This window comes from Alosa alosa, chromosome 7 (assembly GCF_017589495.1).
Source record: "Alosa alosa isolate M-15738 ecotype Scorff River chromosome 7, AALO_Geno_1.1, whole genome shotgun sequence".
Taxonomy (NCBI): domain Eukaryota; kingdom Metazoa; phylum Chordata; class Actinopteri; order Clupeiformes; family Clupeidae; genus Alosa; species Alosa alosa.
The window spans coordinates 16,849,652-16,913,204 of NC_063195.1; the positions used below are offsets into that span (position 1 = coordinate 16,849,652).

Consider the following 63,553-nt stretch of genomic DNA (forward strand, 5'->3'; position numbering starts at 1 on the left):
TCCCTTACTGTAGGCCTAACCTGCCTATAAATAATTTCTTATCAAAAATATTTCTGGATACGTGCTAAACTCCTTACCTGGTTGTAGCCTAAGTTTTATCCATATGGAGATCTTCAAAGGCTTGCGCTATAATTCCAACCCTGTTTATATAAACTAACCTGTCTGTTGCTGACAAGGCCTATCCCAAATTTCCCGTTTAACTCTTCTACATAGAATTGGCTATAATTGTGCAAACATTTCAAATCCCGACTTTAAAACGACAAGGCGTGGACAGGCAAAATAGGCTATTACGCATAGGCTACAAACAATTTCTAAATCAGTTTCAGTAGCCTACACTACGAGCTGGCCTAAGATCCGAAGTGGCAGACGGATAGGTCCATTTATTATTTTTTTTTTTTTTCAAACTGCAGAAATCAAATTATAAGGCTGTTCGCCTACAATCAAATGAGTAGAACACTTTTGTGAAATTTTATCAAATATATAGAGAACGAAAAAAAAAAAAAAAAACGTTATTAACCGGTTTTGTGGATTTCAGAATAACGTTTCTGTTCCGGAACAGTTGAAGACCATTTTGTTTTTGTTTCCGCTCCTCGTAAAATTCCGTTCGTTTTCAGTTTTCGTTTTCATTCCTTGAACCGGTTCGGAGCCCTGCTTCAGAGTCTCAAAAAGTCTCCAAGAACGCCAGAAAAAGTAGCTAGATTTGTTGCTAGTCGCTTTTTACAAAAAAAGTCGCTTGGGGGGGTCTGAAATCTCGCTAAATATGGCGACAAAGTCGCTAAGTTGGCAACAATGTACAGAACTAGACTGAGAGACCATTTAAAGGCCTTTGCAGGTCTTTTGACCTAATTAGCTGATTAGAGTGTGGCACCAGGTGTCTTCAATATTGATCCTTTTCACAATATTCTAATTTTCTGATATCCTCAATTTGGGGTTTTCATTAGTTGTCAGTTATAATCATCAACATTAAAAGAAATAAACACTTGAAATATATCAGTCTGTGTGGAATGAATGTATACATTATACAAGATTCACTTTTTGAATGGAATTACTGAAATAAATCAACTTTTTCATGATATTCTAATTACATGTCCAGCACCTGTAAACCGTTTGCACACCCTAGCAAATGCCAATTAAAACAAAATTAGGATAAAATGAACCAACTGTCTCCCACACACTTTCCTAATCATGGCAAAACAACGTGCACACTTTTGGAAAGACGAGGAGACAAACTTATGTCTTGCAATCATCGACGGAAGAAAATGTCATAGTAGCAACGTTTTGAAAAGATTTGTAAAAAACGTAATGAGGCTGGCTATCGACATATGCCTGAACAAGTGAAATACAGGTGGAAGACCCTGAAGACATTGAATTATTCAGCCAAAACAGGGAATTCCACCATCGGAGATTTACGTCATGACATTGGGAGCCTATTTGTAGACGGACTTATTCGGAATAGTCGATTGCTACGTTAACAGGAATATTCTCAATATGTCTACTTGCTTGTAACAGGTTAAACGGAATATTGACATATTCGGAATTTGGGCAATAAACTGATTCAAAATGGTTTATTCCCGGCAGCCTCTGGCCAACAAAACCTCAGATGATGCAAAATGACAATGCCAGAGGCACCCCCATCGAAAACCTGTTGGTAGCATCGGCTAACTAGCGCCAGATTTCGGAGTGCAAGGGACAAGTCAAGATGAGCTATGAGACAAAAGTTCACACTCTGTATCATGTTTCAACACACTTTAGGTCAATATCACACTGAACTTCTTTAGTGAAACCATCTCACGGTTGTGTTGTTTGGTCAAAGGTGAGGTGTGGAGATCTATCTAACTTTGACAGGGCATATTAAAGTCATACACCCGTTACACAATGGGCCAAGGCCGTTTAAGCAGCCTAGCTCTGCTGGATCATTAAGAGGACACTGGTCAAGTCACCAGGGCTCCAAACCGCTTCAAGGAATGAAAACCAGAAACGAACAGAATTTTACGAGGAATGGGAATGGAAACGAAAACCAAATCGTCTTCAACTGCTCCGGAAAAGAGACGCCTATAAAATTTCACAAAAGCATAGCCTATTTCATGAAAAAAAAATATATTTCCGGTTGCCGCATTCACTTCGCCGCCTGCTAAAGCTCAGCTGTCACAAATTCCCATCACCACCCTGGCGAGAGGTGATTTGGAAGCAACCAGTAGCACTGAGCTCTATCAAAATTGAACAACATGAGCTAAATTAACCGAGTCCACTATAATAACGTTAGCTTAGCAAATCACTACAAGGTTACAGATATTTGCACTATATAGCTCGCTATTAGACATTTTCTAGCTACGAAAAACAAATGTTAGCCTCAACACTAACGTTAACGGCCGACTTTAGCTAACTAGCCAACATTAGCTGGCTATGTCGTTTGGTTGTTACGGATTAAATACTGTAATTTAATTTGGCTTTTACATGTTGTTTTAATGCAACGTCCAACAAATCTACCTGCCAAGTCTAGGGCTGTGGGGCGTTTGTTCCACTGTTGTGCTTTGAAAATGTGACTGAACAGCGCGCTGAGTTTCAGATAGGCCTACCAATATGTTCTAGTCATAATTTGATTGTAATAATAATTTGATTGTGGCTGAAAAAACTAATAAATGGACCTTGGGTCCAAATGTGTATATTTTGTCTTGCTGTTGTAATATAGCCTAGGCCGTGTGCCATTTCAGTTGGGATCTCAAATAGGCCTAGGGCAGCTGGTGCAGTGAAATTGATTTGGAAATTATGTTTGTAATGTAGGCCTGTGAAGATAACTGTGCCTGTGCCCAGGCCTTATGTCGTTTCAAAGTCTGGATTTTAAAGGCACAATCCGTCAGGATTTCGTTTTATTTAATTCACACTCCACACGCCAATCCAGTTGGGGGCAGCATGTAGGAAAACAATGTCACAATGAGTTGCTAGTGGTAGAAACGACGAAACGCAAATTGCCCATGCCCTCCTCTCCTCCTCCCTCCCCCGTCTCCGCTACTGTCTATCCCTATGTGTCTATCAGAGAATGTCTCTGTGTCGCCACCTAGAAAAAAAACCTCCTAAATCCGGAAAATGTCTTCTTCAAGCGGCTAACCCTTACCCGATCACTACATATAACAGTTTTTATTAACGTTTTGCTTTTCACACTGGTATTGTTGGTAATGAGACATTTGAGAAATAAATACAAATTTGCTAGCGGCATTTGGCAAGCGAGTCTTAGCAAAGGCTAGGCCTAGCCTGCGTGTAGTAGCGATTGTATGGATGGATAAAACTGAAAATAAGAATAAGGTATTTTTTTCGGGTGGAGACTGACGACGAAGATTACATCCCCCCTGCATCGAGTCAGACAAGAGTGGGCAAATGTAAGGGCCAGGCAAAGAAGAAAAGGCCTGGGTGTCTAGTGTCAGTCCCATACCTGGAGAGAACAGTACAGGGACGGCTCGAGCTGTCAGAGCAGCCAGAGAGCGCGCTGACCAGCAGAGGCGTTTGGAGAACAGTCACTGTGAGAGTCTGGCAGCAACACAGGTGTTCTTGCTACGTAGCCAGTAACTAAAAGGCTCCATGTAGTCAGTGGTTACAGCCAATCGTTCTGTTTACTATTAGGTCATTATTACCACCATTTATTACACGGCTCTTTATAATGCTGTAGTATGCTCCTTTCACTCCGATGGGACTTCCCAACGTCCTACGGTCTGATAATTTTTAATACCGGACCGTTGCTAAGTATAACCAGAGAATGTCAAGGAAAGTGAAACTCGGCAGGCCACGGCCAGCGCTGCATCACTGTCGGGAGATATACCACGATAATGACCGCCTTACAGAACGTTATTCCTTACACAATCATCCTCTACAACTAACAATAAAACTTTCTAAGAGCACAGTGGCTACATTTCATGTAACATAAAGAATACCTGAATTATGACTAAAGTGGTATGTTCATCTTTTCCTTTGCACCTTTAGGCTATGAGTTCATATTTAAAACTATGGGCACAAATGTCAAGAGCCAAAGCTACCACTTGAAATTACATTAGTTTAACAACTCTTTAACAACAAATAGATTCTAAGAAGTCAGGAACAGGAGAGAAAAGCATGATGTTAGTATACCAATCTTGATCAAAGAACACTTTCAGGCACAACCAATGTTTCACCAATCCTGATTCTTGGTATTTATTATAAAACTACAAGACAGGAATAAAATGTACATCTACCAAGTGCAACAACATGAATAGAAATGTAACTTTTGGACTATATGAGGCAGGAGGGAAGCAGCTGGGCACATGGATAGTCCTTAGCAGTCTTCAACTGCAAGAAGTTGGGCTAACGAGTCAGGCTTCATGTTGATGAGCCACAGGAAATGAAGAGGTGATCTGATCCTGTGAAAACAGATACAAACACACACACATGGGTATATTGTGATAAAGACATGTTTGAAGAGCTTCAAAGGAAAATGGTGATGCTATTTTGCAACAGGCCCGACACAATCTAAGCAACTTATAACGTTACCAGAGATAGAGGATAGTATTCTAACGGATCTGAAAGTTATCCTAATCGTGTAGAGCTAGCATTAGTTGTAATTTTAGTATCTTATGCTGCCAACATCATTCGTTAGCGAGACCACAAGCCAGTGAACATTCACCAATATCAAAATGTATTTATTGCATATTGGAACATTACACTCGTATTGTGTAGGACACAAAACTTGGTCACGTACAAATAATAGTATTTGGCAAACTGCTTAGCATATGCAGCAAGGACGCTATCGCTAGGTTGGTAACGTTAGCAATGGCGGTCGAACGAAGTCAATTTACCGCTGACAAACATTACCTAGTGGCTCGAGAGCTAATTCTACAATATCTCCTTTGCTTAATCAAAATTATGAATTATGTTTAACAGATGTTTACTTACCAGTTAAGAAGAAATGTCGCAAGTTCCCTAGATTAACGTGTATTTGCTTGCTTCCCATCTGATATTCTTTTCGCCTCAGATCGAGTTTTTTTTTTAGCTGGAGGCGATGGAGGTCTCTTCCTAGAACTTTCGGCCATTTTCGCAGTACACTTCACTGTAGAACTTGAACTCCGTGGGGGAGGGGAGGAGCAGGAGGGGGTGGGAGCAGAGCGTGCGTAATTCCGTTGTCTCTTTCTCGATTGCTCTGGGCTGCACTGAAGACGGTTTGGCCGGTATGTTACCCCCTGTCGCCACCTCAGACATAAACTAGTATTGCAAGACTGGACGACCCGGGGCTAGTCGGTTAGCACGCTGATTCTGGAGGAGATCTCTGCAATGCTATGCATATTCTTCGATTAGAAAATGTCAGTAGTGTTATTTCTTCACATTCTAATGATATGTATAGTTGATTTGTGAATGCATTACACTTCAAAAGTTCACAAAAAAGACACATTGTGCACAATGAAATGTAGAGTTGAATTGGAAGTTGGAGACGCTTGGGTATTTGTCAGCAACATAGACATTACAACATTCGCTTATGGCGGGGTTAGATATTATTGAGCGAGCCTCTATATCTGAAGATCTCCATGGAATATGGATAAAACTTACAACCAGGCAAGGTGTTTCTAGCCTAACCTGACTCTCGCCAGATGAATTTCATTCCGCTTAGCTCCTCCTAGCTTCACTCACATCCATCTGGGACCTCTTCCGTTGAGAGTGATTTCAGCACGAGATTGTATGGTAGAGCCAATCAGGACGCAGGGCGGGAGTTTCATAGATGCAGAACCGGACAGTAACAGAGTACATTTACTTGAGTACAGTACTTGAGTACAATTCTGAGGGATCTGTACTTTACTCGAGTATCATTTTTGGGGAGTACTCATGACTTTACTCAAGTACATTTGAGAGGCAAATATTGTACTCTTTACTCCACTACATTTCTATCCATAACCGTGAGTACCCGTTGCTTCTAAAAAAAGGAAACCCTCAATTTGTTGTTTCCCTCTCAAATGTGATTGGATTGTGCAGGCGCCACTGATTGGGACAGCCTATCAGCAATCACCTTCAGCTTTCCACCAAAGTCAACTCAATGGTCAGATTTAGATAAGAGACGAAACCATGGACGAAACAATGGATGAAGACGCAGCAGGTCCATCCTGGGAATGTGCCAACCTGTGGCCACACCTCGCCAGACTATTTCAATTTTCTGAACAAGTTAATGATAGTTTTCGCTTCAAGTGTTTCAATTACAAAATAGTATTTTGTATGAAATACGTATTTTAAATACATGTATTAGAACTACTGCCCATCCCTGGCAACATGGTAAAAAGATGAAAATGACTTGATTTTACTTTCAATTCCTTTTACATTCTCCTAGGTATTAACATTACATCTTTTCATAACTCCATGTAGGAGGATTATGTACATAAATGTAAGCACTGTTGCAGTAGAAATGCAATATTTAGAAAATGTAGGCTACTCTTGTACTCTTGATACTCAAGTACTTTTAAAAACAAGTACTTCAGTACTTTTACTTAGTAGACATCTAAGTAGACATCTGACTGTTGTACTTTTACTTGTACTTGAGTAAAATTTAGCAAAGGGTATCTGTACTTTTACTCAAGTAATGAAGCTGTGTACTCTGGCCGCCTCTGCATAGATGTGACATAGCGTAGAAGCGACTGTGAGACTGTTATCAGCATCACAGGTTGGCTTCGATGTGAGTTGTTGAAGTAGCACGTCAATAGATGACGGACAAGTGGCTTATCCAATCATATGCAAGCATTTTTTGATTAGGCCCAGCCTTCTAAAGCAACACTTCAATGGATGGATCCCAGATGGATGAGTGGAGCTAGGCTGAACGAAATTCGTCTGGCGAGAGTCAGGTTATTTCTAGCCCACTTATCCAGAAATGATTTTGATACGAAATTATATTTATCACAGAATATAGGCTACAGTCAGCAGCAGTCTGCCTGGTATGTGAGATGGATATCGCGAATATTTTTGGATGCTGCATGTGATTTATGATTTTTGTGCATTTAGACTACTATGTAAATTAAGGGCAAATACCAATAAGTAGGTCTATTGTAAGGTAAATAGACTTGATAGGCCCAATAACACTGATATGATTATTTGTTTTTCAATTTCTTATAAATTATTTGTCGGCTAATCCACGTGACAGAACAACTCTATATCTGTTAGGGATGTCACACATGAAACAATGCTGCAGAAACACGAAAAAATGACTTTGATATGAGTAGGCTATCATGAGTTCCTGTTGATATGTAGTGCACGATGGAAATAATTTAAAGGAATCTAGTAGCAGTCTTGTAAATAGTGACCCTGCATGATCCCTAGTTGTTGCAATCATAGTCTGTGACTCAACAACTCTATCACTTGTCTGTAGATGTGAGAGGGTCTGAGACTGTAGTCTTTCAAAGTCTTTCAAATATTTTCCAAATCTTTGCAAAGTCTTTCAGTGTAAGGAGGGCTTTAACTAGAAATGATGCAACATGTCTACATTCAATGCAATTGAAGCCACTTCGAAAGTTAGTTTAGATCCAGTGACACTGCCGTCATGGAAAGGGAACCAGAGTGGACTTGTGACAAAAAAGAAACAAGTTTTTGGACCTTGGCCAGTAAGTTTTTTTTTTTATGGAGCCAGCCTCATCCATGGTTATCACGAACCACAATCTAAAGAGTGTGGACAAAGGATGAGCTTCTCTTTGGTGCGACATAGACCATCTCCTCTTCAACGTTCACCACTTCAACATCAGATGTCTCATCCTGCTCCTCCTCTAAACTGTCAACGACATGTAGTGGTGGGAAGAGGATGAATGCCTTTACCATGTTGGAGGCATTATCAGTCACAATGCATGAGACTTTGCTCTGAATATTTTGATATTTCAAGAGCATCCTCATAAATTCTACAAATGTTTTCAGCTGTGCGCCTCCCTTTAAAACGCTGACTGTTAAGTTTGACCAAAGATCTACCGTCAGGCAAATATGAGTGCTTCAGTAATTTGTTTTGAGGTTATTATTAATTTATCTTATTCTTGCCGTGACTCCAAAACTACAGTACAGACTCAGAACTGTAGGGAGTGGGAGCACAGGAAATGCCAGCAGAAGGATGTGTATTTGATGAGCCTTTATTCTGGCCAAATGGCGTGAGCTCTGGCAACCCCATTCTGCTGCCCGTCATGCCCACACTCTGCCGATGGGCAGCAGTTTGCCGTTTCATCTCCACTTTGATATCCGACCATTTTTTATTTTTAATTCACTCACAGTGCAGTTCTCAGAACTCACCACATTAATGGCCTGTTCCACATTGTCCCACTTGATCTTTTTGTGTTTGGTGCTTACAGAGGACAGAGTGACAAATAAAATATTTCTCCACCTGAGAGCACCTCCACTTCGCATTCCAAGAAATTTCTCCCTCTGGCGGTAGGGCTGGAGCATCTCCCAGGCTTGTGGAAAAATTAATGGGAGGGGAATACTCCCACCGGTCCACCGTGGGTGGTGGTGTGGCTGGCTGCGTCTCTCTGATGCTCAGAGTCCAACTGACCATGGGTTTTAGTTTTTGTTGGTTCACCATGGGCGCTGGGTCTGTTCAGGCCTTGCCAGAGGAGACAACCCTTGAGAGGTGAGCTTGACGGTACACTTGTACGGTGTACTTCACTTCATTTTGTTGTGTCGCATTCCACTCTAGTCCTATGGGTGACGTCAAGCAACTTTAACGCGCCCGCAAAGCATTCCGGGAAGGCAGCGCTGCATTTGAAATAATGTCGCGCGTCAAAAAGCTGGCCGATGCCCAGCTTTATGCAAATGAATCCGTTGAACGCGAGGCGGCTATCCAATGAAAGCACGAGGTTGTAGGTCCTTTGTACTACCACAACAGTGCCTGTGAAACTTTGGTTCCGCTTACAAGACAAATAATGTTTTAACGATCTCTTCCACGACCGACCACCCAGTAGGCCATAAAACAAACGAAACTAGGATTTGGATGAATATATTGACTGTTGGTGTTTCTGGTGAGGATTTGAGATTGCATTGAGTAGTTTAAATAAAACATTTCGAAATGGCTTGCATAGTTTGTTTAGGCTATTAATGTGTTGTATACTGTTAAGTACATGCCTAAAATTGTGGTCTGTTTGTGGAAAAACACTTAAGATACGTTAAAACGAACTGAATATGAGCTGGTAACTGACATTTTAAACGAAACGCCCACACATGACTGAACGAGGGGAGGCAGCGTGACCCTATGCGTATGACGTGTCGTGCAAGTGGATCAGTACCGTAAGGTGAGCCAGTACTCAAGGGTGCTTAAGCCTGGTTCTCCGGAGGTGGGTGTGTCCCCTGGAGGTCCAGGCCGGTATAGGGTGGCCCTTTCCTGGGTACAGTACAATGCTGTGTGTGAGTGATTACCCAGGCCATTGCAAGCTTGTGGCCAGTGTAGGGTGACCCTTTCCTGGGTACAGTACAATGCTGTGTGTGGGTGCTAGGCAGGGAGCTGGGTGTTTGAGATTTCTTTTACTTCAGCAGAGGCAGACATTACAATACATTATTACATTATTATAGCATTTAACAGTCAGACTCGGACCCCATCAAAGACCTCATGTCTCAGCTAGACTCCGAGCCAGTGGCAGCTGAGGGAGAGTCATACTCTGGTCCTTGAGAGCCGGACGCAGACTAGGGGTGTAACGGTACACATAAGTCACGGTTCGGTTCATACCTCGGTTCGGACATCACGGTTCGGTACGAGTTCGGTACAATGGAGGGAAAAGCAAAACCAAAAATGCAGAAAGCTATTTTTTTTTATTGTGCATGTATCAGGCTGTACCACCTAGTGTCATACAGTCTCTTCCCTGAGCTTCCCTGCAACAGCCTGAAGTGTGTAAGATGTAGGGTAAACAGTACAATAAGTACCCAGACTCCATCTGTAAGTTGTAAACAAAATAAGACAATCAGCTATAAAACTTAAAATAGGCCTACAGCATCTCTTATTTCTGAAAGTGCAAATTACATAGAATAATGATTTTTAAAAATCCACTTAAGCAAGACCTTCAACATCTGTGTTTAGTTGTATATGGAAGGGTCTACAATTTGCCTCAATATTTTTCAGTGTGTGTAGAGTAATAATCTAGCCTACTAACTGTGAAAATATCACACTATTTTGCCTTCTTTTAAAAAACGAAATTGCTCCTTCATTTCATAAACAGACTACAACTAGAAGTCACATGACTTTGCCCTTCGACGTTAACTCACCGTAGCATGGTTTGTTTATTAGCCTGGTTAACGTTGACACTTACTGTCTATGCACTTAACACTACCAGCTCCTCATGTGAGAAGTTACAAGTTACCCCAACATAAAGGTAATTACCACGCGATTTACATGGCTTTCTGTCATTACGAAATCATTTAATTTAAGCCATAGGTTTTGGCTCTATTTGTATGTGTATCCAAAGGCTGGTGAAGCGCAGGGGAAGTTTTTTTTTCTTTCTCATTTCAGTGATTGGTAGCCTACATCATCTGGGTGATTGCTTCGAACATGTGTAGCATATATTTCCACTCACATACCCAACAACTGCTGAACAACGCCGACACACAGTTTTTTATCCACCACTCTCTCGCCTGTACTACTGTAACTGAAGTTCTCAAACTTGCGAAGAGACCAGCGGGTCCTCTAATGTGTGTCGCCACCTTAGTGCTACTATCTCTGACTGACTGACTCGACCAACGACCTGACAAAAAAAACATAGGCGCCAATCGCTAAGGCGAGGGGCTACAGATTAGCGTTAGGTGTCGCTAAAGAACTCCCGTAACTCTCGCTACTTAACAGTAATTGCGCATGACATTAATTAATACGCACACGAGTTTTATGTTTTTTTATACCGTGTATTCTCCGTGTAAATTCATGCACCGAACCGTGACGCCCGTACCGTTTTGGTTCAATACGAATACATGAACCGTTACACCCCTAACGCAGACATAAGAGTCGTCAAAACCACTCTCGGTACCCCTGTCCGATGCTGTTCCATACCAGGTGGAAACTTCGTCGTCGTCTTCTCCGGTAGTAATTTCATCATCAGAGTCCTCGCTCTGGTCCAGTCGTGATGCGTTAGACCTCCCTCATCCTTTCCTGGCCGAATCCATCAATGACTTCAAAATGTTGAGTCTGATGTCGCCTGCCTCCTCAACGGTGGGTTCCGGACTGACAACGTAAAATTTGGTGGCCGTTTTTGGATCGTGGCACATTCCCTTGTTGACGTTTGTCCTGTCTTCTGGCGAGAGGGTTCTGTCTGCCCATGTGGATATCGCAGTTCATATGTCACAGAGGGTGGGGCCTCCAGGCAGCCGGAAGTCTTTCCAAACATTCGGTACGTGGACCCCGATTTTCTCTTGGCCGCTTCGGGTGAAAAATAAAGCCCTTGGTTTTTTGTCAAAGCCAGGCAGTCTTGGTCTTAATGAGACATAGGCCTTGATGTGATCGCGGTTTTGTTGACCGACACCACAGTCTTATGGCCGGTTACTCTGATGGTGAATGTTCCTTTGTAAGCCTCGGCGTGCTTGACATCGCCAGCCGTCATCCCAACAAAAAAGCACTTTCTGTGGCCCGTCGTGGCCACCCTCACTCCCACGAGCAGTCCTGCCACTTTGGCACGGCGGGACGAACTACCAGGTTTTAGCTCCAGCTTGTCGAGAGCCCAGGGCAGCGCAGCTTTAGGCCGGCGGATGAAATCTAACAGGTCACCACTTTGCACGAGCTTAGCGTACTTCTTTCTCTTGTGTTCCATCCTCTGGAAGATGACATTGGCCCTTATGCCCTTTTTCCAGTGCAACAGCTTGTCGAGGATGTACGTAATGGCCCTCGATGTAACCCTACGTTTTGGCACATGGCTGGTGCGCACAAATTTGAAGAATGCCTCAACATCCATAATGATGTGCTGCTAGCTAGTGGGTTTAAGTCTTGCGTCGGCCAAAAAGACCAGGGTCCGATCTACGTCCCCCTCGTACCCCGACATGTGGAGGAGAAACCTTCTTACATATGCCCTCCTCTGCTTTATGTTCCTCAGAGCTTTGCGGGACTGATTTGGCCTAAACTGGCTGTCCTCAAACAAATCCAGCAGCTTATCCAGGTTGGGTGCGAGGCTCCCGCCCGATACACTAGCAGTTGACGGCTCCGTGGGCTCTGTCGATCCATGGGCCAGTGGATAAGCTTGTCTTGTTTTATCCGTAAGATGTCGCCCTTTCCATCTGCCACGCAAACTCACAGTTATCATAATTACAGCTGTTTACATACCTCCTGATGCTAACACCAACACAGCTTTGCACTCCTTGCTAACTGCCATTAGCAAACAGCGTGACTACCCTGATGGAGTCTATGCAATAGCAGGTGATTTTTAACAAAGCCAACCTAAAGATTGTTCTCCCCAAATTCCATTCCAACATGTACATTGTTCAACAAGGGGGCGAAAGACAATTGACCATGTCTACAGCAACTTGGTATCATGGTTTTTGCGTAAATATACACGGCACTTCAAAAATAGCCAATTGGCGTGTTATCTGCATGCATTTTGTGATATCTGCCTGTATGTCAACGCCAAGTATATGGCAGTGGCGGCCGGTGGTTAAAAAAATAACCATGGACCAAGGACATTCCCGCTTGATTGGTGTTAGTGGCAAATGTGAGGTTGTGATGGTGTTGGTGGCATATGTGAACAATAGCGTATGTAGGCCGCCTACCCAGACACATTTATAGCAGCAGTATGTACTATATAGCATTTTAAACTGGTTGCAATGTTGTGCAATAAATGCTGTTCTGACATTCTCAGGGGGGGTCTGACCTAAGGAGGTAGGCTAGCATGCAGCAGCCAAAAAAGTTGTGGGTTCAATTCTTGGCTTCCACCATTGTGCATTTGAGCAAGGCACTTAACCCCAAATTCCTCCAGGGACAATAGACTTATTTGTAATATAATTTCACTTTGGATAATAGTGCTAAATTAATAAATGTAAATAAATGTACATTTAGATCTGGGAAGTCAGGGAAGATATGTAGGTCTAGTTATGAAATACTGTTTTCCAGATGTGCAAAATTATGGAAAGTCTGGAGGTTTTGCTCAATGTTGGCAGAAAAGTCTATAATACTAAAAATAGACACTTGTTTTATAAAACCATGTAACTATTTACCATTAAAAAATAGACCTTAAATGTGGATATTTGTAACATGCTATTGTTTTTAATGCCAAATCGCTATAATTTAAAGACAGGTTGTAAAGGCTAAGTGGGAATTTATGAAAGCATACTCGTAAGGCAAATGTTATTGAAGACGTCATTAAAAGGAATGCATCATGGTCTGATACATTCATTAACAATGTTACCATCCAAAGATACAGTTAGAACGGTGAAAACAAGAACATTTTTTAACAATTGTTTAGTTAAGGCATAACTTGGATGATTATAACAACGCATAACTATCCAAAAATGTTTTATCACCGAGTGAACTGTCCACGTATGTGACAGGCCAACAGTAGGCTGTTTTCTGTGCTAACGTTACCAGTTAGCAGCTAGCCATATTTGTCTGACTATGTAGCATTCAGTAGCCTAGCCTTACCATCTTGTTTTGGAATATGAATTTTTGGAACTGGTCTTCCTGCTTTAATCCTAACCTTTGCAGTGTATTTGAATGTATACAAGATTTGAGATGGTCCTTTGATTCCATTGTACTGTTTATTTCACGAGCAAAAAACAAGCTTCCCATTCAACACAAGATTAGCTGTTTGACTGCAGATAACGTTCTTGCACCGTTGCCGCTAAAAACAGCACCCCCTATCGAAATTGAAAATTACTGTATGGAGGAGCTTCCTCCCTTGGCCATTGAAAACGACGTGATTCACGAGCCGCTAGGGTCCGAGGCGTTTATAATGGACTTCAATGAGGGGCTTGAGGAGGAAGCTCCTCCGTACAGTAATTTTCAATTGCGATAGGGGGTGCTGTTGGCATTTTGACCTAGGGGAACGATTTCGTTCATTCAAAGTGTTAAAAATAGTAATATTAACAGTAATTTATCAGATTAGTAATTCACTTTATGTATTTTTTATTTTTCTCTGACATTTTAGGGAGGGTGTTCCTCCCTTTCCTCAATGAAGGAGCCTCCTCGTGTATATGGATATACTGTATATGGCACCCTCTAGGGCAGTGGTCCCCAAACTTTTTCTTCCAAGGGCCAGCTCACTATGCCTGGCTCTAAGAGAGGGCCAGAGACAGAGGAGTATTAGTAACCATTAATTGCTTAGTGCTGTGAACAACAGCAGTCTACCTTAGTTGAATATTCCATTACATTTAATCATAGGCTACTGCAATTTAATACCATTGTTAGCTGTGTTTTTTATATTGCAATCATGCCATATCAGTGTAAAATGTAGCTCAAATGAAATAATATTAATTAAAAAAATAGCATTCCCAAAAGTATTAGCAGGGAGTCCCAAAAGTATATTTTATTCAAAATGTGTGAACTCTGAACTCTGTATCTTTGCATACACAGCTCAAGTTGTGAACAAGCAATATTCTACATATAATTTGAAGTTTTCAAACTATGAGAGTTTTATGAAGTGCTGGCAAAAACATCTGAAATGACCAATTTCACTCACCTGATGAGAAATTTGTATGAACATTTGAACGAGAATAGAAATAGAAAAATAGAAATAATTATCCCAGAAAGTCCCAGAAATATGACTTGAATAGAAGTTAGTTAGTTATTAACAATTAATTGATACACTTTTAGAATACTCTGAGCACTGATGCAGTCAGCATAGGCCTCTTACATTGTTTGCAGGTACAGTAGGCCTACATTTCATTCCGTTTTCTATGGCAAATGTGAAACAGCGCCAAAACAACCACCAGTGGACAAAAAGAATATTACATGTGTACTGTTAAGACTCGCCATAGAGAATGAATGGGGGAAATTACGGAGGTTATAGTTTGACGATGTCGTACTCCCATGCGGGCCAGATGCTGTATACCATGGACAAATGAGGTGGCGGGCCGTATCCGGCTCTAGGGTAAGGTTATGGCGTTGATAAGCACGCCAAAATTCTGTTATGCATTAGATAACATGCTAGTGGCCATTGGCATGTCATACATCAAGCATGGGCTCAAAGCATCACCGCAACCCCAGCTTGGGCAGTCTGACCACATCTCACTGTTCCTGACCCCAGCATACAGACCCACTGCCAGAGTGATATAGCGTGGCCAGAGTTTTCAGAGGTTTCTGAACAACTGCAAGACTGCCTCAGTGACACAGACTGGACTAAAGAGAAGAGGACAACATTGACACCTACTCCTCCTCTGTACTGTTTTACATCAAATGCTGCATGGACAATATCACTAGCACAAAAAAGATCCATGTGTTTCCTAACAACAAGGCATGGATGACCATGGGCGTCCGATTCCTGCTTTTAAGACACACAACTGCCTTCTGATCTGGTGACGTACAGCGGTACAAGGCTGCCAGGGCAAACCTGAAGAGGGGAATCAAGGATGCTAAAGCGGTGAGGTACAGGTACTGACCGCGGAAAAAAGCAGACGAAAGGGGTTGAGGAACATCTGAAGGAGTGGTGGGCAAACTGCGGCCTGCGGATCTGGCCTGCCAAGCACTTTCATCCGGCCCGCCGAGCATTTAATTTGGTTATCTGGCTGTTCGCTATTTTTTTTCCTGCGATAAAAACGATGTTGGTTAGCTTTACTGCTAACTGCTTTTCACTCTCCTCAGAGAACATTTACAATGCCAATCATGTTAAGTACAGATGATAGGCCTACTCTTAGTTATTTCCTTTGCAGCAGATCTAACTTGAACGTAATGCTACTCCATTTATTTGGGAATGCATCCGCTCTCACGAGAGGGAGAGAGAGCGGCAGGTTCCAGTTTTTAAAAGGAAATCATGTAGGCAACAGTAGTTCCCATTGCTGACAATTTATAAACTGTGAGAGGGCACTAGACATAGTGGAGCGGGCTTAAAATCATTGAGAAATAAACTTGAATTGTTCTTTAAGCAGTAATTTATACATTTGTTAAACAGCATCAAATTAGCAGTATTATTTAAGCAATAAATAGTTGAAAACATGTACTTTTGATACTAAATGATAGGCTATAAAAAAAAATGTACGGGGGGTAGGTGTTGTGCGCACAATGTAGAAGTTTTCCTCAAATGTCGACTTCCAGGCCGCGGTCCATCCCTTCAATGAGCATCATTAAAACAGTAAACGTCATTGACCGCGCCACAGGGGTAGAGTTCTGACCGGGTCAGGTCGGCCTGACAAACCCGACAGGACCCGCTGGTTCGGGTCGAAAATATAAGCAAATGACTCGGGTCGGGTCGGACCTCGGGCTTAATCTTTTCCGCTCCGTGAACAACAAAATGTATTAATCATCGCTGCATGATGCACTTGCTGCGTGGGCAGAACTGACGCCACTGCGTGCACGCCTTTAGTCTTGAAGAAGATGGAGGAGTTGGTGAAGAGTAAACTTGTGGCAGGTGAATTCACCGTCGCTACTACAGGGGTGGGAAAATCAGATGTCTTCAAAGTGTTTGGAGTGGTGCTGGACTCCGATGGAAATGCTACAGGTTATGTGCAATGCTCAAGATGCAGGGTGCTGATGAAGTATGACAGCAAAAAGACAGGGTCGTCCAGCCTGAGCCGCCATGCATTAAACTGTGGGCATTCGACCACCACCACGACACAGCAGCTGCAGCAATCAATGACTAAGTTACTGGCCAAAAATGTTCCCCTTTAAAACAAAACAGGCAGTAACAGAAAAATGTGTTTACATGTGCGCCAAGGACATTAGGCCATTGTATTTTGTTCAAGGAGACGGCTTCTTAGAAATTGCACAGGAACTCATAAATGTTGGTGCAACACATGGCAGAGTTGCTGCAAGCTCTGTCCTTCCATCCCTTAATACAGTAGCAACACACTGTCGGAATCTGGCAGAGGAAAAAAGAGAAGAGTTTGCGAAGCAGGTGAACGAGATCCTGAACAAAGGAGGACAAGTGGGAATGTCTACAGATATGTGGACAGACGACTTCAGAAAGATTCACTATATGTAAATAACATGCCACTATGTTACAGAAGATTTTGAATTGATCTGAAAGAATCTGACCACGGCAACGTTTCCCGTGGATGAGAAAAAAACGGGCAATAACATCAAGAGGGAGCTGGTCAAGCTCTTGGGTCACCAAGTTCGGGTCCGACCCACTGTCTTGAAAAGACTAGTGCTGCCGCGATTAGTCGATTTAGTCGACCTAATCGACCATGAAAATTAGTCGACGGCATTTTTTTTAGTCGAAGAGTCGTTTTACTATTTACCGCCTATTTATTTTTGTTCTCAAACGGCTCACTGTAATGTTATATTAACTCAATGTTATTAACTCTTGAAAAGTACAATGACTGTCTTTGGATGTTAAACAGGCTACTAAGACTTTGGCAGTCATGTTTTAAACCCAGCTATGCACACAAGTGTTAACGCCAACAGCAAAGCTGCGTGCCTGCATGCTTTCAGCGCAACTCATTATTAGGCAGAGCTAAGTGGGGGGAGCCAAGCTAGTAGGTTACGCTAGTCCAGACTGACTAATATATATTGTGGAAATTTAAATAAATGAAGTGAAGAGTGTCTCACGTTGACAACGCAACGGCGTGTCATTACTGTAATTCATTCATACAAAAAAACGTTAAAACGAACATGCCGCCGCCCGTGATATCAACAATCAAGGTGCGCGTCCTTTCCCATGGTCAACTACGCATATTTTTCTTCGCGTTCAAGCCAACTGATAAAGTGAGGTAACCTATGTGGTAAGACGCGCATAACGTTGGTAGCAAAGCTCCAATTCAACCTATTGGAAGGCTATTTAATTATGAAACTACATTTAATAGAACCAGAGCACAGACTATAATACACTATCTAGAGTATTGTATAGTCAAATTTGAATAACGTGGCCAAAAGCTTGTGTCATAATTAAATATGTCAATATTCTTTCCATTTGCCTACCAGTGTATGATGCTTGCATGAGGGAAACATCCCAAAACGATGACACCCATATAATTGCTCTTGTTTTGAGAAGTATTTATCATGCAACCATGCAAAAGAAATGGAACTATTGTAATTATATTTTACATTAGTAAAGCAGTACTCTGATGTGCATATTTTCACAAACTTTTTGTGAACAATGTTAGCACTTTAAACACTGGCTGCTTTGAAGTGCATGTATAACAATATAGCATAACAATAATAATTCTGATGTGATATAATGATAATTTGATGGGAGGTGGGTTCATGTAGGTGGGCCCTATGACCCCAAAGTATGCCATGACTGGGCCACAGGTCAAAGACGTTGTCTATGTCCATAGCAACACTGGTCGAAAGATTAGTCGTTAGAAAATTAGTCGTTAGTGGCAGCACTAGAAAAGACATTGTTTGGGTTACAGACCAGGGAGTAAATGTACTAGTATAGTATATGTATATGTAGTATAGTATAGTTAATGCTCTCAGGTCATACACGAGACATGACTGCATGGACCACGTCCTCAAAACTGTCGCCATGGACTTGATAATGACACACTGATGCAGGTTAAAAGGCTTGGCAGAAAGATTATATTGATGAAAAGGTTTCAAGTCCCCATTTTGCCTAGGCCAGGGGTTCCCAAACTTTTTCACGACAAGGCCCCCCAAATACCACTAGGTTCTGGCCAAGGACCCCTGTGATGTGTTATTAAACCCATCGAGAATACTACGGCAAATGTAAAAATACATTAAGCTAATCCTAATAATTATTTTAGCCACAAACACTTTGCGATGGAGCATACAGCAATTTTCATTATCATGGAAAATATAATGTTCAGATATGCGACACATTATTATAATGACATTGTATAACAACCCTAATAGTAATAAGTATATTTTAAAATGTTCAAATGTATATATTTGTTGCTTTTATTTTTCCTTCCAACTTGCTGAGGCCCCCCTGGCACCCCCTCGCGGCCCCCACTTTCAAACCCACTGGCCTAGGCTACAGAGCCATAATCACTCTGCTTCTTCATTGCCAAGAATGACACAGAAAATACAAAGACGGCATGCATTTACCACTAGACAGATATTTAAATGTAAATTCTAATATTGAAATGTAAAATGGAATTGTTAATGTAAACCATCAATCTATATCTTTTATCGTATGCTCTCCCACTAGCCACTATTTGTTTTTTTTCATGGAAACGGTTGCTATGCTTTCATGCCCCTCATTGGCTAATTCGATGAGAACGTTTAGAAACAATACAGACAACAGCATACGATTGGTTTGGCTCTCGACTCGGAAGCTGGGCCATAGGCATTCACAGCAGCACTAGGTCAGTGAGATTCAGCGATGAACGAAAGAACAAACAAGAACTGGAAAGGCAAATCAGTTCAGGTCATTCATTTTAAAGACCCGTTCGAATGAACTGATTCGTTCGCGACCGACCCACCTCTATCAGTGATATTTATGCGGAGCTCCAGGACAAACTGGAAGTGCGTGGAGAGAGTGACAGGATTGAAAAAATAACCCTTGACACTTTGGGCATGCTGGTGTCATTTTTGAAGCCCTTTTATGATGCTCAGTGTGAACTGGAGGGGGATAAATATCCCACACTGCATCTTGCACTGCTATGGGTAGAGCAGCTCCGCCACCACGGCCAGCAAACTGCCAATGATACTGCCCAGCTGGCGGCTGTGCATCAACGCCATGCACACTGGTTGCAGGAAAAAATGGCCAAAATGGCTATAACATGCCTGTGGCCGAAATTTAACCAGTTGCGGATGCTTCCCGCTGATCAAAGGGTTAATGTGCAACAATATGTCAAGTCCCGCCTGTCAGCTGTGCAGCAACAGGTACTCGAGGGCCCAGGTGAAGCGAGCCAGGAGACGAGTGCTTCGTTGTCGACAGCAGCACCGGCACCCGCATGAAAACAGTGCGCTTTGATGAATGGGAAAATGTATTCGGGGAGAACGAATCAGAAGAAGGCCAACAATGACCGACGATCAAGACCTGCTGAGCTGGTGGAAGACCAAGAGCAGCGTGTATCCCAAACAGCAGCAGCAGCAGCAGCGAGAGGGTATTCAGTGTGTCAGGCTGTACCCTTGAAGGGAGGAGAACACACCTCTGGACACACTACTGTTCCTCCACGATGCCTTATAAGCATACAATTATGAGGCCTATTTTGTTTGAAAATTGTGTGGTGTGAAAAGTAGCCCGCCCGCTGGCTGGGTACATGTTTGAGTTCTTTTATTTATTATTGTGTGAAGATTTTTATTTAAGGCATATTTATATAGCCCAGTCCCTCCAGGATTTCGCGAGGATTTTTTGAGATTGTTGCGATCTAAAATGCCTAATTTCGCGACAACTTTTCTAAAAAATTGCGATGGAAGTTGCGGTGTTTTTAGCTCTTTGTTGCGAAGAAATTGCGGGAGGAAGTGAAAATTGCAAAAATAGTTGCGATTTAAAAAAAATAATTGTTTTAATTGAGGGCAATTAAGGTTAGTAAGACCAAAATCACACTGATCATCTTGATGCTTATTAAAAAGGATAAGTAAATGTAAATAGTATGGTTTACAGAAAATCAAAGTAGGCCTAGGCTACTTTATTTGTGTAAATTCTTTGACTGGGGTAATTCACAAAGCAGTATAACCTTTCGTAGAACTGTCCAAAAAAGACAGCCCCCTAAAGAGATGGGATCATGTCACTATGTTTCAATACATTCATATATGTTGTAAATCATATTAAGTTCATATCTTTTTAATAATTCATATTCTGTGACTTGCATAATTACTAATAGCCAACTAAGTAGTAGTTTCATATATTGGTTTAAACTATTAGATTACACTTTTCTTTAATGTTATTACGTAGTGTTTAAGTCTATTTGACTGCCTGCCACTTTAAGGGCGTGAGAGTAGCGTTTTCTAAGTGGATTGGAAGGCTTGCATCTCACTGTGTTCGGCTACGAGTGGAAATAACTTTTTGCATAGTGCATTACGATATATGGATGGAATACGGGATGTTTTCTATGTCATTTGTTAAAATAAATGTTAAAAAATAACTCGAATGACATCATTCTTCGATAATAGAAGAGGTAAATGTATTGCAATATTATTAATTTCTATGATTTTGATCGCACTACACAGAGTGAGCCCACAAGCTAGCAAACATGACACGAGCTAAAAGGACATCTCCAGGTAAAACGTTTGCCAATGGGTTGCATACTGTAGCCTACTCAAATGTCAGAAAACCAAGTAGGCCTTAATTAACTTACTTTCATAGCCTAGATAGGTTAGCAACACCAGGTTGAGAGATGCAAGTAAAGCAGATCATTAACGTTAGCCTTCTATTTATTGTCATCAAAACTACAGAGGAATGAAAAGTTATAGGGCAGTCTCTGGTGTGTGCAGAAGTGAGTATGGCATCTGACTCAATATTCTACATGAGGGACTGTTGTGGTAGGTGAAATTTCACGGGGAAACCATAATGATTGGTCAAATTCGAAAAAGTTGCGGTGTTTGGACAAAATTGCGAGGTCGCCCAGAATTCACGAGGATTTGCTGAATTTGCGTTAATTGTTGCCGATCGCAACATCGCAAATTCCTGGAGGGACTGATAGCCTATTTATATATTTAAAGTTTATTGTTTCAGTTGTTTGTATTGTTAAAAGGCATGAACATTAACCCTTAAAGGAGTAGGAATGTTGAGAAATGAACATTCTAAAGAATATCTGGGTTCATTGAATTCAACATAGAATTTTAGAACCTTCAATTGTTGCGGAACTTAGAATGTTCAAAAACCTACACCTTTAAGGGTTAAAAGTTGATTTGAATTCCCGTCTGCTGGTCATGATAATACGTGTATGAGAAAAAGGGGGTGGCCGCGGGCCGGGTCCCCCCCCCCACACACACACACACTACCTACCACGAAAGGCGCTCTCTAATCCCGCAAGAGACACTCGCCCACACACCCCGGAGAGTTTGCAATTGTGTAAAGTTGTTCTTTATCGCTCTACCCCAGTCGGCAACCCCCCGATGACAAATGGCAACAAATTGGAATTGGTTGAGGGTTGTCTGCAAGTGTATAGATAATTTTGGAAGGAATGTTTGACCTGAGCCTTGATTCCCCGCAAGAGTCTTTGCGAATAACCCCGTCCCCTTAAAGCCGTAAAGAGTGTTCTGGTTGCTACCTCTAGATCCTCACCCCGTGTACAAATCTGATGAAACCGGATCAACTGAGATTTCACTATTCCCCTAAAGGTATGCTTGGGGTGATAGGATGACTTGTGTAGAAGAGCATGTGTGTCGGTACTTTTAAAAAACCTGGCAACACCTTTAAGCCCAGTCAAATCACTGTCAACGAAAAAACACCTCAGTGTCAAGAAATTCGATTTTACATTTTTGGATATTGCTGGTAACCTTAATTGTTCGGTGGTGTGAATTAAGGATAGTCGTGAATTCATTCAAACGCCTCCAACCCATGAGACCAGAGGCCAAAAATGTCATCAAGAAATTGAAAATAAACTAGGGGCGCCTAGGGCATTTAGGGAAAACATCTCCCATGACGGCATATAAATATTGGCGTATGAGGGGGCAAATATCTTCCCCATGGCCGTACCATGAATTTGCAAGAAGAATTGCCCATTAAACAAAAAGTCGTTACGGGTCAGGCCCAAGTGTAGGAGACTAAGTAAAGCTTCATCCGGACGGTTAGTGTCCGAAAACCTCTGGAAGGCATCGGCCACGGCTCGGAGACCTAATTCTGTGTCTGTGTTTGTATGAAGTGAAGTAACGTCTATTGTGAAGAGAAACGTGTCTACAGGGACCTTCAAATCTCTGATTTTGCTTATGAAATCATAATTGTCTTTTATGTAGCTATCATGACACTGAGAAAGAGGATTTAGATGGAAATCTATACATTTTGCAATGTTATAAGATTCCGAGCCGCCAAGACTTTTTTATGGACCTTTGGGAGAAGGTAGAAGAGTCTTGGCCTCAGCTCGTCTGGACCCTCCCGGAAGCGAAGTTGTTTGTCAGTAATGAACCCTTGTTCTTTTAATCCCTGCAAAATTGGCCTCTGAATCTCACGAGTGGCTTCCTGTATCAAATTGGTCAATGGAGTATAGTGGTCAGTCCTTGAGAGCTGTCTGTCCGCTTCTCTCAAATACTGAGCCTGATCCTGAATGAAAATAACCGAGCCCTTATCGGCTGGTTAAATTCAGCTAAGGCTATTCTTTGTTCTAAGGAGATATTCGATGGGGCTTTGGGGAAAGTAGAACGTCGGCTAATCAAGGCTATATCCCGTTCACAGTGCGTTATAATAGATGGTACAATTCGGTCTCTGGGAGGTTCCCAGGTCGAGGGAAGTTGGAAAGGGGTAGGTTCCCCAGAGTCGTCATAATCAGAAATCCAAAATTTTTAATCTCCTATGATACCTTTCCCTATTGAAATGTAAGGCTGTGGGTATAAAGCTAAGGCCCTTGGATAAAAGCTCAATTTGGGAGGATGTCAATTTGAAAAGTCTGGATAAATTTAAAATGTTGCCTATATCGGGGCCTGAATGACATGTTTGGCCCCCATTGAGTTTTTGGCCCACAGCCATTCGTTTGAGCCAATGAATTGGTGCAAACTCAATCATCTTCAACTTCACACTTCAAAGACCAAGGAGATGGTGGTGGATTTCCGCAGGTCTAAGCCCACTCTGCTACCAGTCTCCATTGATCAATGTGGAGGTGGTAAGCACCTACAAGTATCTGGGTCTCCACCTGGACAATAAACTGGACTGGTAAGCCAACACTGATGCACTCTACAAGAAAGGGCAGAGCAGACTGTACTTCCTGAGGAGGCTGCGGCCCTTCAATGTGTGCAGCAAGCTCCTCAGGATGTTCTACCAGTCTGTTGTTGCCAGCGTCCTCTTCTATGTAGTGGTATGCTGGAGAGGAAGCTCAAAGAAGAAGGATGCGGGGCGAATTGACAGGCTGGTAAGGAAAGCTGGCTCTGTAGTGGGAGCTGAACTGGAGTGCATCACTTCAATATCTGACAAAAGGACCCTGAACAAACTGATCAACATCTTGGACAATGAGTGTCACCCACTCCACAGCACTATTGTTAAGCAGAAGAGCCTGATCAGCTGGAGACTTCGCTCACTGCCTTGCACAACAGACAGACTGAGGAAGTCATTTGTCCCCAGGGCCATTGAACTGTTCAATGCTTCACTTAAGGTAAGAGGAGAGATAGACTTCTCTGCATAGTCTGTCTTGCTTTAGCAATATATTAGCACATATAATAGTTTTTTTTTTTTTTCAAAATTAATTATTTTCGTTTTTTTGCAGAATGTGCAAGTTGAAGTCCTAAAGAAGCAATTCCATGTTTCAGATAACAGCATTGGTTGCTTTAAAAGTGTATATTTTGTCTTTGGAAACGGTTAAGTTTCAGGAAGTAAACCAGCGTTTGAATTGGGCGGGACTATTAGTGCTCTTTTGTTTTGTCGCCAATCAGCTGTATGCTAAAAGTAACCTCATGGCTACTTACTGAACCAGCATGCTGTTTGTTTACAATTGGAATGGAGATGGACAAAGCACAGCGGATTGCAGATGACCTGAATCTCATGATGAAGGCGACTTCATTACATTGGAGAACATCCCTAATCTAGAGATGACCTTAGCCGAAGATAATTACGAGGAAGAATCTCTCGGTCTGGCAGCAGAGGAACTAGATCGTAAGATATCAGATGCTATTTCCACAGTTACATTTGACGGGGATAAAGTTTGTGTGTTAGAAACTTTATCCATTGCTACTAGCTAACATGAGGCCTACTGTCGTTATCTATTGGCACCATAGGCTACTAGCCAAAACCCATTACAGATAGTTTCGGTGGGCAATTAATTTGAATAATGCGAGAATGTCTTGTTTTGACTGATGGCAGGGTGCCTTATCATGTGTGCATTCAAATTAACAGGGTTTGCAAACGTGATCTCATGTTTGTTTAGTTCGCGTTTTAGACTATTTTATCCATTGCTAAACCTGCTAAATCCATTGCCAACGTTTTGCCTTGCACTGGGTGTTCATTAAAAATAACATGGTTTGCAAACGTGATCTCATGTTTGTTTTAGACTACTTTATCCATTGCTACTAGCTGGTTCTGTAACCCATTACAGATGGGTCATTAGCACTGCAGGCTGACAAATCAGTGACCGTGACAGGTGGGAGGGTTGATCTTAAGGTCATGTAAATGAGGACCATTGTGTTCCCCTCCCATGGATTGAGGGAGAAAGTAGTCAAATTGAAAACCCTGATTTCTCAGGTTGTAGCTTTGAGATGTGTATACTTTAAAATGGCTACAACTTTTTCAAATATTATCAGATCTCCATGAGTGAGACATCATTGGATAGCTTTGAAACTACACTTTCAGAATCTGTAAATAACTCAAAATGTATCTGGGGAGACATGTGCCTGGTTTTGCCATGCCTGGTCACATATGCATAACCCCTCCATGCCTCCATGCCAATAGTTATATATATATATATATAGATAGACTTTATTCTTGCACTATTACACTGTTGGACTTGCTCATTTGCACTATCACCATGACACTCACTCACACAGGGCACCTTACCTTACTATGCACAGAGAATCACAGGCTCAGTCATTGCAAGCGCCTCTTGATTGATTAATCACCACTATATGAAAACTGTTTTTAGAATTGATTTAGATTAAGTGTTAGTTAGTATAATTTGTATTTTAGTATATTTTGTATATTCTTTATCTTCTACTCTCCTTATTGCTTAGCTGTGTTTTTATAGTATATACTTTTAATTACTGCTGTTAGTGAATGTGCGTGTTGTCTGTATGCTACTGAGACCTTGAATTTCCCCGGGGGATCAATAAAGTATCTATGTCTCATCTATTGTGTCTCTTGCATTAACCTGGAAATCCTTTTGGTCTAAGGTAGGCAAAAATGCTTACATCTACTCTGGACCCAATCATTGACGTTTCTGACTTGATCCGCAACCCCTTGATCTAATTATGGAGACCAAGAAATCTGGGCTACCTAGATAAGTGCATTAGGAAACCTAGCCTTACAGGCCTCGATTGAGGTCCAAAAATTGTTTCCATGTCGTCTCAGGTTCCTTGAATTTACAGCAGTTGATTATGGCAGCCTAAATAAAAAACAGTTCTACCTCTTTCGTGATTGGTGTCTCTTTCACTAGATCGGTCAAGTGGTGAAAGGCTGCCCCCCGGAAAGCTATTAATTCGTAAATTTGTGTGGGAGAATTTTGGAATGCGGCTCAAATTAGAATCACCAAAAAATAGGATTGGCTTTGTTACAGCTAGGGACCAATCTGCGAATTGATCTTCTGCCCTCGTATGACGAGTGGGAAAAAAGGCCGGGGGGGGGGTGTAGAGGTGGTGAGTGGGGCGGGAAGGGTGCCAGGGGAACCCCCGGCACCAGCATGGTTTAAGTAGGTGGACTCAGACTGAGGTTGTTCGGTTGCAACCCAGTCATTCTTGTCCTTCCATCACCCAAATTTTGGTTGCCGTTGGGCACCCCCATGGCACCCCCCACTCTGTCCAACCCTGGGGAAAGAGATAACTATAAATCAAAGTCAGACTGAATGTCCAATGCATCATCTACTCGAGGTTTATCAAGAGCTACCTGAGGACAAGACGTCAAGCCAGAGTGATCAGGGTCCAAAGCTGTAGCACTAGGCAAAAGGACAGCATGTAATGGAGGATCAACCATAGAACCAGGAGAGGCCGGGTGTGGTTAGAGTCAGGTTTGGAACAGGTGTCAAGGGGTCCAAGTTATCTGAGTTATGGCCGACTGCTGTCTAGAAGTGATTGGAATTATGGGAGAAGAACTCAAAGGGGGATTGCCGACTAGTACTAGTAGTTGTGACACAAACAAAGGAGATGATTTGCATCTGCGTTCATGAAATAAAGGACTGGCCTACCCCCACTGCTAAAAAAAAGTTGAGAAAACACTGGGTTTATGTGAGATATTGAATCACCGTTTAGATCCAGATATACAGTATGTAGGACTACTGCTTTGGTTGTGATGAATTAAACAAGTCCAAAACAGTTAGGATTGGTAATGGCCAGCTGATTATAAAGAGGGTGTATTTTAAAAAGACAGGTAAGAAGTAGTATAGTAAGAAATATGTGCTCTTACCCTATCTTTCTCTCTCTCTCTCTCTCAATATATATATATATTATGGCATGCCGTTTAGGAAATAAATGTCAATATATGAAAGTCTGAACATATATATGGAAAAAACCTGAATATATATATATATCAAAACCCTGAATATATAGGTAAAAACCTGAGAATATATATCAAAATCAGAATATATATATATCAAAACCTGAGAATATATATCAAAATCTGAATATATATATATCTCAAAACCCTGAATTTATAGGTCAAAATCTGAATATATATATATATCAAAACCTGAGAATATATATCAAAATCTGAATATATATATATATCAAAACCTGGACTGATACTGACAGGAAATGGAAATCTCTGAATTTCCTGTCTAAACAAAATGTCAGCAGCTGAAATATTACACTACTTCTTTGAGCTGGAAAACTTTCTTCTAACAGCAGGTCAAACTCGAAATGAAAAATTGGAGTGTCTATCACGGCGCCTGGAGGATCACATCTCAATCATTTCCGCATTTTATGTTGTTATTAGCGACCATGTTCAACAAACTGCTGAAAGAACATTGTGCATCCTTCTTGAGGTATTGTATGAGTTTCTCAGGGAGATGTTGGATCAAATAACACTTCAGCTAGATTCTAGAAGACAACAGTATGTTTCTCAGAGAGGCAGGTCTAGGTAAATTACTATTATTTAACTTGACAAAATGTATTAGTCACTTCTGGCTATAGACTTGTCTACAGATACCCGTGAAGCATACATTCACTTGATATTCAGATGATAACCTTGACCTTCTTATAACTGAGGTTATTAGTCTGACTCCTGGCTCAGAAGAGACCTACGTTGTCTAGTCTGAGAGGGAGAGGGATCAGAGTACAGCGATGGCGGGTGAGGGAGCGCTTGAGAATAGTTGATCCAGTTTGAAGAGCCTTAAGAGGTTGAAGGGCAATTCAGAGGAGAGTTTACAATGTCGCTGTTCCAAATCAATTGTGGTATGTATCATCGCTACATGGGGTCAGTTATGTATTCCCTGGGCCCAATAGCCTATGTTCCCCAGATGTAGGCCTACGCGGTAGATAATGTAGCCTACATGTCATGAAATAGTCCCCAATGTTCAGGGCCCTATGTTTCCCAGTCTATGAAATCACATAGACTACTTAAATCAGCCTTTATTCTCTAGCTGTAATCAATGATTTAACAATGTAGGAATGTAACAAACACAAGACTAAATAGTTTGTGAAAGTGAAACTGATTGTTTAGAAAGATTGTTTAGAAAGAAAGTTTGAACATATCAAACATATGGGTAGGAAATTTGATATAACACTATAGGCCTAATGGATATAAACATAATGAAAGAAGCCAATACAACACTAACAAACATTTGTTTCTCCATACAAGGCATGTTGATACAAATCACAAGCTAAATCCATGGAAATTTGTATTTCATGGATGTGTTGATGGTTACAGCCGCTGCATCACATATCTGAGGTGTTGCACTGACAACAGAGTATCAACAGCCTTAAGTCTTTTCAGGGATGCTGTTGATTTGTTCATGATTGAGAATCGAGGAGAAAACAGGAAGTTTTATTGTGGGCCGCAGTGTTCACAACTAACTGATTGAAAGATTGTGGGGAGAAGTTAACAGGGTGGTATCAGCCTATTTTAAAGACCTATTCCTTTTCATGAAGAATTCTGGAATTTTGGATAGCACTGACCCTCTGCACATTGAGGCCCTTCACCATGTTTACCTTCCTAGAATAAATAGATCTGTCGATGAATTTGTGCACCAATGGAACCACAACAGCTTGAAGAGCCATGGGAAGCCGCTCTCCACTGCACTGTGGAATGCTGCAGCTGTATCCTCATCTAGGACTTCAGTTTCATCTTCTTGAGCTGCAAAGTCATTATTATCACAACCAGCCATATGATGTGTTAAAGGATAATTCCGGTGTGATTTTGACCTAAAGTGTGTTGAAACATGATACCGAGTGTGAACGTATGTTTCATAGCTCACCTCGGCTTGTCCCCTGCACTCAGAAATCTGGTGCTAGTTAGCCAATGCTACCAACACAGTGTTTCGTTGTGGTGCCTCGGGCATCGGCCTAGCCATGCAAATAAATCACTGTTTTACACCATTTACGAGGCTCAAAGTATCTCCATACTTCATTGGTAGACTTCCGAATATGATCCCTTATCATACCTGTTCGTTCGTACTCGTCGCTCGACTTATCGTGACTAAATTCAAGATGGCGTCGAACGGTAAAATTCCTTAAGGTACTGTCTGTAGAAATCGTCTTGTAAATAAACTACCAGTGCTTTTTCAAAGTTCTCCATGTCTCGTTTTAAATGTCAAGGCCCTCGGAAGTCCTTTAGGGCCGGTTCGCCCTGTTGGGACTTAGTTTCCCAATAATGGCGTTCTATACATTATCCTTTACATATACTGCACCTATGACGTCTGAGTCTTGTTGCCACGGTAGCCTTGTCAGTGTAAAGGAAAATGCAGAGCAAACCCATTCTCCCCTATACTCAACTTTGCTGGAATTTCTCTTATGAGGTCATCACTGTTTCTGTACTGTACTTTGCCCCTTCCTGTTCGGTGTTGGAGAGAGGTCACTATTGGTTTTTATATTGTCACGTCACTATTTGCATGAGCCACGACTAAAAAGACTTGCGATAATATCAAACATGTTTTGTTGAAAATGTTGAAATGATTTAGAAACGGACAGCAGTAGCTACATATAGAAAATACCAAATATATTATTATTATTATTTTACCATCGCTTTGGCGCCCCCATGGAGCTGCGCCCCTATGCACCGCATATAGCGCATACCCACTTTTTGCGCCACTGAGGCCAATCAAATCGTGTATAAACCTAATGATTGATGGCAGAGTTGCAACGGTTTGGCTTGAATTCCCTGCTACTTGATAACAAAGAAGATGGATGTTGCTGTTGGCCAACAGTGTGACAATAAGCTTGTTTTAAGTTGGCAAAAGTTTGAACTAGCCAACTAGCTCCGCTGGTGGGAAAACGCATGGGACTCAGCGCTGTCCTATTGCGTGCAGAGGGAATTTGAAAGACAACCGATTATCCCGCCCCTCGGACTGAGCACTGCGAACGGTGAGTGCCCAGACCCTACATTTTAATGTGAGGCTAGGCTAAAAATGATAGTTGCCTACATAAATTGTAGAATAATAAAAACAGATGAGAGTGAAAAGCAGTTTGCAGTAAATCATTGGTAAATAAATATTGTAAGAAAACTACTAATCTGGCACCATAACATTGATAGCCTCCAATATTACCCAGTAGTGTATCAGCTAGTAGCAGAGCAGTGGCATGGCATACAAGTAGAGACATATGAATGGTGGTGAATTAACAATTTATTAACCCGTAAATCATAAACATAAATGCAAAGAAATATCAATTAAATTGAATGAATGAAAAAGGTAAAACAAGACAGGCAAATACACCAGATAAATCAAGAATGCATAAAATGTAAAGAAACAGATAGGCAATGGCTAAACTTTACTGACTTTTACAACTTTACTTTACAAAGGTAACTCTTGGTTGCAAAGAGATTTAAGTATGCATGTTAAAAAGAAAGAAATGACTAATGTAAAGGGAACAGGTATGTTTCAAGCTGAGCAAAATGCCTAAAGCATTCTCATTAATTAGCCTGATTAGGCTCTGGTAATGAAACAGATACACACTTCAAAACATTGAAGAAAATGATAGTCAGAAAGTCTGAATAATCTGCACTCCTTCAGTGGTACATCACTTCTGCCATATATCTTATTTCATAGCTGCCTAAGCCAGGGGCCTAATCTTCATAGTGAAGGATTTCAGTGAGTAATAGTGCCCTTTGAATGAGAGCCAATTCACACCAATAGCAAAGAGTTTAGTAGGACCATGCGCATAAATACCATTGGGATTGGAATAGTGGCAGCTGTTATACCAGTGCCCCCCAAGATAGGTGTTGGCACAGTCCTTATGGTCCTTGTCAAACGTACTAAACTTCTGCCCGTTGTGGTAAGACAGAGAGTCTCCTGTGAAATGAAATGAATAACCATGTTATTTATGTATACAAAGCAAAACATGAGAGCACTATAATATATTAACTCTACATTCATATGCAACAATTTTAAATTATTAGTATAATATCCTCCTGAGAACCAATCCATAGACCTATGTCCTCTGTAGTGGACATAAGTTCTAGAAGCATACCCCTTTACCCCTTTGAGCTATTCTATCAATTCCTGTGGTCTTTTAAAGAGGACATCCTGGGCTTTCTAATGATATATTATGTGATTGGCTGGGTTGCTGGGAACCTCCTTCCTGGTTCTCAAAAATGGTTGACATCAAAACAAGCACATTTTATGGAAGGAGGAGAGATAAGTCAAATAGTGTCTTCTTATTAAGCATTCATTATGATGGCAATATATGGTCTTGTTAATGAAAATGTCAGGAATCATATGATTCATTTTGATAGTTAGTTTGAAGTTATTTACATTTTGAAATAATAGTGACTTTATGAATGTCCATTATAATGGACACCAGGACCAAAATATTTTGATTTTTTGGGAAATTTAGGAGATCATTTGTATAGGATGAATGAGGGGGGGTCAGATTTGGAGCTCTCAGATGATGAGTGAGTGAAACAGAGATGAGGACTATGAACCTGAGCCTCAAGAACATAGCGAGGAAGAGTAAGACTAAAAAATGAATTATCGCAGAAGAAAAACATGAAAATGAAATGAACAATCCAGAAAAAAGAAATACAACTGTCCAAAAAGGCAAACAAAGTAGTTTAGAAGGATAAATAACATTTTCCCTTATATTTGGTTACCACTAAAAGCATAATTTGTCCATTTTTTTCTATTTTCATGGCTACCTTTTCATAGTAAAACGGTCCTTTTGTCCACCACAGGGGACATACTATAACATTTAAAATAAAAATAATTAAAAAAAAATAAGTAAGATGTTTTTTAATCCTAAATAGAAAGGAAATCACACAAAAAAAAAGAAATTGTTGGACACTTTTTTTTCTTGGTTCCCAGGATAAGTCAGAAAATAAATGTTCAGCTGCACTAAATCCTGACAGGACAAACAGATCTTATTGTCATGAAGGGATTTATTTCTCTCAAAATAAATAAAAATATCTGAAAATATTTGTTGTTAATGACCTATTTGCTTTTCCAAGGTTTTTTTTTTTTTAAAAAAAAAATGGATTCGCAATAGTTATCTTGGTAATGGAACCTGGGCCAAACCACTATCCGAAAGTAATATCACAGTTGTTCCACCACTCATATTTTGTGCTTCACATGAAAAATCAAATTTATAATTTCAAATTAAATATTTATGTTTGAGGTAAATATAAATATCTAAAAGTACGTTGTAGGCTTTTTGCATTTTATTGACAGGAGCGTGGAGATTGACAGGAAGTGAGTTGGAAAGAGAGAGATGTGGGTGGGATCGGGAAATGAAAGGTCAGGGTCAAGCCCAAGGTCAGATGCTGCTGTTTGCTCCTCAGCTTCCCCATTATTGCCATTTCTAAGGATTGTACGTTTGGTACATTTTACTTGAAGGTATCTACATAAGAGTGACATGATACAGTTATACCCCTAACCCATGACACTGTTATAACCCTAATTTGACAAAAACCAAATGATAGAAGAGTTATTTCATAAATGTTTATGACTTGTTTATAATGTTTATGACATGTTCATGACGACAATGTCATGTCACTCTTATGTAGATACTTTCAAGTAAAGTATAACCGAACGTTTTTACCTTGACTTTGTTGAATAAGAAGAGTTTGTGCATGACCATAAAGCCACTGTGAAACAGCAACATGTTTTTTTCTCTTTCATATGAAAATCTCATACTTTGAAACAACCTCTACAAGCAGACTAATCTAAACAAATACAGACATCCCTCTGATCACTGCCCTTCCATAGGCTCCATCACTATTTCTAGCTGGAGATTCAGGAAGAAGTTTCTGGAGCCCTTTTTGAATGGCTGTTGGCTACAAGGCAGCTAATCAGCGTAATGCTCACTTAAAGGGAAACTTGGCAGGATTAGCTATATTTCCCCCTCTGCTGGAGAAGTTGTGCATTACGCTATTTCAAACTGTGGAAAAAGGTAACGATAAAGCACATGGATTTGTTCACAAGCTAGCGAAACGGTTAGCATAAGTTTGGCAGAACAATGTTGATGTTACAAGGTAAGACACACGATTTAAAACGAGTTTCCTGTTTCTCACTTCTCTTACCGGGGCGATAGTCCCAATGTTGCAAGTTTGGTTTTCCGCCTGAGGGGGAGCGGGGAAAGTAAGAAAGAAAAGTTGGGGGGCAGCCGTGGCCTACTGGTTAGCGCTTCGGACTTGTAACTGGAGGGTTGCCGGTTGGATCCCCGACCAGTAGGAACAGCTGAAGTGCCCTTGAGCAAAGCACCTAACCCCTTACTGCTCCCCGAGCACCGCTGTTGTAGCAGGCAGCTCACTGCTCCGGGATAAGTGTGTGCTTCACCTCACTGTGTGCTCACTGTGTTTCACTAATTCATGGATTGGAATAAATGCAGAGACCAAATTTCCCTCACAAAGAGTATCAAAAAGGGATCAAAAAGAGTATATAGCCTAACCATTTCCACCGTCATTAGCCTAACAATTTCCACTGTCATTTAACAATCCAAATGATTTCTGAACGGGTTTATTAAGTTGAAATAGTTGTCAAGTTCCCTTTAAATATTTATGTGGGTCCCACATAAGCTTGAGGGGGAGAATGTTCCTTGTAATATCCAAAAAGTCACTTTGGATAAAAGCATCAGCCAAATTAAGTCTAGTATATTCCCAAGCCTAACTGTAGGGTTGTAAATAAGCTTGTAAAGTAGCATCTGAGCATGTTTTTTTGACCAAATTGCATACCTTCTATGTTAATATCAGAGTACAGGGTAAAATACTCTGTTCATCCATTCCATGTCACCTTTAAACTCTCCCCACCAAACTCACCAGCGCCTCCGTTGGTGAAGCCACTCACAGTCAGCTTGTATCCCTCTTCCTCTGATGCGACAGAGAAGGAGGAGTACCTGGCAAAAGCCCTGTTGCCCTCAAAGTCTTCCATGTCCACTCTCAGCTCGTATGCTTTATTTCTGGTGAGTTGGTGAAGAAAATCCAATCCTACCAGAAAGAACAAGGACATTATAAAGGACATGATGTCTCATTAACCACTTTTCGCATTGGCAGTGGTTTTCTGGCTGTTATTCATTGAATCACATTACAGGATCTCTTCTTGCATAGTTGTCATATGTGTATAGACATGACATATTTTCTTTCTGCAGTCATAAGTGATCACTGCTTATTACTCTGCAGTCATGTGATCACTGCTTATTATACGGCTCTTCACAATGCAAGTAGAATGCTCCATTGACTTGAATGGGATTTCCGAAAGTTCTAGCAATGGCAATGGAGTTTGTGCTTGGAACTTCATTCAAAAGTGAAAGCAGACGGTTGATCAGCTGTGTTCTAAAGAATGTTTGATTCAAGTTCAGCGTGTGTTCGCGAACTATTTGTTTCTCAGCAAAAGCCCGCGACGAAGCGGTAACAAATAAGTGTAAGGAGACATATCATGGAGTTTATTTTTTCGTTTTGGCAAGTAGCCATTATAATAAAGCGGGGATAATGTATAGAGCGCCCGGTCATCATGGGAAAATAAGTCCCTTCAGGGTGAAACAAGACCCCTCGCTGGCGGCGTCGGGGTCCGGTTAAGCCCTGTCGGGATTTATATTTTCCCCATAATGTTTCGGCGTTCTCCCATTATCCTATTTCTACTACTCTGCAGTCATGTGATCACTGCATATAACTCTACAGGAGTGTGCTACACCTTGGACAGCTGTAAGATCTTACCCAGCCAGTACTCGCCACAGGCAAACCCAAACCCTTTCTTATACTCCTCCCAGGACCTGAAGAAAGTCACTGTGCCATCCAATCTCCTCTGAAACACCTGAAAACAGATGACATCTCAAACAAGAGACAGTAATAGTAAATTTCTCAGTGAGTGTGAGTGTGTATGTGTGTGTGTGTGTGTGCGTGTGTACATTTCTGTCATATACATGTTTGATTCCTGAACCTGCCGTAGGGAGTCTGTGTAGCTTTGCATAAGAATGGCAACTGTAACAATATCAGGATAGTTTAGTGCCTACTTCAGGCTATTTCATTTGTGAGTGGCAAACACATGGGTGAGAAGAACATTACACCAACTGAGTGCCATTAGTGTCACTCTGCAAAAGAAAAACAAAAAATGCCTCTACCCATCCTTAAAAATACCCGACTAAATATGGCCTGAGATCTTCCACCAAAAAAAAACATTGTATTGTATTGACATTATTAATATTGTATAATAATATTATAGAATATTGAATTGACATTATTGTTGTTATTATTTACATATTTTATTTAAAACTGAGGGACAACTCACAGTCCATCCTCCCTTGGTGTTGTTCTCACAGCCCATATCACAGTAAACTGTAACGGCAGAGTCAGCACCGTTAGGATAGATGGTCTGAACCCCACTGATGGAGCTGCAACTCCTCCACAGCTCTGCACAGTCAGTAGGACTGCACACTAGTGCACACTGCCCCAGCAAGGGCAGTAGGAGAAGTACAGCACACTGAATCTGCACAGAGAAAGAAAGTATGGATGAAGTTTGCCTTTTTTCACTTAAATAAATACACTTATATAAATTCATAATATTTCATATGCATATATATATTATATATATACTAAGATATATACATTTTATATATAACATGATTAAATGATGGCATACATCTTTTTTTATCATTTTCATAGCCTTACCATCATGCTGTCGGGGAAAACAACTTTTTAAGTGATCAGAAAGAGAAGAATCTTCAGTTTCACTCCTCTGCTGCCTGCCTATCTCTTCCTTAAACACACACACACACACACACACACAGATATGTAAATCACAATGATATATGTTTATCCGACAGGTATTACTTCAGAGATTTCATCATGTCAGTTTCAAAACATTTACATGAAAGTTAAGACATTGTATGTATAAGTGATCCTCACAATTTTTGAAAACTGTTCAATGTTAAAATAAATGTATGTATGAGTAAGGTCACTATTAAAAACATGTTGCCGACTTGCAGACTGCAGAATTGCTTGATATAGATATGGACATTTTATCTGGACATTTTATCATAACTCGGCTTTTGATGGTTGCCGCTTTGGGTTGAATCAGTGACGCATGCACATCAGGTAAAAACCAGGCCATTTTCGTGAGTTTATCACTAGGTGGCAGTCTCGCCAGGCCTTGCTAGGTCATTTCCTGGAAACTTTACAGGCCACACTTCATATTTCATGAAAGACGCTATATCTCCATCTCTAGAAAAATAACAGGGATTTTGATGAAAACTAGCCACTGTTTAGATTTGGATTTCTCAGGAACAGAGGCATGTGTGAATAAACGGTTTGTACTCTCTGAGAGCTAAAAGTATTACCGTTTAAAAGAGCCATAGTATGTGTCCATCTTTCTATAAAGCAAGAAGCGTCTGTGTGTCTGTCTGTGTGTCCTAATGTCTGTGGCACGCATATCTCGCTGACCGTTTGTCAGACTGATTTCAAACTTGGCAGGTGTCTTGCTACAGGCATGAGTACAACACAAGTTTGACGTTGTTTGAATAAGAAATGCAAAAAATATTGTTAAATATATCGTAAAAGAAGCACACATAGGCTTTTGCCGCTAGCCACTCCCCCTCCCACACAGCACTGTACTGTAAGCTACCAGTGAGGATAGAAGCAGGGCTTTGGCAGAACTGGATCAGTGTAGGTTACACGGGTAAAAGGTTAAGCGAGTGCAAGATGTCTTAATATGTCTGACCTCAACAATAAAGACCACCTGTATGCAGTTTGCTTGCATAAAATGACTCGGATTTTGCAACAACATGCCAACACACACAGGTATGCAGTGGCTCTTCAAAATGACGTAACAAATGATGTGCAATAAGGCTACTTTGGACTGTCTTTAGACTTTGAATAAGCAAATGACAATTCCAACTGCAAGGTCCTAAATTGAAACGTGCGATAATGGTCCCGAATTAAAGAACGTCTCAGAATGCCATGCAAAGCATAACCAGCAATAAACGGACACTTTGAATAGCCCAGGCTACTTTGGACTGTCTTTAGACTTTGAATAAGCAAACGACAATTCCAACTGCAAGGTCCTAAATTGAAATGAGCGATAATTGTCACAAATTAAAGAACGTCTCAGAATGCCACACATGCAAAGCATAACCAGCAACAAGCAACGAGTGGCAGACGTGTGTGTGTGATGTCACTTATAGGCCACCAGAGACTGTTTTTGAGTCACACCGTTGCAAATTTCATATGATGCATCATTCCACAAAATGGTTTGGTTTCTCTATCATCAAGTTATTCAATAGGCTAAACATATAGCCCTGACTCAAAACAACTGTTAGGATAATGTCATTTTGATTTGTAAATGTCACATGCAGCCATGCTTAAATTCTTCAGGCCTACCTGCAGGCATGTAATTGGGCTACAGGAATAGCATGTTTGAACGGGCACTGCACTAGTAATTATAACATAGAATACTAAAGGAGTCTCGAATCAGTCGCTCTGACTGTCAAAGTACGAACAACAGTTCCTCTCATATGGCCTGTAAGAGCAAAAAGCTCATCCTAATGTTCTGAAAAAAAAAGGTCCCTTCCTCACAATCATGGCTCAACAAACTTATCAACACTTTACACCTTTAAGAAATAAGATTTTGGACTGCATCATTAACAGTGCTGCCAAAGTAAAATGGAAGAAAGCCCAAAAACCCTTAAAAATTAAAGCCCTGAAAACTTACCGAAGGACTTGCTCTCAAAACACGTCTTGAGTGAATGCTGCAGACCTAGTGAATCACTGCTATTTAACTGGTGCATCAAACATGCAAAATCATATGGGTGGCCACCAGGGCCTGAGAGGGGCCACTTTTCAGCCCAGCAGTTTCAGGCCCAAGACCAGCCCACTTTTTCCATGGTGGTGGAAATTAATAAATCAAGAAACAGTTCAGTTCTTGCCATCCTGTAGTTTTTATTACCATGGTTTAACAAATGTGTAAAGGTTATATAATAATTCAACAACTCTGCCCGGATTCCTGGCCCGTACTGCCAACCCACCACTTGCCCTATGACAACTCCTAATCCCCTGGACAATTCCATTTCCTACGCTGGACTATTTGAACTTTCTGACACTAAATTAGGATTATCATACCGGATGTAACATCCCACCTCTTGTAACATTCACCCCCAGGTAGCTTTAAACACCATGTCCTATTCTCTACACCTGACTAACTTATGCATTTGTCATGTATACAGACCTTACTGTCCTGTATCTGACCCTAGGCAGATGGGTCAGGCCCTTGAGTCGTGGATCTGCTCAATGTTTCTTCCTATATGTATCTCCAATTCTAGGGAGTTTTTCCTCCCCCCTGTTACCCATGGGCCTCACTATTGCATTCTACTGCCCCTGTCGCCCCTGTTACCCATGGGCCTTCTTTTCTTTTCTTTTCTTTTTTTTCTCTGATTGTCTAACACTCTGTAAAGCCCCATGATACATTCAAATTTACAGTTCAATTTTTTTTTACCATTGCCTTTACAGTTCGACCATGAATATATCATAACTTGACTATGAACTCTCCCATTACTATGAACTTCATGGTCGCACGTCTGATGCGGACTTTAAAGTTTACAGTTAATAAGTAAAGATGATGGTTGACTGCAATTCAGTTTATAGTCAGACTGCGGTCTTCATAATTATGAGGTTTACTATGAAGTTTACAGTTCAACTAAACATTTTCAACTTCAAAAGTAAATCACATTTCTGGGATAATACCATATCAGACTAGCCTGGCTAGCGCCACCACTTCTCAATGAGACGTGGTCTGGGAACCAAACGTTCATTTTCTCGAAAAAAATGCCCAGATCCATTTATTGGGTGCCACGGATGTCTATCAAATGCGTCTGTGCATAGCTCATCATCGTCTTGCTTTCTCCCCTGTTCTGTGATTGGTTCCCTATCTCAGGCGAAAATTTGCTCCATGGTCTCCAGGCTGCCTTAGCAGCGTGAATCAAATCGCGCACAAGGCAGCATGGGAACACCCAGGCTAATATCAGACATCCCAACCTGCAAAAAGGGAGCTATCACAAAGATTAATATGTTTGTTCAATAATGCCTCGTCAGTAGGCTACACCAAATAAGGAAGGCCTATAGATGAATAATGAATAATATGCGCATGAATTGACACTTGTTAAACTCACCTCAACATGTCTTTTGCAATCATTTAACCTGCCATGGGCAATGCTAAAGTCACTGTTACAAACAGTGCAGCGTGCAAGACTAGGCCTATCATTATTTTTTACTCTTATGAGACAAGGGTATTCTAGACTTTGAAATGGGTGTTACATTTTCCTTTTTTGGGGGCACTGACTCTGCCATGATGCTCCTGTTCCTTGATACAGTACACTGACCTCAAGTTCAGGCGGGAGCGTTTGCGCATGCAGCCAGCGCGTCTCTCTTTGCTGTCGCTGTGCAGGCTGGTCGGTGCACAATTTCACACAATGAAAATGTAGTACATAATGTCATATATTATAACTCAGGCCCACACAGAAATTAATTTTTCCAGCAGCTGGTTTTATTATTAGGCTGTAATCTCCCTTTGCTGTCCAAACAGTCAACAGCAACATTTTTCACAAAACAGACCGGACACAGTTGTCATATTTCTGACGGACCGGTAGCAGGGATGTTGATAGTATTTTGTGAGAGGTGGTGCTGATTATATTAAGGGGGGTTCAGGGGTGTCTCCCCCGGGAAAATTTCGGAAGGGGCATACAAACTTTAACAGAGCAAGCAGGGCCCGTTTTCTGTCTGACTCAGGTGACGTGAACATTGGCTACATGCATGATAAGGTTTTCACTTCACTGCTGGTTGACACTACCTTGCATGGAGACATATTTCACGTTAACAGTGGAGATGTTAGCAAAACTATAGCGTTTGGTAAATGGAGATGCAGATCATCTCCCTAATTAATTCATTTGCGCAACAGCCCACATTATGCGCTCACTCCAGCGAGACGAGTGAAATAAGTGTAGGCCTATCTGTCATCGGCATCGCCATAGGCTATTTGCTACGATATAAACTACTGTTAGGCCTACAACAAATCGTGATTTATTAGGCTATTCAATCGCTATGCTGTTTTCATGAACATTGCAGGAATTCACTTCATTCACCTACCCACGAGTGGTTCAGCCGTGGCCCACTGGTTAGCACTCTGGACTTGTAACCGGAGGGTTGCCGGTTCGAGCCCCGACCAGTGGGCCGCGGCTGAAGTGCCCTTGAGCAAAGCACCTAACCCCTCACTCCTCCCCGAGCGCCGCTGTTGAAGCAGGCAGCTCACTGCGCCGGGATTAGTGTGTGTTCACTGTGTGCTGTTTGTGTTTCACTAATTCACCGATTGGGTTAAATGCAGAGACCAAATTTCCCTCACGCGATCAAAAAAGTATATATACTTATATACACATTGAATGAGCACTCATAGCCTACCACTTCCACCTAATGTTATGCCTCTATATTTTATGAATTAAGAAGTATTTAGGCTATTGATCAGGAAAACATTTCGTTTATTTTTCTTTCGGTCCGCGGTTCTATAACACCATTCAGTTGTGCCAAAAATTAACAGACAGAAGCAACGGGCATAATCTAGCCTAAATTCATGGCATTTTTTTTTTTTTTTTTTTTTTTTAATCAGAGGGCCCCCATTGGCTGAGGGCCCCTGTGCACGTGCACACTTGGCACAAGCCATGATCCGTCCCTGCTCAAGACAGTATAGGCTACTTATCAAAGTATGATGTGATCATGCTTGTAATAATAATATATAATACAAAATACTTTCTATAGTTATTTTTTGTAAGGTGTTACTCAGTTAAGTGAGGTGAAACCTGACTGACCTGAAGAGAACACTGACCTGAAGAGAACACTGACTAGACTTGCACAATGATCCTCTCTTGAGCCATCTCTGACTGGACGTGAAAGTTGCAGAATACCATGGTAGATTACCAAAACAGATTACAGATTAGGAAATGTCACACCCGCCCTTCCTCTCCTGTAGCATTTGATAATTTGATCAGTGCTCTTTTTAAGTTGAACTAGGGTAGTGCTTAGCTACTACAAACTACTGTTAACTTATGTGATCATTCAATAATCAAACAATTATCAAACAATATTCAAACCTAAACAATTGCACCCTAGACTAAGCCAGTGTTTCCCATGGGTGGGTCGCAGGAGATTTTATTTGGGTCGCCAGCACAGAAACATTTCTGTGGGGCGCCTGCCATGGACCTCGCAGTTGCAAAATGCAAGGGACATGAATCAGCCTATTTGCACGAACATTAACGGACACCAGCTCTTCAACTTCACCGATTAAAATCTAGTCAACTAAAGCAGACATCTGTACCGGACATTGCAATTCAATTTGCGTCATAGGCTGTAGATAGTTTCGATTGTAGATGCACTCTTTAAAGTTAATAGCAACCTCATCACATTCCTTATTATTTCGTATTTAAAACACTCAACAGTGTTATTAGGTAGGCTCCAATTTAAATGGACATTTTAAACGATATTATTTCCTCTCGTTTTCCACCTTGCAAACTCTACTAGGCAGTAAGGCGCATTATCTTTTGACTATCGCGCAAAAGCCATTGTTCTGATATGTATTCATTTCACATTCTTACCACATAGCTTGTCACAACATCAATACATAGCGGCCTACAAACAAACGTTTTAACTCCAGAGGGAAATGCGGATTCAACTTTCCGAATAAAGAAACCTCCACAAATAGGCTACAATGACAAAGGCTACATGTTTACAGGGATTGACGGTGGATCCATTTGTCTGCAACATCTCTCTTTAGAAATAAAGGAACAGCTTACTATGCTGAAGAGTGACGACAACTGCGTAGCATGCAAGAATATCCCCAAGAAATGTTTTGAGAACCTGTGGCCTAAAACAATATTGGTGGTTGCATGCAAGTTGCATGTTAGATCTGAAGTGAAATGGGTCGCGATGGTCTGTCATTTTTAAAAAGTGGGTCCCCAGAAAAAAAGTTTGGGAAACACTGCTATAGAGTCAAGGACCCTGAGAATATTAGAGCTAAATTGAGTAAGATGGTCTTCCTGCACACATGGTGTCATAGCTACATAGCTATAGCTTCCACAAAAAGAGTGCTGCTATTCTCATTCATTTATTTGTGGTAATTTGATGGTTATACATATAAAAAGATATAAAAAGAGGGAATTTATGTTTTATTTCATACAGTATATGCAGACATCCCAAGTCTCCCGGAAATTCCGGAAGTCTCCCACATAGCGGCTCCCTGACGCCCGCAAATTAGATAAAATCTCCCGGAATCTAGAGCGAGCAATCAAGAGCGCGCATGTGAGACCAAGACTTCAAATCGCGTGTCCGCGAGTGTAGCGCGCACACGACAGGGGGTAGAGAGAGTAGTGGTGCGTGTGTGCCTGAGCGCATCCAAGACAGAGAGCGTCTTGATTGGCCTCAGGGACGTCGTTCTATTTTGTTGTCCTATTCTCTGTTGAATTGCTCACGGAATACTTATCTCACATAAATCACAATAACATTAGGGCTAGGTGCTGTGATAAACGGTTCGCGACAAAATTAACGTTGGACGGGACCTATGAAATTTCATAATATTTCCATTCTGCACAGTGCGCTCCATATCCACCCATTACTCTCGATGGTATACTGTAGATTATCTCACGTCACTCAATACAGGGCAAACCATATAAGAATATAAACAGCAGACCTTACCTGACACGACAATATGAAGCTTTCGTACAGTAAGCGTTCCCGAGTCTTTATTGTCCTATACGGATATTCTTTTTCACACACATCATGACAGCACATTTCTACAACTTTGAGCTGAAATTCTAATGTTATAGCCAAAAATAATGAACTTGGTTTCCATATCAAAGAATCAAAAGTTGATCATGACATGCACTGATCAACTTCTCGAATTTCCCCTATCTATCTAACTGTGCTTTGGATAGATATTATCATCATGCTTCAGGTGACATGAATGTAACAATCATGAGACACAAAGTATTTTTCCTTGACATATAGGCTGACATAAGTAGGCTATGATCACATCACTTCGCAGATATGGGTAGCCATACTGTCTTTTACATTACATTACATTACATTACATTTGGCTGACGCTTTTTTAGCCAAAGCGACTAACAACATGGTAAACAGTTTAAGTTTTAGAGCAATTCTCAACAATTTTAGGACAATTTAAAAACATTAGAGTACAGTAAGAATAAGTGCATCAGTGAGTGCTGTTTTTAACAGTTACTTGTCAGTTTTAGACGGCTGGTGAGTGCTAGGATCAGTAAGACTTGTTGTAAGTGTTGCTATGAGAGGAGATGTTGTCTAAAGAGCTGGGTCTTCAGGAGTTTTTTGAAAATGGAGAAGGATGTCCCTGCCCTTGTAGGAACTGGCAGTGTGTTCCACCAACGAGGAACAACAGATGAGAAAAGTTTGGATTGGCTTGAGCGTGCGGTGGTAGAGCTAGGCGTCGATTAGATCTGAGGAGCGCTGGTCTGGAGGTAGCGTATGTCTGTATGAGGGCATTCAAGTAGGTGAGAGCAGAACCGGAGACTACTTTGTAGGCAAGCGTTAGAGCCTTGAATTTGATGCGGGCCGCCATAGGTAGCCAGTGTAGCTGGATGAGCAGCGGGGTAACATGTGCCCTTTTGGGTTGGTTGTAGACCAGGCTAAATCCGCGTTCTGGATCATCTGAAGTGGTTTCACTGCGCAGGCTGGGAGACCTGTCAGGAGGGCATTGCAGTAGTCGAGTCGTGAGATGACTATTGCCTGAACCAGAAGTTGGGTAGCATCTTGAGTCAAGTAAGTCCTGATTTTCCGTATGTTGTAGAGTGCGAAACGGCATGAACTGAGCCCTGGGGGACCCCTGTGGTGAGATGGTGAGGTGCAGATAGCTGACCAAGCCATGATACGTTAAACAAGCGTCATGTGAGGTAGGATTCAAACCAGGAGAGAGATTCCCATGTTAGCGAGTATAGAGAGAAGGATGCTGTGATTAACCGTGTCAAAGGCAGCAGCCGATAAGTCAAGCAGACTTATCAACTAGCCATCTGGTATAGGCCTAAATAATATACTTATATTAGGCTCATAATAAATGACACTTGTTAAACTCACCCTCAACATGTCTTTTGCAATCATTTAACCCACCATGGGCAATGCACTTGTCTTTTGCACTGATAAAAGCACACTTTCCATTGTTAAAATCCAGTGCTAAGGTTATGACGTCAGCTGTGGTAGCACTATATCAGTCCATTTCTATCGGTTTCTATGGACAGTACCTATGACTTTATATGCAGCTGATTAGCAAAATAGGCCTAGAGCCATTTACTTCAGGAGCTTCAAGAACCATTATTTCGCTTGCTGCTACTCAGCCAGTGAAATCTGTGAATTCTGATAAAGTCGAGTCAGTGAGTAAAGTAGCCTACTATGGGGAAGAGACCTGAAAATAGCCTAGGCCTCAAATGACTAATTTATATGATTAAAAAGGATCATAGCTTAACTGTTAGGCTACTCAGAAATTGTATACCATTGTAGGTTATTGCAGCCTAATTAGCATACATTTTCAAGCCAAACATCTCTGGTGTGGTTTTGACAATCAGAAAAGCAATATACTGAAATAGTTTAATGATGTTAAATCAAGTGCGCTTCTATGGGTCTGGTGTGTTTGCGTGCAGTTTTTATTGATGAGTCGAAGTGGCGCTGCGCATAGTTGCAGTGGCATGTGGCTGCCCAGGGCATTCTAAAACTTCTCGCTGTTAGGCCTACTCATACACGGCGCTGAAATGGCGTAGGCCTATTTAGATGTCTAAATTCGAATCATATCATGCTAGGGGAGAAATCGTTGGACATCCATTATTTTGTGATTTAGCACCCCTGGACAAAAATTATGTTCCCGCGCCTGGAGTGGGGCCACTTTTCAGCCCGGGAGTTTCAGGCCCAAGACCAGCCCACTTTTTCCATGGTGGTGGAAATTAGATAAATTAAGCAACAGTTCAGTTCTTACTATCCTGTAGTTTTTATTAGTACAGTACCATGGTTTAACAAATGTGTAAAGGTCAACGGAAACAACTGTCCGTTAATTTTCGTGCTGATTCATGTCCCTTGCATTTTGCAACTGCGAGCAGGCGCCCCACAGAAATGTTTCATTTTGCAAGTGAGATGCACGCTGTCCCCTCTGCGACGTGTTCGCCCCCAGTTGCAGAGCTATTCTAGGGCCGTGACTGTGGTAAACAAACTATATCCTATATCATTGCTATTTCTCTTACCAGTTGCCAGTGTCTGTCTTTAAAAAAATCTGGAAGCTTGGCACATTTGGCAACAACAGTTTGGTGTGAAGTGAATAGGCTACTGTCTAAATTGCATGGTCAAAAAGTCTTGGCACCAGACATCCCAACCTGCAAAAAGTCATTTCAGGGAGGTATCCCTAAACTTTAGCCTACTTAGATACTGAAATACAGATGATTGTGTTTCTTCAATAATGTCTAGTCAGTACAAGTCCTGAAATGAGCAAGGAGAGGAGAGGGGACGAGAAACAATCAGATGGATATCTAAGTTAACGATAAGTAGGCCTAAGTTATTTTCAAATCATCGATTGCTCAAAGAGGAGAAAGCTAGACAGCGAGAACAGAGCTTTATATAACGATACGGGGGCAATACCACCCAAAACTGTAACTCCCACCTCACCCGCAAGGCGACCACAATTGTGAGTGATGCAAGTCACCCCGCTTACAATTTGTTTGATCTACTGCCCTCTGGGAAGAGGTACAGAAGCCTGCGCTCCCGCACCACCAGACTCACCAAAAGCTTCATACACCAGGCTGTTAGGATGCTGAACTCTCTCCCCCCTCCACCCTCAGCTACATAACATCCTGGACTTTTGGACCCACAATGACTGCCTTGCACTACTCCACTTGCACTACTCCACTTGTACACTTGCACACTTTGCAACTTGTTGTTGTTGTCCTGTTGTCCTGAAAACACTTCTGAACACACTTCTGCTGCTCTTACATACTGTAACTTGCACCACTATGCCACTTGCATACTTAGGTCAAACAGAACTACCTCAGCCATTTATATAGATGCCAACTAAATATGGATGTGACAGTTTTGCGCGGAATATGTAGAACCTCTTCTACATATTCTGAGACAGGCGATTTTTAAAAGCGCCAATTTGAAGCACCTCTACTAGACAAAGATATATTTTGAGCAAGCATAGGGTAGGCTAGGCCCATTCAAGAGTGAACTGAGACCACAGAATATTTTACGATTTAAGAAGGCAATATGATTAATCCACCACAATCGAGTTAAGCCTACATGCATTCACTGCCCAACGACGTGATGTTCCTGGGTTTCCAGGATTTCGGTTAACAATTAAACTTGCTGATTAATGGGTTCAAGGAACCAGTTGTTGAATATCCATCCTTGTCTCAGCTCAAAATGTTATTTTAAGTTGGCCTAAAATAACTCTTGGCCCCCTGGCCTACAGTATCACCTAGTTATTGCCATGCATCAGTTTATACAGGGTGCACTTTTCAGTGTATGCTTCATTCTTCCTCATCCAAACATAATGCTGCTATAAGCATGAACAAAACAGAATGCTGAACCAAAACCACATGAATGACTGACAACAGGTTTGGCAGTTAAATCTATGGAGCAACGAAACAAAAGTAGAATTGCAATGGGCTTGATCAGGTGCAGTTAGCCAAAAGGATTGCAACAGTACCTCATTTTTGAAAATCGGGCACACAGATGAAAAGTTACCTGCATTAATGAAACATCCAACAAGCCAAAATGCATAAATTATTCAGTTGCTATGCTGGTTGCTAGGGTAATCATGCTGGTTGCTAGGGTCACATTATAGTGGTTGTTGCTAGGGCGTTGCTAGGGTACCAATGGTGGTTGCTATGCTAAATAACAGTTGCTATGCTGGTTGCTATGGTGGTTGCTAGGGTCACATTATAGTGGTGGTTGACAGTATGACTTGTTTATGACACGTTCATGACGATACTGTCAAGTAAAGAGTAACCGTTCAGTGTTACTAGTGTGTAGTGTTACTAATTTGTAGGTTTAGTGTTACTATGATCCACCTATGGTGGGAATATAGCATACCAGTAATTTCCTGTGTAATAACCAAAGATTATTGATGTTGCAAAATGTCCTCACCTACTGTATGAGGTTAATGAACATGGATGGGTTATACAATATAAGCATTTGTCTTTTTTATTTGCATAAAACACAGCCATGCGGTTTATACACTCTAAAAAATACTGGGTTATTTTCTCAACCCAAACGTTGGGTTGAGCTGTCAGGGCATTTTGTGGGGTTGTTTTGACTCATGCTGGGTTATTTTCTGTTGGGTTGATAGTTTAGAACAGCGCCCCTCCTCTCTCCCACCCGACGTGGAGTACACTACCCAGCACCTGGGTGACTTTAACACAGCTGCATAGTTATTTGAGAATTCGAAAAAACATCGTTATTCTTCCAACCGTCCAGTCCACCAGCTGTCAGCATGCAATGGAAATCAGGCGATTTCGTAAGGTATGTATCTTTAACTTTTTTAAAATGTTTTATCCAGACGGATTTTAAAAGTCCACCCAGAGATGTAGAAGCTACCCTTCATGATATGAATGGATATTCTGCCTGCCAATTTCGTTCAGCCCAAAGAGTATAGAAGTACTAACTTACAATTACTGTTTGTGTTAAATATACACAAAGACAGACTCCTAAAAACATAGTTCTTTGTTCACTGGGTATGAACTGCTGACAGAAACAAAACGAACTTTTACAACAAACTAAAATGAGCATACCAAGCTGGTTAACATTAGCAGACCATATAGCTAGCATCAATGCTAATTAAATATGCTTCGTGGTGGTTGTAGCCTAGACTATGGTTGCAGCTAACATCAGCTAATATTAGCCAACACAGTTGAAGTAATGTTAGTCTCTTCACAAGCCACACGTACAGTAATAATAATGGCAAACAACATCTTATTAATTCATTCAGGGTAGCTTCATATTATAGCCATGTAACTTAACTTTACTGGGTGTTTTTGGTTGTAGCAAAGAAGACGGGCTCTGGTTGTAGCATCAGACAGTCATTTAGCTAACGTTACCCGGTAACGTTAGCATCTAGAACTAGAAGCTACAATTATAACAACTCCATAGGTGGTCATGGTTTCCGAGTGTGTTGCGCTAATATTTTGTCTTCTGGTGGATTTTTAATGTTTGTCAACATCATTCCATGATAATGGTTCATGGAAATCTTGATATAAAGTTCTGTAAATAACAGTGATTAATGCACTCTTTTTTTTCTTTGATTCACAGGTGTGATCCCCAAAACGGACGGTGGAATCTGCCTGCCTTCATGGAAGTATCACAAGCTTTTTCTAAAAATTCAAAAAATTGTTCAAAAAATAAAATGCAAAATAAATAAATGTCGAACTGTTTTATTTCATTGCATGGCTATTGTTGCCCATCGGATGGATTTTAAAACATTATATTGTAACATTAATGATTTGCAAACATTTATTTGAATTATTATCAATTAATATGATTGGATTAAGGAGAAAAATAAGATACTTAGAATAACCCATAAATTAGGTCAGCATAACCCAGAAATGACAGTGAAAATAATATAAATCCTGGGTTCTATAAGATAGCCTACCCAACAATTATGTAGGTTTAACCTAACAGTGTTGTTAATGATAACCCAATGTTTGTTAGACTATCAACCCAACTCATTGGGTTGACCGAACAACCCAATTTTCGGGGCTAATATAACTCAGTGCTGGGCTCGACCACTATTTACCCAGTGATTGGGTTGAAATTGGGTTGTTTTTAACCCAATGTTTTTTAGAGTGTACAGTACATTATTGTACTATATCAAATTAAGACACATTTCCCAAATTATATTGGTATTTTTTTAACACTAGCAAAGTTTTACTGTTTTTAAATGTTTGATGATTGTAATGTTAATGTTTGATGATTGTAATGTTGTAAATTATCATGGATATATAAGTAATACTCCAGACACACCTTTGTGTATGTGTGTGTCTGAGCATATATGTCTGTGTGTTTGTACACTATGTGTACTGTATGCGTGCATGCAATCCGGTACATTGTACACTTTCAAGCTGCAGTTTGCTCATATTTGCAACTGATTTAGTTAGACAACGTTTTTAGCTATGTCATGTGATGGGAAAACTGTTTCTTCACCAGGTTTATTAGACCACAACACTGCACACACACACACACACACATCTAATTGCTACACTGGGACAGTGACCTCATCTTCATTGTAATAGTCTTAAGTGAGTATGTGGTCCCTTTCCAGGTGTCCCAGCTGACGTACACCGGCCCATGAGGAGAACCCGAGTCCGGTATGTAGAGCCCGTTGGGGTTGGCGTCATGGCAGTTTGCATACCAAAAGCCGCCCATGAAGGAGCTGGCACAGTTCTTGTCCCAAGTGTCCTGGTCTTTGTCGAAGGTGGTGAACTTCATGCCATTGTGATTCTTCAGTGCATCACCTGAGAAGAGAGCTTTCATGAGTTTTTTTTGCCATTTACACTGCATGTAGGTTTTTTGACTAGCCTGACGTAGCCTTACTCAATTCTATTCAGAATTTGTGTCTGATACTGCACCACCAGAACGTGATTATGGGGCGTACGTGTTCTAACCAGTACAGGGGAAAAAATGCTTTGCTACACAATTGGACAGATCTAACCAAAACGAGCGAAGAACCCTAAATCCTGTAGGGAGAACAGCCAAAACATCCTTCTTCTCAACAAATGCCTGAATTGCTGTTTTCTCTTAGTTTTTTAAAGTTATTGCGCTGCCAATATATTATTCAACAGGCAATAACTAGGCACCCTTGCTCATCTGTCCATCATCATATGCCCACCCAGACGATTTGATTGGTCAACTAGTTTTCATACGGGCATAGAGGCTTCTCAATGGAACTACAGTGCCTTCATAAACTCGGAGGACCCGAATTAAAAAATCCTGACCTCCAAAAAAATAGCTCATGAGAATAGTTCAGAAAACAAATACAGGAAATGTACAAGTTATTAGAACTGCTTACTATTGTTGAGCAAGAAGTAAAATGTCTCGGGTGAGTGTTTCTACCCTTTAATGCATAACCTGGGTCAGTTTTCAGTAGGGTTGGGTATCGTTTGGGTTTTATCCGATACCGGTGCTAAATCGATACTTTTAAAACGGTGCCGGTGCCGAAGCGGTGCCTGAACCGGTATTTTGTTTTTAAAATGTTTTAAATTAAAATGGTCTAAAGCATGAATTGCTTTTTTTATTATTGATAAGACAAATTTGAACATGAAATTGAACTGTTATATTCAATTTACTATCAATATCTCATTGCTCCTACGAATAATACATTTAAATGTTAAAACAGCTTGCCATGCATGCATACACAATGGTAGGCTAAAGCTCTGCTTTCTAGTTTATCAAGTGTAGTCGGTTTGCCATAAGGTATGTTAAAACCGCTTTCCATAAAACTGCCAGGTCATGGACAATGGCATTTGCAAGCAAGCTAATCTAACAGGGACTCTACTTTCCAGTTAATTCAGTGAGTTTCCAAATGCTTCAAGAAATGTCATGTCTTAACCCATAACACGCGATAGTTTTGAACATGTTAGGCTACATGTCGGTGTTGAAGTGTTCAGATTCCCAGCACTAGCCTAGTAGGCATTTTAACAGCAACTATGGCTATGCGCTAACACCAGTCAGCTGAGTTTAATTAGCGATAACATACGGAGATGGTTTCCTCTTTGACAGCTCAGTGACATCAGGTATGTAACCTACATATTTATGTTTTTGCCAGCTAACTTTTAACATGATCTTCAAATTCATTGTGATGCTATATGGGCCTCATGCACATGAAAGATTAATATCATGCCATTATGTTGTTTAAAACAGTCCCCGGTCCCCAACCACCGGGCCGCGGGACATTCCTAACCGGGCCGTAGCCTACGACATGAGTTTAAAAAAAAATGCATGCAAACTAAACTAAATTTAATTCGCAATAATGTCACGCTTTTTACATGTCATAGGCCTATATTCAGTTGTTTGATTGCACGATGTTTGCATTTTGCAAGGTCTATTTTCTACGCCTGTCTGTCCCGCCTTCAACACTTTTACATATTGCCTTCAGCGCTGCGCAGCCTCAGGTCAGCTCACTTCACTTGATCAGTTCTTCGTGAACGGTATGTCACACGAAGTTAGCTAAACTGCTAGAATGAGCAACAAAAAACAAGCATCTTTAGCAGGTCACTGGCCAGAGTGTTTGAGTTGAGAGAGAGCCGTGAGAGATTTCTTACAGAAAAAAAAGCTGCACATTTTAGTGATGAGGACTGGGTGTCAAAACTCGCTTACCTGTGTGACATATTCGGATTGCTTAATGACCTCAACCGGTCACTCCAGGGGAGAATGACGACTGTCTTTAAACTGGCAGATAAAGTCGCTGCATTTAAAGCCTAGCTTGATTTGTGGGGACGACGAGTGGACCAGGGTGTATTTGATATGTTCCAAACAGTAGTGGGGTTTTTTGGAGAGACTGAGGCAGGGCCCTTTCTTTCGCAGCAGGTGCGCGATCACCTTGTTGCGCTTTCAAATGAGTTTGAGCGTTACTTCCCATCCTCCAAAGATCCACGGCAAACCAATGAGTGGGTCCGCAACCCATTTGTCAATATCCCAAATAGTCCTAACTTGTCAGCGCAGGAGGAAGCAGTTGATCGAAATTGCAAATGACGGTGGTCTTAAGAGTGTCTATAAGGAAACCTCTCTGGCGGGTTTTTGGATCAATAACAAAGCAGAATATCCCGAGATAGCCGTAGTGCTGCTTGAAGACGTTGTTACCATTTCCCACCCCGAGGCCGGGTTTTCGGCAATGACTGCAACTAAGACCAAATTGTGCAATCGACTGGACATTTCAAACACACTGAGGGTGTCATTGTCTTCCATCATTCCATAAGCAGGGCTCCCACTGATTATATTCGTAATGCACGTTTAGTTCCCATGTTTTGTTCCCATATTTTGTTAAGCATGTTCACACGTAGGCTATAGATGTAGCTTCAAGTTGTTCAATATTCATAGTTCATATTGTTCAATTTTCACTTCTTCAAGTTCACGTTTTTCACATGTTTAAGAGATCGTTACCTTCACTGTTCATACATAACTGGAGCTAGTTATTTTTTTCAAGTAATGCATGCATAACACATATGGAACATGGAACATGGAACCCCTAACCCCCCCCCCGAACCATTCACCTCGCTTAATCCAAGGGGCGTGCAGAGAATTGTCTTTCAAACTGCCTAGGCATGCAATAGGCCAGCGCTTATTTAACCATATCCGTGATCCGGGTCGGCAAAACGGCAAATACATCCTTCTTCGAAAGGAATGACTTAAGTGCATTGTGTTGCTCAACTTTCAAAGAAAAGCACAAGTCCAACTCCTCCAAAGTTGACGCCAACGCCGATTCAAACAACCGTTCTTCGTTCGCCATAGCCACCTTCCTTGTTGTTCACCGTCGCAGGACTGTCGTTATCCTGTTAAGCCCGCCTTAAGACTCTCTAACAAAATAGAGCGCTGTGATTGGATGAAGTCCACGGCGTCAGCCAATAGAAATCCCTATGGTTTGATACTAGACGTACAGGCTGAGCAAATTAATTTGCCGCCGCTAGGGTGCGTCTAGATTTCTAGGCTAAGTTAATTTTGCAGTTATTCAGTAAAAGTCTTTTTGATTACTTCAAATAATTACAAAGCTATTTCTAAATCAAGACATATGTCAAAAGTGACCCCTGTGTGCACTTTTGATTAGAAGCAAAAACAAGATATATTAAAACAATTACTTTGATAAAAGTATTAGGTTGTAAGTATGAACGCATGGGCCATCTCTATCCCTGCTTTCATTACTATGTCTACTCATCTATACAGAGAACATAAATACGGTTCATGGTTCCCTGGTCCAGAGTGCTACATGTTGTCACCCTCAATACCAATAGCAGTTTAACTGATCAGCATCCTGATTTTATCGATGGAGTTACAATGGATGTTCAAAATGGAGCTAGGCAAAATATTCTCATGACACATATGAAGAAGGGCATTCATGAAGGGCACGTCTGACCTCCAAAGCCATATGGATATGAAAGGATGTGGGGCAAAGAAACCACAGACACAATATGATATCAGACATGATGGCCAAGAGAAAAGGAAGAGATCTGACGATCTACCAATGACACCAAAAGTAAGAAACTGGCCTATTCAATTCATTCATTCAATGGTCATTTGTGTGTGGCATATAAGACATGAAATGTCAAATCTTGGGGTTCACGGATTGGGATAAATGCAGAGACCAAATTTCCCTCACGGGATCAAAAGAGTATATATACATACTTATACTTATACATACTTAAATAAACAGACAACTATGCATGAGTTACCATAGGAAATGAGTGCGGGTCATTTTTGACCCATGTTATGCATTAGAAGGGGTAAGCCTAGCTTGCGCATTAAAGGGTTAATTTATTGATGAATTACTTTGCCTATTTGTAAAGAGAGGAAGTTTTGCGCAACCTGATGCCAAACATGCCCTTTACGTCTTTGCTTCCCCCAATGTAACATTCAGTTAATTCAGAATGTTAAATGATGACAGCTGAAGGAAAGGTGGACCTGCCTATATGTATATAATTGAAACATTCCGTCCGCAGGATATGAAATAGAATACTAGTTGCAGAAGACTAGTCTAATTTTTTGAATATACGTGTCACTATCACGTCTAGTGTAGTCAGTGTCATTGATTCATTGATAATAGTGGATGGTTATTGTTTCAGCATATGCTCCTCCACGAATGGAAGACTTACGTTACGTTGCTGGTGCAGCCTGCTGTGACCCTCACCTGCATCACCAGTGGTGAAAGCACCCAGGTGTAATGTGTAGCCCAACTGCTCTGGGTCCACAGAAATGGAGGCGTAGTTGGCGTAGGCCTTTCCCCCAGTCCAGTCCTCCATGTCCACCCTCAGCTCATTCCTCTTCCTCATGGTCAGCAGCACAATGTTGTCCAGGCCTACACACGGGTAGGCACACAAACAAGCCAACTAACTTTAGCCATCGTAGTGGCTAAAGAGCTGGGCTAGCCTGCAGTAGCCTGAAAAGACCTGGCTTCCACCATTGTGCCCATGAGCAAGGCACCTAACTGGGGACATTGGCCCTCGTAATGTAATTGACATATGTAATTCAATTTGGATATATGAATAAAAAAACTGTAATGCAAATTCCTAGGGCTACAGATAAGGGATTACCCAGAGTGGCCAATCAACAACCAACCAGAGTAGGGCAGGTTTTACTCAACTGACCCTGAATTGTGTGTAGCCCCACGATATCCAACTCTCCCCTATGTATAATTAATCTTTTCTTTTGGCTAGGTGTTACTACTAGCTGTTATGAAAAACGCAAGTTAACAACTTTTATAGGAGGATGATGCTGGATGCATTGCTATAATTCATAATATACAAGTTTCATTTGTGCCAGCTGTTTTTGCTGTGGGTGAAAAAAAAACCTCCATTGGCTGTTATCTTAAAGGAGAATTCCGGTGTGATATTGACCTAAAGTGTATTGAAACATGATACCGAGTGTGCACGTATGTCTCATAGCCCATCTCGGCTTGTCCCCTGCACTCCAAAATCTGGTGCTAGTTAGCCGATGCTACCAACAGCTTTTTCAATAGTGGTGCTTCGGCATCGGGCTAGCCATGCAAATAAATCAATGTTTTACACCCATTTACGAGGCTCAATGTATCTCCACACTTCATTGGTAGACTTCCGAGGGCCCTGACATTTAAAACGAGACATTGAGAACTTTGAAAAAGCACTGGTAGTTTACTTACAAGACGATTTATACAGACAGTATCTTCACGAAGTTTAGCGTTTGCAGCCATCTTGAATTTAGTCACAGCCAGGAACGGTTCACAGCGCTATAGTCAGTTGGGAACAGTTTGCTATTGATTTTTCCTCTTGACAAAATGTAATACAGAAATGTCACTTTCCGATGTTTTGGGATCACTCTCACTGAATCACGAGGTTATGAATGCATGGTGATATTTTTGCAATGTAATCTAACATTACCTCACTATAGACAATGCAGATCTGTCAGATAAGCTCTCCTCTCCCGTGCTGCTGCTGCGGCATTTGGGTTAAATGGCATCGGCATGCAGTTCAACATCACGTCTCATTAAGTCCTCTAATATTTCCTAATTTATGTCATCAACACATCCGTGATTCGTGGAAATGTGTTCACTAGATTTATACCTGTTTCACATCGGACACCACACTGATTTCCCTCGTGTAGCAATATTTGTCCTTGTAATTATGTATGGTTTGAAGAAATGGGAACTGAATCGAAGATGAGAGGAGCAAAGTGCATTGCGCAACACAGGCGCCCAAGCAAGCGCTCCTGCAGGTGCGCTATGGCTGTCAGAGGTGGGAGTAAGTTACACATGTGCAAGTCACAAGCAAGTCTCAAGTCTTAACCTTCAAGTCTCAAGCAAGTCCAAGTCATTTTTTGTGACAGTCAAGCAAGTCAAGTCAAGTCATAGCTTGGGTCAAGCAAGTCAAGTCAGGTCATAGCCAAATCATGATGATTTACCCCAAGCTACAATAGGCTAGTTATGAACTGCTGGAGTTTTATTTGTAACAAACAAATAGACATTGCATTCATTCAAGCCACATAGCCTAGGCCTACATCTGAACGGTTTATAGAATAAGATGAAATGTATATGAATAAAAATAAATGTATTTCAAGTAGACCTATTATAAAATAGTCTATTATTGTTTCAATATGCCTCAAATATTAGGTAGCCTAGCTACATCAAATCATGAAAATATATTCAAACAGTTCAGGTTACACCTGTCCTGACCGGTCACATCTCCAGGGAACCAATAATGTTGAAAAAGTGAACTAATCAATCAATCAAACGCTGCCGCCGACGTCACTGCCAAACTTTGACAAGCGCGACAGCGCAATGTGTTTTAGGAGGGTTTTTGGACCGTCAATGCTATATCATATTATACATAAGCCTAACATGTGAAATAAGCTACTTTTCTATGCTGAGTGCTGGCAGTTAGCTAGGCCTACTTACTGTCATTAGCCTCCTACTAGGCTGTAACGTATGGAACAGGGACGTGTTTAAAGGTCTCATCTCATCGTTTTTTCATTCATTTTGCAGTGGTCTGTAGTATTGATGAATGCCCTGTGAGCCGGTTTGGTGAAAAAAATGCTGTCCTGCGTCTGTTTCATGCTGTTCTAGTTTGGTGGGGAAGGTGGGCGGGAAGGAACGACTGGATTTCGACTCTAGTCATGAATATTAATGACATGCTAATGAATTCACCTCTGATTGGCTAACAGTGCTGTGACGCTTCCTCCAGTGCGTCCTCATCCGATTCTGCCTGTGCTATGTGTGGCAGATTGGTTTACACCTCCACAATAGTTTCTGTGCCATTTCCTCTGGGCGCGATTGGTGGAGCTACCATCACCCTAATTGCAGGGCGCACTCTTATTTGGATATTTAGCTTAGCGGATATCACGGGGAGGTATTTTCTCCTGTCTTTGTTTTGCTTCCGGGGTGCCCGTCATTACTCGGTGGCGTGTGGTGGCAAGTTGGCTTGTGTAGCCACTTCTCCGACGAGTGTGTTTTAATTAAGTCAGCTTGAGTGGTCCATATTCACTGGCAAGGCTGTTGTAGCGAGCTCTGATGCTGGGTGCTCGGTGGGAATCAGCTGGAGCCGTAGCCAAGCCTCTCATAAGCTCAATTCATGACCTGCGGTCCCAGAGAGGGGATTCATCGCCACTTGTCGTGTGGGAAGTGGATTACAGCCAAGTGCCTCCACGCCTTGGAAAGGCTGCTGTTCTGTTGTGCTGTGGATTTGTGGATGACGTTTTCATACGGTCGGGATTGAACGGCGTGCCTAGTTTGGTTGGGGACTATTTGTAGTTTAATGCATGGGGCTACGCAGTGGTGTACTGCCCTCTCTATAGCTCTACCTGCATGCCTAGGTCTGGTTGTTGTTTTCTTTGATTTGGCGGCTATACGGTGTGTTGTCCCGTCCTTTTGCTTGAGTTGCATGTTTATTCTGTGTTGTTTTCTTTGATTTGGCGCCTATCGCCGGCTATACCTGGTGTGTTGTCTTTTTTTTGTTTAACCTGCATGTTTATTTTGTTTGTTGTTTTCTTTGATTTGGTGCATGCGGTTATGCAGTGCTGTACTGTTTCTCCCTATGCTTGACTCGCATGCTTTTTCTAACTGTTGGCCTATTGGTATCTTTGAGGTGTGTGTGTGTGTGTGTGTGTTTGTGTTTGTGTATGCGTACTGTAACTTAAATTACTGTGACCAGGGCGGCTTCACTGTCAGGATCAACCTCTGGGCCCTGGTGGACAGCCTGACTGCCTCCCCTCCCCCTGCCTGAGATAAGTAGCCTAGTTTGATAAATGGGCTATTGGTGAATGAATGATTGCCATATAATTACTGTCAAGCCTTTTACCAACTCTTGTGTCTCTGTTCCTCCTCTCTCTCTCTCTCTCTCTCTCTCTCTCTCGCTTTCTCTCTCTTCCGGACAGGTGTGGTGAGTTTCCCACAGGCGGCAGGCCAACCTTCAGGTGGCGGAGTTCCCCCCTCACTTTTCTCTGCTGTGTACAACGGGTGCTTTATTCTGAATTGCAGTGTAATTGCAGTGCCATTATCCTTCACGTGTGGTGCGTGTCTTCTGGGTCCCTCCTTTTCCCCCTTTTTGGAAATCCTGCTCGCTGTGGTAAGCCCCCTGCCTTGCTCCACTCCCTTTGATTACGGGTCACAGGTTAAGCTACGGCGTAACAGTGTGGTTGCCATCATTAACCATCCAGTAGATCTGACCCAGGCGTCTCCTGTATTTACACCTGATGCATTGCTTTTATGGTTGAATCTGTGTATGTATCAATAAATCATGTTAACTTAACTCTTGTCTCTGGCCTAAGAGTGTACGAATCTGTATTGCCTTGTGGGTATTATAGGGAATATAGTATAACTGGTCCTAGGGTGTAACCCCCTAGGTGGCGTAGTCGACTTCAAATTTCCTTGCCACGTCACATATGCTCCATATTCAACTTTACAGTGCTAAAACCTGGCTAAAACTCGAGTCAAAACTGTTGCACAAAATGTCTTCGGAGATACAACTTCATGTGTTTGATCCGAGTAGGAAGAAGAACCGCTTCCAGATCGTTTGTCGGTGAACGTTGGTTTAATAGAATGGTAACAATTGCCTGTCAGCTTAAAATTTCTCCTAAAAGAGGTAAATGTTTGTGACAATCGTCATCTTGCTTTCAAGTAATAAACAGTTGGAAACGTTTTAAAATAAAGACCTATTTCTTTACACAGTCAAAAGTCTTTGCAATCTTCCTTGTAGATATTTTACTTCACAACACAGGTACAGTAAGCACCCTAAATGTAGTTCAGCCACTGACCTAGCCTGCTAATGCTATCAGAATAGATAGTATCATGGAATTCAAACCATAACTATCATTGAAAGACCACTTGGTCATAGCCCAATATATATATAGATCTAAATGCAAACACACCTACCTAGCTATATTTTGCTGGAATTGTACCAAAATGCCTACAGAAGCAGAGAATGTGTCTTCTCCGGTAATGAGAACTATGGCTTTGATAGCCTGACATTGGCAGAGGTTAGCCTACTCAAGTTGTTTTCTGTCACGTATGACAGAAAAAGTAGCCTACTATAGGAATCTTTTAGTATTTTGGGACTAAATATTACAGTAATCTTATAGGAATAATATAGTATTTGGACATACTATAGGTAGGCTACTATAAGACAGGTTACAGGATATTATAGTTATTAGTAGTACTTCTACAGTATGTCCCAATTATTCCTATAATAATTATTCCTATAAGATTACTATAATATTTTGTCCCAAATACTATAAGATTCCTATACTACTTTTCCGTAAGGGGATTGCTCATATGGTTAGAAAAATGGGCAACACCAGTACCCCTGTTGTCTGTATGACCCTGTACCCAGGATTAGAACCAGTCTGCCTTTGCATAATGCACTCCCTTCAAAATGCACTAAACATTTGACTATGGCCCTCTGTGAGACAGAAGATATGAAAGGTAAGATAAACCTTTAGCTTAAAAGGGACAAAAACTGATGAAACTCCTAAAACAAATATACAAAACAGGTCAATTTTCAATAAATAACTTTATTATATTTACATACAGCAGTGGTACTCAAAGTGTGGTCCGCAAGCTATCTCAAGTGTTACACAAGTAGATGTGGTAAAATATAATAGAGTTATTTGCAATATTGAACCAACTTGTATGTAAATCCAAACAGTTCTGCAACACTGATGTAACCTATGCCAGTTTAAATCATATGAATCCTCTGACACCATAAGCAAGGTGCAAAGACAATAAGCAAGGTGGTTCAGTGAGAAGGCCTATTGTGTAATATACTGTTGAAGTAGGTCTACTGTTTTTTTTTTGTTTTTTTTGCTATATGGTCCGTGAAACACTGACAAATAGTAATATTGCAGTCTATTAAAATAATGCAAACACAAAACAAGAACATCCAAACTATGCACAGAATTAACAATGTCCTCTTTTTGCCAGACGATGCAGACATCTAGCCTACAGATCCTTTGTAAGATGGTGCTGGGATTATTTAGGGAAAAAGGTCTGAGTTGTTGTTTCGGCTTGTATTGTCCTGGGGATCCGAAGGGACAACACACAAAACACATTTGTTGGCTGTGATGATTCTATTACATTGCTATTTGATTGCGCTGGGCCATAGGTGGAGCCATCAGGTGTTATTGTGGAGATGTCGCTTTCATCCTCCTCCTCTTGATCAACCCGAGGTCTTCTAGCTGGCCTTGGATGAACAGGCTTGATGGCAGTAGAGGTAGCAGGCCCCCATGCCCATGGTGTATCCGAAGTGCTTGTATCAATACTCATACTTTTCATGAAGTATTCTGTTTGGGTACCTAAAGTAAATAAATGTGTATTACTGTCAAGTTACAAGATACTAGTACACAGGACATTCACTATCTCACACAAAACTGTACTGGCACAATGGAAACAAAAATATTTTAGTGACTGTGGTAAGGTGTATGATGTACTAAGTAGCACACCCACAAGAAGACATTCGGTAATATCAATTCTATCTGTTATGCAATTCATGGGTTTCATCAGGTCCATTTACACAGGTGTATTAATCAAGCGCCATGCAGTCTGCATTCATAATCTAGGTGCTTGATTTTATACACCTGAGGAAAGTGACCTGAAGAAACCCATGAATTGACTTTCCCAAACATTGACAAGCACATAAGAACCTGTATTAGCCTACTAGAAAAAGACTTCTAGAAACTAACTAGCACAACAATAAAAGTTAGATCACAAACCTTTGCTTCTAACGTGATGACCTAATGTAGGCTAGACAGCTGTGTAGCCTGACATGAGGATATGCTCTGGAAGACAAAACATTAAGTAAACAGCAAGTAATCAAACAAAACATCATTGTAGGCCTACAAAGGTCAATGTAATAATGGCAAGAAGACATAAATTAGACTGAAGTGTAAATACCTGAGCTCTAGTGATAGCAACTTAGCCTAATAGTGCACGGGTATTGTGTTTTTGATTTTCCCTGTTTAGACTAGAACAATACCCGTACTTATTTGAGCATAAAATATTGTTGCTAATATTATTTGTGGTTTAAAGCTTAGGTTAGAAGATTATAGGTTCAACAAGCTAAATCTCTGGGTAGTGAGGTCAGTTTCTTATGAGTGCAGCTACACCAGGCACGTAACTGAAGCATTCCGTTCCCGTTACTGCAACAATTAGCTTCCAATAGGCCTAATCAATGGAAGTAGCTACACCTGGCGTGTTAGTGGCCTGTAGGCTACGTTCGGGAAAATAGACCATTCCTCTAATGGATTTTACCAGAGCCCTTCCTATTAGACATTCTCTGATTTTACACGTCGCGAACAGAACACTTCAGTTACGTGCCTGGTGTAGCTTCCTGTAATATAGGCTAGCCTTGTACCCTTTTCATGCATGCTAACGTGAAGAATATGAACATGCTATTTTGTAACAGACGTTAGGTGGAAAAGTTTGTTTGTACGTACAGCCTGTGAGCTGGTGGTTGATCGTCATGACGGTACAGAACCAGGTTTTCAGAACATCGATGCAAAACCACTTTCTGACTGTAGGCAGTGAGTGTGGTCGAAATGATTGGAACACAAAACTAATGTTGCTCGCCCTTCGGTGGTGGTGTTCCAACGATAAATCCGAACCATTTCTTCCTCAACTCATGTTTCTAAGGCAAGACATGCAACATTGATGTGTTATTGCCACAAATAACACAGGCACGATTTTTTTTCCGCCATGTTAGCAACTTGCTGTTAGCTCCTACTAGCTGCAGAGAGACAATCCCCTAGCCGCAAAATCTTCCAGCCTTCCTGTAGGTGGTCACAAGCCAAGGTGGGCGAGGCCATGAATAATCAGTTTCCCTTCGGCGTCATTGGGAAGGGCTCTTTCTGATTCGCTTGTTTTTCCGTGTATTTTCTTTCATTGGCTAATGCGGGCAATGGGGGTAGAAGATAATTTCACGTGCAGCATGCATATGCAACTTGGAGTGAGCTATAGTATTTCGAAAAGTAACAAGTATTGGTATACGGTTTCTCAGTGAATGAGACCTTTAAGGGGCCGTTTATACGAGAACGATTGCGAAGGAAGACAACAAAATATTTTATCATAAGTGCCTTTCGTTGCTTGGGCTTGAAGACACAAAAAAATCTGAAGACTCCTTCCAGAGTGTAGAGTTTTGAAGACGACCCGGGTTGCGTCTCCGTCTAAACGGCTAAACCAAAGATCCTTGATTACTCTCTGGCTAAACTGTCAAATTAGAATGTCTGCGTGTGACGTACCGGGGTTCTATCACACCACCACCCAGCGGTCTAGAATGCATATCCAATCGAATATCACATACTCTTGCGTCTTCATATAAACAAAGATTTCTCCCTGAGAATGCTCGTCTAAACGCAAATAAAAAAATGAAGACGCGACGCCACTTCTGCGTCTTCTCTTTTCATCGTCACCGTATAAACGTAGCCTAAGAGGGAGGGAGAAAGAGAGGCGCTTACTTTAGGTTACATTGGCAACATTTTCGCTATAGGCCTATATCAAGATTAAACTTAGACAAGACAATGTTTCACTTTGCCATTTCACACATTTTAACCTAATTATAGCATTAACTAAAAAGCATAATAGATTCAAAGCCAACTCTTAATATGCCTCAAATTTGACGTTAGGTTTTTAACGACTAACTTCGGATGAAAATCAACGTGGTTATGTCGCTATTTTGCACACTTGCAGACTGCTGTTTATTTCTCCTTTGACTTGTCAGATACATCATCTGTGAAGCCAAACATTATTATGTTTTGATAAACGTAGAGCCTTCCATATTTGCAACTTAGCCTACAGTACCTCAGTCTGTCTCATTTGATCTGGCACTTGCTGTTGGTCTGTCGCGTCGCGCCACATGGTACAATGACAGGTTCGCTCGCGTGACGCATGCAACAGCACCTACAGTGGGTCCCCGTTAAGTTTGGACGGGTTCCTTCATGAATCACGCACCCCATTTTCTCAGCAGAAATGGCACAAACTGCAGTTGACACAAACAACCACAAGGTGTCACTTGGGTGCCACTACTATTTTTGATGACGACTGACTTACTGCTTCCATGGCGCCAGAGGGGCACGGGAACTTAAATTGATCACGGTAGTTTAAGCTTACACTTGACAAAACATTCTAATATGAAAATGTAGATGCAATTGTTGTAAAATGGTGCAGCTCCTTTAAGAAAGCACCGTGTGCAGGGATGGAGAGAGAGCGAGAGGGATAGGCCTATGTGTGTTAGAACTTAGAAAAGTACGTGCTGTTGAGACTGGAGCGAGTCATATTCAAAATAATGCAAAAAAAAGCAATTATCCTCATTCATTGCAACCAAAGCATGCCTGCTTGCCGACGTTCAAACGAAAAATATATCAAAGCACCTTTTGCGTTTGAATGTAGCACGAAAAAATGTTTAAACAGCTGGACAAATGATTTAGCTAATTGATTA

General features: G+C 41.3%; 2 protein-coding genes and 1 long non-coding RNA gene across 4 annotated transcripts; 1 reads left to right on the forward strand and 2 right to left on the reverse strand.

Annotated features, from left to right (window-relative positions):
- Positions 1–30,574: 30,574 nt before the first annotated feature.
- Positions 30,575–48,580, reverse strand: LOC125298654 (microfibril-associated glycoprotein 4-like). 2 transcript variants are annotated; one of them, XM_048249496.1, is made up of 6 exons: positions 48,417–48,580; positions 36,030–36,117; positions 35,650–35,847; positions 35,079–35,175; positions 34,185–34,352; positions 30,575–31,224 (listed from the first exon to the last, which is right to left on the reverse strand). In XM_048249496.1, exons 2-6 carry the CDS (start codon positions 36,033–36,035, stop codon positions 30,986–30,988), a joined length of 708 nt encoding a protein of 235 aa, XP_048105453.1. In that variant the 5' UTR covers positions 36,036–36,117; positions 48,417–48,580; the 3' UTR covers positions 30,575–30,985. The 2 variants fall into 2 exon arrangements, with proteins under 2 accessions (XP_048105453.1, XP_048105452.1); XM_048249495.1 differs by lacking the exon at positions 48,417–48,580 and adding an exon at positions 38,068–38,108.
- A 1,060-nt stretch (positions 48,581–49,640) lies between these two features.
- On the reverse strand, positions 49,641–54,882 carry LOC125298275 (microfibril-associated glycoprotein 4-like). Its single transcript, XM_048248978.1, has 3 exons — positions 54,855–54,882; positions 54,289–54,456; positions 49,641–49,906 (listed from the first exon to the last, which is right to left on the reverse strand). Exons 1-3 carry the CDS (start codon positions 54,880–54,882, stop codon positions 49,641–49,643), a joined length of 462 nt encoding a protein of 153 aa, XP_048104935.1.
- Positions 54,883–56,985: 2,103 nt separating this feature from the next.
- LOC125298663 lies at positions 56,986–58,375 on the forward strand. Its single transcript, XR_007194244.1, has 2 exons — positions 56,986–57,360; positions 57,779–58,375. It is a non-coding gene; the product is annotated as an uncharacterized LOC125298663 (long non-coding RNA).
- Positions 58,376–63,553: the final 5,178 nt, after the last annotated feature.

Coding starts and splice junctions, on each gene's coding strand:
- LOC125298654 (XM_048249496.1), bottom strand. Junction 35,176..35,649: donor ACACCAAGGGAGGATGGACT/GTGAGTTGTCCC, acceptor ATCTGTTTTCAG/GTGTTTCAGAGGAGATTGGA. Junction 34,353..35,078: donor CTGTGGCGAGTACTGGCTGG/GTAAGATCTTAC, acceptor TCTTTCTGGTAG/GATTGGATTTTCTTCACCAA.
- LOC125298275 (XM_048248978.1), bottom strand. CDS start 54,882: ATGCATCCAGCATCATCCTCCTATAAAA. Junction 54,457..54,854: donor AGCATCATCCTCCTATAAAA/GTTGTTAACTTG, acceptor ACCCGTGTGTAG/GCCTGGACAACATTGTGCTG. Junction 49,907..54,288: donor TTTCACCACTGGTGATGCAG/GTGAGGGTCACA, acceptor CTCTCTTCTCAG/GTGATGCACTGAAGAATCAC.